The sequence below is a fragment of the Helianthus annuus genome, chromosome 2, assembly GCF_002127325.2.
Source record: "Helianthus annuus cultivar XRQ/B chromosome 2, HanXRQr2.0-SUNRISE, whole genome shotgun sequence".
Lineage (NCBI taxonomy): Eukaryota > Viridiplantae > Streptophyta > Magnoliopsida > Asterales > Asteraceae > Helianthus > Helianthus annuus.
This window is the reverse complement of record NC_035434.2, coordinates 41416782-41488870: the sequence shown is the minus strand read 5'-3', so window position 1 is coordinate 41488870 and position 72089 is coordinate 41416782. Positions and strand designations below refer to the sequence as shown.

The window sequence follows — 72089 nt, the reverse complement described above, 5'->3', positions numbered from 1 at the left end:
CCTCATTATCTGTAAGAGTATCCCAAATAAGAAACATAAAAAACACCTAAAAACATGTCTAGTCAGCGCTACATCATAAAAACATCCATTTTAAAAAACATTCAAAATTCACCCAATAAGACCGCCCGTAGTGGGGCGTTTTTTTAAAAAAAATAAAATAAAAAAAAAACGCTCGATAACGCCCAACCCACTATTACGGTAGGCGTTTTGGGGCGTTTTAATTAAAACGCTTGCACAATGCTTGACCAACCAATCATAACTCATCAACGGCTAGTTGTAACGGCTAGTTGTTTTTTATTATTTTTTTTAAACCTTTTACCTATATATATATATATATATATATATATATATATATATATATATATAGGGGAAGGATAAATCGAAAACCCACTTGAGTTGAGAAAACTCAGAAAACCTTTGTAAAAAAACCATGTAAACTCAAGATACATTTCTAAAAAATAGGAAATGTAATATACATATATTTGAACATTTTAAAAAAAGAAACACAAAAAAAACACCAAGTAGTTTTTTTTTTTAAAAAATGTTACAAAATTTCAGGTTACATAATATGTATGTCCGAAAAAAATGTAACATATAAATTTTCAACATTTTCAACCAAAACTCTCAAAAACTCTCTAAAAAACACAACCATTTTATAAAAAAACTTGATGGATTCTCCTATTTCTTCATCCATGGTAAATTTTTACTACAACGAGTATTTTGCGGATAGCGATGGTTCCACCGATGAGGAGCTTGAGCAAGAGGCGGTTACGAGTGCTTGTCAACTAGCGGTGAGATATGTCAAGCATTGTCGTCGCCCACATGGGACGACCTTCAAAAGACCTATGAGGTACATAATGCTGAGCATGGTTTGCCTGGTATGATCGGGAGCATAGATTGCATGCATTGGCGTTGGGATAACTGCCCGACTGCATGGCGAGGCCAACACACATGTGGTGACCAAAAAGGACCCACTATTATTCTTCAGGCGGTTGCTTCACAGGACCTTTGGGTTTGGTCGGCTTACTTTGGCGTTGTCGGGTCATGCAATGATATCAATGTTTTTGAACAATCTCCGTTGTTAGAGGAGTGGATTTCTGCCAAAGCTCCAAAAGCGTCGTTTTACGCAAATGGAAACTACTACCCTCATGGATATTATTTGAGCGGCGGAATTTATCCTAGATATTCGATTTTCGTGAAGACGTATAGTGATCCTATTGATGAAAAAAGAGCATACTTTAAAAAGGTTCAAGAGTCTTCACGAAAAGACATTGAGAGATGCTTTGGGGTTCTTAAACAACGCTGGCAATATTTGAGAAATCCTTGTCGTGCATGGAGCAAGCAAAAAATGAGAGATGCTATGTACGCTTGTATAATCATGCACAACATGATTTTGGAAGACGAAGGAAAGGCGATATGCCAGAATTATGTGCCAGAAGCCGTTGAAGAGGAGCATCCACAGGCGTCAATGGAAGAAAGAGTGAATAATGCGCAAGAGTTGCGTTACGAACCGTACCATTCCCAGTTAATGGTTGATTTGGTACACCACGCATGGTCGGTTCGGTATGTACCACCTGAGGGAGAGGAAGAAACGAAGGACGAGGAAGACGAAGTTGGCGAGGGTGAAGAAAGCGAAGACGAAAACTAGTGTTTTTTTTGTTTTTTTAAATTTAATCGGATATTTTTTTTATTTCTAGTATTGTATTTTTTTTAATTTAATGAAGTATTTAAAGTTAAAAAATAATAATTGTGAAATGATTGCATATGTCGAATAATGCTCCATGGTGGGGGCTTTATTTTGATTTACCACTACATATGGTCTAACAAAACCTTAAAAACACCTCAACATAATGCCACATCATTACCATTTTTAAATAATTTTTTTAATATTATACCCAAACCTCCCACCCGGACCCACCAACTGACAGCATCCCCTACCTTTTATTCATTTTTTGTAGTTTGTCTACAAAAATGAATCTAAAAAATGGAAGCTAAATACGAGCCCCCCCAATAGCTAAAAACACATTCACTGCCACATCACCCTCAAAAAATGGGAAAAATGCCCTATTGGGGATGCTCTAATACAATTATCATTATCAAGTGAGTAAAATGTCATTTTCTCTAAGGTTTGGTAACTTTTGTCATTTTAGTCCAAAACTTAAACCTTTTAAATCTGGTCCCTGTGATTTTAATTTTATTGTCATTTTAGTCCAAAAGTAAAATTAGCTCATATTTATCTAATAAAATTCTTTTTTTGTCCTTTTTCTCATGGGCAAAATGTTCATTATAATGTTTATTATAACACATTATTAATTAAAATAATAAAATTAAATAATCTCTTTGACCTTATAAAAGCAGCATAGATTATCATCTTCCTCCAAACCCTGTGTCACACCCTCAACTTTCCACATGCGGAATACTACCGCGAGGTGTGCAACTAACCAGGATTAAGCCATCAATCATATTGAACAGTCATAATAGTTAAATAGTTCTAACAAAACAAATACGATTCGTGACTAATAGAGTCTAAGTCCATAGTTTTAAATTTTAAAACAACATTTAAGATAGCAGTGGAAGCATAAGACAGACAGTTCAAAAAAGTATAAAATTCATGGTTACTATAAAAAGACCCAACTGGGTTAGCATGTTCACTACACTCCCAAGCTGCAAGCTCCTGAGTTACTGTGTACTTGCAAAGCATGCAGTAGGGTGTTAACATAAGGTTGGCGAGTTCACGAGTTGTCCAGTTTTAAATTCCATAAAACTTGTTTAGGTTGTTAACTTACTCATTTATATCATGCCATGGGAGCTACCCCATATGTAAGCTACTAAGCTGCATAATACCGAATACTTAGCGACCACATGTTTCGTTGTTTCCCCGTTTGTCAATGTCTATCATCATTGAAAGTTTGTCAGAGTCTATTAGTTCACGCCCGATCCTATCCAGACACGGTGTGAGGTTGGTGAGACCTAATAATGCTATCAACTAATAACCCGTTCGCCAGGCCAGACGACTAATCGATATAGTAAGTGGGGACTTCCGTGATAGAGTTTCATTTAGTACGCTTGTTGTATCTAATATAAATAGCAATTAACTGAGCGTCCCACACAAGGGGAAAAATGTTACCCGCATCCCACACAAGGAGATAGTAATACCCGTATCCCACACAAGGGGATAATGTAGTCTGTATCCCACACAAGGGGAAAGTGTTTTTCTTTCTGTTTCCCAACCACCGGGAACGCATGCTTTTAGAAAAGTGTGTGAACTCACCTCGGTTTGCTCGGCAGGTAATTTACTTGTTTTAACAGTCGGTCAACCACGTCCTATTATGGTTACCGATAATAGTCAGGTTTGTATGTAAGTATAACACGTACTTATACACGTAACGAGTAACACATAACTTAACAAGTAGCATTCAGAGTGTCAAATACAACACACACAAACACATCTTTACTTATATAGATTCGTAAATTAAATCCAACTTGATGAACAATAACATGCATCACAACCGTTGGCAACCCATCAAGTTTTAAGGCCCAATGAAGGTAGTGTGCGACCTGTTTACCAAGTGTGCGGCCCACTATATGACCCGGTCGTACAAGTGTGTGCGAGTGTAGGCCCTAGTTATCATATTAGCCCATTTAAACAAATGTGCGGCCCACCAGGGAACAACCCACACAGAGTGTGCGGTCCACACTCTAGTGTGCAGCTTGTTCATGGTTGCAGTCATGTAGTATCATGCTGTACAGTGTGCATCGGTCAGTTGTACAACTGAAGTGTGCGGTCAGGCCAGTGTGCGACTCCACATAAGTCGATGGTACCCTGTGCAGTGCAAGTTTGTACGACTTTGGGTGTGCGCCTTTCCGATGTGCGACCATGCAGCTCCGGTTTGCACATGATGCACTCATGGTTTTACCATATGAGTGTGCGGTCTCATCGTGTATTCCAGATTTCATGACCAAACAAAACACCAATTTATGAAATTTCCTTATGAACCCTAATACAATTATCACTTTCCTCAGTCATAGATTTTCATTAGATGATCTTTCCATTAGCACATAACACACTTTATTAATATCACAATCATAACACACGAATCCTCTAAACAGATTTAGGGTTTCATCCATCAATATCATCATGAAATCAGATTCAACTACCATTTAAATGACATCGAATCAATCTAACACTTAAACTCATTTCCCTAATCAGCCTAACATTATTCTAACATCAACCAATTCAAGTTCACCAATTATTAATCACAAGGATATGCATCATCCATGTATAACCATTAATCATGCAAATCATAAATCAAGTTAGCACCTTTATTATGCACTATCATTATTAAACAACATCCTAACATTTATCACATCAGGATACAAATAAGCCATCTCACGATCGTGTACAACATCATTTATTCATATCATGATTCAAGTGAGCACCTTATCACATATTTATCATCTAAATGTAGAGTAGAACACTAACCGTTTAAATCACGAGTGAAAGGTGCGTAGAAAGGAAAAGATGGAGCACCTAAGTGTTGAGACTAGCCACCATTCGAAGGGTGATGCTGCTGCCGTTGAATGGGGATGATTCTGCCGCCGGAATCCAAAGAGAAGAGGAGAAGCTGGTGTATTTTTAGGGTTTTTAGAGAGACAAAGAGAGAGCTAGAGAGAGAGGGGGAATGTTTTTGGGATTGATGTCCCAAATGATTGCTGCCAACAAATCTTGATTGTCGGCTGAAAAGTGTGTATTTATACATGGGGGAATGCCGCACACTTTGAGTATGCTCTCCTCACTTGTACGACATTTTAGGGTTTTCAGGTAGGCCTCTCAAGGACACTGGGCCTGGGCCAACAGTGGTGCGAGGGCCAATTAAAGAAAATGGTCGAGAGAGTGTTCGATGTCAGGTGGGGTGTGTGACCAGAAACTAGTGTGCGGCCTAGGGAGTATGTAATTAATATAATGATTGTAATGATAATGAAAATAATAATAATCCATATATATATATATATATATATCTAATTACATAACGCACATTTAATCCAACAATAGAGTTTGTTTATTAATCACACCTAATTACAACCATACTACAAGGTGTGCAAGGAAAACTTCCTTTTTTTCAACCCTTTAACGGTTTTGAAAACATTTACATATGTTTAAGAAAGACATTTATTTTCTTTTAAAATAAAAATGTCATAGCAATATTTTTGGAATCGGCACTGTACCGCATTCCACATGGAAATTATATTCCATGATTCAGTTTTAATATTAAATTTTTCGTTATGACTTCGGTTTCGTAAGTTTGCAAGACATTACGAGCTATATAAAAGGATTGTGGTTTCAATCCATACTAGACTATTAAAGAATTCAAATTCGCCGCTATTTAGATCAGAGTGACCGATCACGACGGGGTAGTCAACCCAATAGATCTATTAACGATTCCACGCAGACATTACTTAAGTGATTAAATTGGCTATGATGCATCTTGTGCCCTACGTATAACCTACTGAATAACAATTTAATATTTGGCGTTGTACAAATTCCTGACATCCCCCACGTAATGTAAGCCAATGCTGCTACTTACACCCTTGAGATTTGGCAAATTTGTCCCAACTTAGATTTAAAGAAAGGGTTTTTAAATCTTTACGATCGTTATACCCATAGCATTTTCGTTTACCCCGTTTCTCCCCGAAACTCATTTATTTCATTAAAACTTGTTTTTCTTGAAAACAGTTTAAGTCATACATCTTCGTGTTTCTCTACGAAACACATTATAACACTTTAAAAATCATATTTTCCGTGAAAATACATTTTTATGTAATTTAAAAGTATATTATATACGAAAACATATAGTTTTCTTTTATCGACATGTTTTTCTCTGAAAACATTATGTAAGATAGTAAAAATGGTGTTTAGTGAATACTCACTAAAATACATTTATTTAAAATCATGTTTTATACGAAAACATCTATTCATTCTTTTCAAAGAGGTGTTCTTCCCCGGAAAACAATATTTAAAACAGTAAAAAGAGGGGTTTCTATGACACTCACCTTTGGGTGCATTTTTAATATGACTTTCAGTTGTCTCCTGGAGCACCTGCACATTCAAACAACTCAATCATTTGAATAATGAAACCTAAGCCTGTTTTGACTCAGGTAGCTTAACATGTAATTTCTTAGACAAAATCGGAAAATTTCTTCATTTTTCTCCAAAATATTTTCCTTATTTTCTTTGTTCTCAGAAGTCGTTTGTTTCTTTACCACCCATATTTGTCCTTTTATAACATTTCTTTGATAAAATCTTGAATCATTTTGAATGTTTTGTTTTGATAACTCAACTTTTGGTTTCCAAAATTGGTTTGGCTTTGTAAATCTGTCATTGATTTCCAACTCTGTTTTGTCTCAAATCTAGGTGTCTTTGGTTTCCAAGTTTGTGATTCAGACTCAGATGTTTTTGGCTTCTTAGTTTGTTTTGATTCAAACTTGGTGGATTTCTGATTCACAACCTCAACATTCTTTCTCTTTTTCAACATCAACGAGCTTCAGATTTTGTGGGCATTTACGACTAACATGTCCCACTTGTTGACATTTAAAGCATGTTTTCTTGGAAACATCTTTAGCCTGTTGTTGTTTCTTTTGAGCATAGAACTGTTCATTAGTCTGTCGACTAAATTGGAGTTCTTTCTCTTCTTCTGAACTTGTTCCGTGAACAAAGTTCGTATGTTTCAGATAATTCGACTTTTCAGCCCTTTTCCTTTGGTTTTGTTTCTTTTTATAACCCAACCCTGCTTTCGTGTTTTTTCTTTTTGTAACCAGGTTTGTTATAAAAAGTTTTCTTGCTCTTACCAGCAAATTTTTCAATTTCAGACTTCTTGATTTCTACCAATTGGAAAATTTTGTCAATTTTATCCAGAATCACATTCTGAATCGGAACTTCAATATCTGAGAATAATTTGTCCGATCCAATCATTTAATATGCCAATCCTATTGAATCATCATTCACATTTTTCTCAGTTTTTTATTTTTATGAGAACTTTATTCATCTTCATCATGTGACTCGGACTTATCTGTCTTGGTAGAATCATCTTTCAAAACACTTTCAACGACCTTACCTACCACCTCTGAATCACCAGTATCATTAGATTTAGAATAGGTTATGTCTATATTTTCTGGCAATTGATCAACCATGTTGAAAGCTTTTTCCACCTTCTCGTCATCATAGAATGTAAACTTTTTCTCAAACGGTGGTGGAACCTGATGATATTCTGAACTAGATGATATTCTGAACCAATTCCTTTCTTGTTTTTCTCAGAATCTTTATCATCCGATTTTATGTTGAAAATACGTTCAAGAACATATGATGAAGCATGATAAATGTGGAACTTATTATCTTGTTCTAATTCAGCCAATTTACGTTTAAGCTTAGCAACTTCATCAATATACTGATTAACAACTTCTTGTTTTATTTCATATTTGTTTATAAGCATTTGTGACATTTCAGAACATTGTGAAAGTCTAGATTGAACAAGTTTCATTTGGCTTTTGACAGCTTCATATGATTCTTTTGTAACTTGATATGCAATTTTTATTGAATCTGTGACAATCCTCACATTTACAGGTATCCGTACACTTAATTAATATTTAATTTTAGCTTAATGACTGTGCTTGATTACAACTGTGATTAAACTGCTTTCTGTTTTCTGTTACATACATATACATGCATCACATTTTATACTGTCACTCTATTTATTACACACAAACATTAGTGACAAACTTGATGCACAAAGCACAGTTAGCACACTAAACGGATTACCCGGAAAACATGCTGACAATGCCAGCACCTAGATAGACAATGTTTTTGAGGCCAGTATGATCCAGAAATAGAATACTACACTAGTAGGGAGTGTAGGGAAGTGAGGACCATAAAACTACGTCACTAGGGGATAGTTATAGTGCCGGGAAGTGCCTAAAACATACTTTAAATGCAGAATTCTGCACTTAGTACCCAAAATTCAGCATTTAATAATGCTAGTAAAGTGCAAAAACTTGGCAAACTAGTCCTAGATACTTTCCAAAGTGTTGGGAATTAAATGTGTCACAAAAAGGTATATAAAAGACACATTACGGAATAATTAAGCACTTTAACGGACAACACCCAACCGAACAACCGGACTTAACCCGGAACACAAAAATATTGCCAAACACATTGTTTTTATTTTTATAAGCTAGTTTGGGCCCCCGAACACCCTAACACACTTTATAAATAACAACACACCTTAACACAATAACTTAACATTTGAATCCTAACTAAATCACTAACTAACCATTGGAAACCAACCCTCTACCCCCCCCCCCTTGGGACGGTCACAATGGGTGACCCACCCATTGATTTTCCTTGATTATTTAATTAGATCATGTTGTGGGTTAAGAAACATTATGTACAATGGTTAATGGTGAAACATGGTTTATAAAGAGGCACTTAGGATCTTAGACCATTCATTCTCTACAACTCCAAACAACAACACACTTCCTCTCCTCCTTGCTTGTTTCGGTCGAGAACACCACAACCATCATCACCATCTTCAAGCTTCTTTCATGCAATCTACACATATCAAAGGGTGCTAGAGATCGTACAAGTAAGCTTGGTGTGTTCGGAAGCTCAAGGACCGCTCTCATTTCCTTTTATCCACCACTTTTACACTCTTGAACTCCCCTAGCCTTGTTCTAGTAGTAAGTGCCTTAGATCTTCATCTTGTTCATATATTTGTTGGTTAATAGCAAAAAGAATGGTGAAAATTAAGAACTCCAAAGAACATAAACAAAGTCTTAAAACATAAACAAACAAGTAATGAAACATGGTTAAAGTGATGATGAAATCATGTTGTTCTTGTGTTGTTATGCTTGTTGAATGTTGTTGTTAGTGAAAATGTTATGGTTCATCACATAGACTTGCTAGATCATGTTTAAAGACATGAACTAGCAAGATGTGAAGGTTAAAGATGTGTAGGATGATGAAATCACCCACACATAACTATGAACTTGAATAAATGAAAGTTTTCTTGAAAAATAAAGATCAAAATGAGTTGTAATTTTGTAGATATAAAGATCTATGAGTGGTTTTTCGAAAGAACCAAGTGAAAGGTATGAGTTTTGTTAAAACTTGGATCTTATATAAACTAAACACACTTTTAGTGGATAAACAAGTGTAGGAACACTTGTGTAAAAAGAAAATTTCACAAAGAAATATTTTTAGAAATTATGATAAGAATTTGTGAAAATAGAAACTGTTTAAAAATAAAGTTTTTAAAGAACTAATCACATTTTTAAAGGTAACAAGACTTACTAAGTATGTTAGTAAGTTACTACACGTTTTTATAAATTTTTCAAGTTCATAAGTTTATGATTTATGCTTTGGTAATTAGAAATTGTATATTGTTGGTTGTTAATTGTTTGAATGATTTTACAAAAGAAAATGATATGCTAGTAAGCATGGATGCCTCCATTTACAAAGGAAACTCTGGCGAAATTTTTCTAGAATTTCAACACTTAGAAATATTTTTCTAACAAGAGTTTGCAAATATATTTTTAACTTTATTTTTCTAAATAAACTTCGCCATCATTTTTATTTCAAAACTACCAAGTACCGGAGGTGGATTTTTCGTAAATAAGAATTGATAAATATATATTTAGAAAATATATTATATACTAAAACGCTTGTGTGATTGTTTGTTATTATGTGCACTAGATATATTATTATTAGGGTAAAATAATATAACTTAACAAAATACCATGGAAATTACAACTCCAAAATAATACCAAAAATTACAAGGAATAAAATATTTAAGTTACACACGTAATATTGAGAAACCGAACAAGAAAACGTAACTTATGAAATATTCCGGGATATACCATTACACTATATTTTTGGTAAATATTATTTTGGAAATGAAAGAAGTGAAAATATGATTTCGTAAATATCACCAAGTCTATTATATTTTTGACAACGAGAAAATATATTATTTTTGGGAGTTAAAAATATATTTTCCTAGTATATTTAGAAGATATATAATTTTTGAGAAAAATATATATTCTGGGACAATACATGACTAAACCAAACAAGGTTTATTTATATTTTTAAGTGAGACTTGAAATATATGATTTTAGAAATATATATTGGGAATATATTAACATATTTTTATTTAGAACAATACACCGAAATACGACGTCATTACTTGGCGAGATATACAAATACAAATACGAAAATACATGTTTGAGATAACCCCCATCCCTTGGGAAGGAATATACGAAGTTAAAATACTTGAGAAGTATTAATACATAGATGTTGCATAAACAATTATTCCAAAACTAAATATAATTATTATAACTTGGAATAATATCAGAACGTAACTCAACAACATAAATACTAAGACAAAGCACGACCCGTTCGTCTAATAGGCGTTAGTACACTGTAGATAGTCGTGTTGGCAGAGGAGACTTGGATTACATATATTGAAGACGCAATACTGTGAGTTCATGTCCCCCTTTTCTCTTTATTGTTTTCAGTTTTATACTTCGGGGGTGAAATACATGCGACAAATATTACAAACATTTATTACATGGTATGGTTAGCGTAGGGAGGGTTTATACTACTTAGATCATGTGAGTGGGTAGGTGGAACTTAAGGCCATTAATCCTCGTTGTAGGACCGAGGGACATGAGTGATAGATCTATTTGGGTATAGCGAGCCCCACTCCTGAGTCCGCTGAGTGGACCATGAGGTGACTATGTGCCTGACGCCAAAATCTGCTAGGTTTGAGTCTTCCTGCATCACTTCACACATATCAATGGCTTTGCAAACCATTGGTGATCTGTTTTCCTTATTGCTACATACCAGGGACTTACATACATACTTACAACATTTTTCAAAGGTTTATACATACACACAAACAAACACATGAACTCGCTCAACTTTTGTTGATGTTTCTCAAACTACATGTATTTCAGGAAATTTTAATGGATCTGGCGGGCGTTGGAAGTTTTTATGCTGCGTTAAGAATAAAGATGTCATCCATGGTCTTTGAGTTTGGACGGTGTGTCTTATTCCTGGACGAGACATGTTTTCCAAACCTTGGTGTTATTCAATATCTTTTGAAGAGTCTTTAATGAACTCAAAAACAATTTGTACGATTTGTAAAACTAGAAGTTGTAGTCTATGTTTTAAAACAATGTTGTTTTATTTTAAACTTATTTAATGGATGACAAACCTATGGTTTTATCATATAGTTGATGTTATGATTGAATGCAATGATATTAAGAAAGTCACACCATAATCACGCTTCCACAAAAGTCAGGGTGTGACAGCTTGGTATCAGAGCTTCGATCGTAGCGAACTAGGATTCTTTCTCGAGTCTAGACTACGATCATTAGGGCTCTCACAAAAATGTTTTCACAACATGTTTTTCATTGCATACACAAAACATCCAGATCCAGGGAACAAACATTTTTACAAAAAGAAGGCACAAATACACATTTCAAAATTCATATTTATAATTAAGTCTTAGAGACTGAGGGAGGTTCAGTCTTAGAGACTGAGGGAGGATCAGTCTTAGAGACTGAGGGAGGTTCAGTCTTAGAGGCTGAGGGAGGATTAGCCTTAGAGGCTGGGGATAATTAGTCCTAGAGACTGGGAGGATTGGTCTTAGAGGCCAGGGAGTTGGTCTTAGAGACCAGGGAATTAGTCTTAGAGACTGGGAGGATTGGTCTTAGAGTCCAGGGAGTTGGTCTTAGAGACCAGGGAATTAGTCTTAGAGACTGGGAGGATTGGTATTAGAGGCCAGGGAGTTGGTCTTAGAGACCAGGGAATTAGTCTTAGAGACTGGGAAGGTTTGGTCTTAGAGGCCAGGGAGTTAGTCTTAGAGACTAGGGAGTTCAGTCTTAGAGACGGCGGAGGTTTAGTCTGAGAGACGGGATGTGTTAGTCTTAGAGACTGGGGAGGTTTAGTCTGAGAGACGGGATGTGTTGGTCTTAGAGACTGGGGAGGTTTAGTCTGAGAGACGGGATGTGTTAGTCTTAGAGACTGGGGAAGTTTAGTTTGAGAGATGGGATACGTTAGTCTGAGAGACTGGGTGGTTTAGTCTGAGAGACTGGGAGATTTGTCTGAGAGACTAGGAAAGATAATGCGAATACATGACTATGTGATGAATTACTCTCATTTGCATACGCTGATTTCTAATGATTATTATGGATATACGTGCTATGACTACTATGTACCGGCACACAAGTCACCTTCCTCAGGGAACGAATTGTCAGATAATGATGACCCTACGGCCACCGCCACGGAATGATGATAAGACTATACCTGCGCCGGAGATATCTACGACAGACACTGAGAGTGACCCTGACATGCTGACCAAGGATGAGGACAATTTCCAACCATCCGCGCTGCCAGACTTTGGTGATGAATTACCCGTGCTGATGATTTCTTTGACCAGAGTCTTCCTGTCATTCTTGATTCGGTCCACGACCGCCTCACCATTTGGACACTTTGGTGGAGAGCGCCTCTTGACTCCAAACCTTGACAATGCGCCTCCTGTGGACATTCCTTCCGAAGATTGGCTACTCAACGAATATTTGATGATGACATTGGCGCGTTATTGATGTTCCTCTGATAACACCTATGATGATGGAAAGTTTGGCGAGCACGTTGTTACTAAGTTCACTTTTTGAGACCCCTGTTAACAAACTATCCTCTGATTCTAGCATACATTCGATTTCGGACTCCTTTGAGTCTGTGACATCTGCAGCCTTACAGACAGCCAGATTACAGCTTTCTACTACTGACGCAGACGACGACGCCGTAATAACTGCTGCAACTATCACCTGCTCGAGGCACCACACCATTACACGACCCAAAGCCTGCTCCTGAGCTAGCTTCTGCACCTTTACTTGATCATGACCCTGTTTCTTTTGAATTACCTGATAATGCATCCCTTATACCCGACCTAGTATCTGCATCTAATGATCTTCCTATCCGTTGAGACGTTTGTACCGGCACCTTCACCCGCTGATGTCGCTGTTGTGAAGACCGACGTCCATTGCGCCAACATGCCTGTTTCCTTCGCTTGGGACTTACCCGCACTCTGGAAAGGCACTCCAGGTCGGCACCCGTGTGACGATCCCTATTACTGCTGCAACATTTTCCACGATCTCACAGGCCGCACCGTTTACTAAATCCACATCTACATCGTTGAACGAGCCATCTCGATGGTTCCTATAAGGCACTATGCTAAATCTAGACCCTTACCATCCTTCACATTATGGAGGCTACACACGGAATGGGTACTCCTGTAACATCAGCTACAGTTTGAGGATATAAGCCGTAGAGTTTTTGGAGCTTGAGCTGACAACACGTCCTCCACCTTGTCTATTGCCAGTATACTTTCATCAAGATTCCTTTTGCGTTCTCACCTGCTGCTATTACACCTTTCCCGGGCTTTGATGCTAGATTCGTTACTGCCGAGCAGCAGATCAGTTACTTACTTCGACATACATGCAAGCTCGAGGAGGAATTCATGCATGTCGACAGTTTACTTTTCTTTCCTCCTCTACCTCAGTCACCACTATAGTTGGTTTCTGGATTATGCGGATTGCATTACATTTGGATAGGACGTTAATGATAAGCCGAGATTGAGGAGACTTTTGAAGACCACATCTGACTACGTAATTTCGATACACTAATATATTTAATGGACAAGGGAAGGGTGACCCTGTGTCCCTGTTGATGCGATATATTTTGGGAGACAACACAATTGTGGCCAGGGAATAATGAGAAGCCAATCATCATTAAGCATGCGACAATACTTTGTGACCAATGACCTACGAAAGCTCAGTCGCTATGTCTTCGTTAAGCGCGTTATTGACCTATATGTGTGTGCTATAATTATAATGCTACGTGCTTACTTACTATAAATATAATTACCAAGTTGCTTGGTTATACTATGATTATACTATTGCTTGATTGGTTGGTATGATAACCTAGTATGTGTATGTGCATATGATCTCTAAGCAACTATATGCACTCCCTGTATAATAAGACCTGACCTAACCAATCTTCTTCTCAGAAGATGTCGACACAAGGGAACGTCGATACCAACAACCCTCTGCCAACGACAGTAAAGTCGGGACTGCAAGGACGCATCTCGCAAGCCATCGCACAACTTGAGGCCCTTCGCTTTGAACACGGAGGAGGTACCTCAGGAAATAACCCACCCAGCGGCTGCACTTACGAGCAGTTCTTGAACCACAAATCTCGAGAATTCTACGGCACTGGGGGTGCCTTAGCTTTTGTGCGTTGGGCGGAGAAGACGAATTCTGTCTTACGGTTGAACAAATGTGCCCCAGAACATCAGGTCACGTACGTAGCTGGACTATTTGTAGATGGGGCTCTGTCTTGGTGGAACCTTCAGGTTCAAACAATGGGCGAGACTACTGCGTATGCTTTGACGTGGGACGAACTGAAGGAACTAATGCGCAAAAGATATTGCTCTAGGACGGAAGTCCAGAAGTTGGAAATTGAATTGTGGAACCTGAAAATGGAAGGTCCAAAGATAGCTGAATATGTGCAGAGATTTGGCGAATTATCACAAGTTGCATCACGTTTGGTGGAACCAGAATCTAGGAAGATCGAACGTTTCATCGAGGGACTGGCACCTCAGATTCTAAGCCTGGTAACAACATCTAAACCTTCAACGATCACCGAGGCTATCAGCATAAGCGTGGCACTCACTGAAGAAGCAATTAGACAAGGAAAATTTTCCAGTATGGAAGAGAAAGAGGAGACTCCTGTAGAGTCATCTGGAGATAACAAGAGAAAGCTCGCAAATTTCAAAATGATTACTCGAGCGAGTAACAAGAAGAAGGCCAAAAAGGGAAAAGACTACATGGGTATCCTACCTAAGTGCGACAATTGTCTATGTTATCATGTCGGGCGATGTAAATATGGAAAATGTGATAACTGTGGTAAGAGGGGGCATCCCAAGGAGACTTGTAGGCAAGGTATTGAACCTGGAAATAAAGACCAAGATGATAGCAAGAATCACGGAGGAAACAATGATAACGACAAAGGCAGGACGAGTGACAAACAAAAACGTGCTCAAGGTTGTCTTAACTGTGGGAGCAAGAAGCATTTCAAATAATACTGTCCTAAGAAAAATCAGGCACAAGGATAAAAGCTCAGTAGCAGAGCTATGGGAGCACGCCAGGAACCCAAGCATGGATATCGGTACGTCCCATATTACTCAACGTTATGCATCCGTGCTGCTAGGTACTGTTGCAAATTTTTGCTTCGCATCTCTAGAGTTTGAGAGTATACTTGATTTAGTAACAAGTAAGTTAGATAATCCGCACATGAAAGTACTAGCTAATGGAAAAGCTAGTGGAAGCCAACGAAGTAACTGGAAACGGCATGATAGAACCCAGAGAGCGTGAGTTTACGCTTGAGCTACTGCCAGTTGAATTGAGGAGCTTTGACAAGGTAATTGGATGGATGGGTTGTCAAGTGATCAAGCGGAGATTGATATCCGCGTCCCGATGCCGAGTGAAGAGACAATCTTGACTCATGAAGCGGGATACGCCTCTGCAAATTACTAATTGCTTGAAGGCACGAAGGATGTTGCGTAAAGAATGTGTTGTTTTCTTGACTCATGTCGTGGACGAGGGAGCCGAAGAACCAAAACTTGGAAATACCCCTGTGATAAGGGAATACCCTGAAGTCTTCCCTGAAGACTTGCAAGAATCATCTCCTCAACGACAAGTCGAATTTCGCATCAATTCGATTCCAGGTGCCGCATCTGTAGTAAATGCACTTTAGAGACTTACACCTTCGGAAATGCAAGAATTGACAGTGTAGTTTCAATAGTGGATAAAGAAGGAAGATAACAGACCAAAATTTCCGTTTTGGGTAACCCCAGTTCTGCTTGTCAAGAGAAAGGACGATGACTCTCAAATGAACATCAAACTACCAGGAGCCGAAGGGAGCTAGCCAACAAGAGTCAGCGACTCTTGCTAAGGATTAGCGAACTACTTATTTGACTAACTGCAAGGATCCAACCAGTATTTTCCGACTAATCGATGATCGAGTAGCTGTAAATTCAGGAAGAAAGTATACCAGGGGAAAATTGTGGGACAATAACTTGTTCCTAAATGCACACACAAGAAAGGTGTTTCCTACACGATGCACAGAACGATTCTACACCGAATACGAAAATCTGAGAATCTAGGAAACATGTACTTAGGATCATCAGGAACCAGGTCCAATTTCACAAAGGTCGTTACTTAGAAACCACATCCGTTAAGTCAAGCAGACACCATCAACCTGACATATATGCCAGTTTCGTTGACCAAACCGAAAGTACTTAAATTTCTTTTACTTCTAACAGGTAGACACTTGCATCTCTACTCCCCTTAATGGTAGTTGCATCACGTTAATTTCCGTCGCTAAGAGCGAACACACATTTGTTTCGATACTTGGTCATTTCTTCATTTAGAAAGTACTCATTGTTTCAGTACTCAGAAACTTTCATGACATACATGCACCATTTGCTACGCGTGCAACTTCATTTCGAATAAACGCTTCATTGAAATTTAAATATTATTTTGCTAAACCTAATTACTGATTCATGTTTCGAATGACCTACATTATTGTTATTGTTGGCTCTTTTGATACCGGGTCAACACACTTTCTTGAAACTGCTTTCTTTCAAGTTACGTTCATAGTTCATCATCGTAACCATGCTGGGATTCCCTATGCATACGTTTATTATCAGATTACGCCAGAACCACGTTCAATTGCTTGAACTTATTCATTTTATTCAGTTTAAAACGGCATATGATGTATTGAGAGCATCATATTCAAATCATTGGCAAAGATTCTTTTGTTTCGAGTCGTAGTAGACTTGTTTGGTCTACGACTTCACTAAATCATTTGTTGGTTACGACACCTTGTGGGGATACTTACACAAAATTGAAGCTTGCGCTTATTTGGTTACTCACTTCATACACGGATTTAATTGATTATTTGATAATTTGCCCAAAATCTGTCTTGTTTATCACGATGAAATCGGTCTCATCACAGTTGTGTGTTGAGGCAAAGGTACATAGATTCATTTCATAGCACGGTGTACCTCCTAACAATTCTTTCGTTATAAATTGAATACCCTAGAGTACTTATTGCTTTCTCACCTTCGATCAAAAACAACGACTCTTTGATGTTCCATATTCAACTGAAAACTCCATGACATTGTGTAAATCAAATCTTCTGGCTTGTTTCGGTGCACTTTCAATTGATTTCCAAAACGGTGAACTTGTTCAGTCACCACTATACTTAAATTATGTCAGTACGGCACCTTGTGGTGTCATTGCAAACTTGTAGCTTGTGCTAATCATGGTCAACCGTTCCACACAAAACTACACATACTTTTGTTTGACTTGTCATTTAAACATTTCTGATGCAACTACGAATCACGACAATGATACACCAGATTCGCTTGTGCTTCATTCAGTGTACCTTCGAAATTTAAGAATGTCAACACACTAAACCTTACCATTCATTTATTCGGGAGTTGACAGATCATTTTACTATTACCTTCGAGTTATTGATTTTAAATTCATATAGCGGATGCTATAGGGTGTGAAAACTCGTTTGCATATTGCAATCGATCGTTTGAGAATCATAATAGCCAAAACTCCTCTTTTGTGGAACCCCCTGCTAGATGGATTACACTAGACTATACGTCAAATACGTCTTGCACCTTTGACATCAAACGCTAAAAGCACACACCTTTTTACCCATAGGATTCGGGTTGTTATATATTCTTGGCCTCACCCGATGTGAGTGAGGTTAGATTCGGTTTAGTGATTGTTTACCTCGGTATTATTCATATGTATACACGTGTGACGTAACCATAAGGAGTTAAGGTAGTACAAATTTCGAGGACGAAATTTTCTTAACAAGGGGAGAATGTGACAACCCTCACATTTACAGGTATCCGTACACTTAATTAATATTTAATTTGTGCTTAATGACTGTGCTTGATTACAACTGTGATTAAACTGCTTTCTGTTTTCTGTTACATACATACACATGCATCACATTTTATACTGTCGCTCTATTTATTACACACAAACATCAGTGACAAACTTGATGCACAAAGCACAGTTAGCACACTAAATGGATAACCCAGAAAACATGCTGACAATGCCAGCACCTAGACAAACAATGTTTTTTAGGCCAATATAAGCCAGAAATAGAATACTACACTAGTAGGGAGTGTAGGGAAGTGAGGACCATAAAACTGGGTCACTAGGGGATAGTTATAGTGCCCGGAAGTGCCTAAAACATACTTTAAATGCAGAATTCTGCACTTAGTACCCAAAATTCAGCAATTAATAATGCTAGTAAAGTGCAAAAACTTGGCAAACTATGTCACACCCCCAAAATCCACCATGCGGAGTATCACCGCTTGGAGGCGTGACATGACCAGGATCGAGCCACCAATCATATTGAACAACATAATCAAGTAAATAAAACCAAACACAATACGATTGGTGACCAATAGGAAGTAATCCGATTTTAGTATAACAGCGGAAGCGTAAAACATAAAGTTCAAAACATAAGTTCGCAGTTCATAAGTTTAAAGTCCAAAACGTAGGTTTAATAAGTTCATAAAGTTTATTTATTAAATACGGGACATATCAGTTCGCATCCCACAACGACCACCTCCATATGCAAGCACCATAGCATTTAATGACCTGCAAAGCATGTAATAACGAGTCAACAACAAAGTTGAGTGAGTTCACGGTTGGTTGTCCATTTTAGAGTTATTTCTAAAAAAAACATAGTTTAATCTCATTCGGCTATCCAGCCGTGGGGGTTACCCCATAGTTCGAAAACGTTTATTAGTTAACCATCCCATGTCCACCTTCCCTGGCTATCCAGCCCGGCTCTTAGGCCGTGAGGAGCTACCCCAGTATTTTAAACTACCAGACTCGTTTATCATATCGACTACTAACAAAAATCAATTGTGCCCTAGCGTCGGTGTTCTATCACCACCGACGTGCCATAGTCCATTAGTACACGCCCGTCCGACTGGCACAGTGTGAGGTTTGTTAAACCTAATAGCGCTATTAACTAATGACCCGCTCGCCATAGCCTCGGCGATTAAGTCGATACAAAAAGGGAGGGACTTCGCTGATAGAGTTCTAGTCCAGTAAGTCTAATACGTCCCAACAGGACGAGGAATTTACATTCCTGAACACGTCTCAAGGACGAGGAATTCACATTCCTGAACACGTCCCAAAGGACGAGGAATCCCTATTCCTGTACCCATTCCCATTCCCACCGGGAAATTACCATGCTTTGTAGAAAAGTTTGAACTCACCTCGGTTTGCTCGGTTAGATTCTCAAATATCGCTAACAGTCAAGGTCGGTCAATCACGTCCTAGTATGATTTACAGTTAGTCATTTAGTGTCTTACAAATAGAGCACAAAGTTCCTACACGTATCTATCACATAGCATGCATTACTTTAACTGTTTTTGCCCGTATATATATACTTCCCATCCATTCCCCACTCATAAGTATACATACAATAGTGCACTTAACACATATAACATGTTAGATCATTCACAGATAGCATACTCGACATTTAGACACGCAAGTCACAACTTATATCAATTCAACATTAATATTCAAAACCGGCTGTTTTCGGACATTTAAATAAAATAGTTAAATTATTCCAAAAATTCCCAAATTTTTACAGAATGTCGTAAACGTTCTAAATTTAATTGTGTAAAAATATCGGGGTCCGGTTCGCTACCATTATTTTATAAAAATTCATATTCCGGACTGAACTCAGATTTATGTATTTCTGACCACAGTCCACGGAACAATTTATTAAAAATTAATCGAGTGTCCGATTTACGAAATTCCAGTGGGGTAATTACAGATACATCAGTTGTCATCTACTGTATGAATTCCATGAGCTGATTCATCATATTTTTCCAGTTATGACCAAAAACATAACACCTATTTTCAGCAGCAAAAATGCAGCTTGAGCTGCTGTTACAAAATGACCTTTTAAAAATAGTAAACGGAGTCCAAAAATTATGATTCCGGTGCCATTAGAACCGTATTTCCTAATATCACATTTTAGAGTCAAAATATCAGTTTTTCGTAGCGTTTATGACCTGTTTACAGCCAACTGAAGTTGGCTGTAAAGTATGGACAGATTGCTGTTTTTGGTCTCTAGCTTACTAGTTTGTGTTCGGTTGATCCCGTTAATTATGTTTAGTGACCACAACAACATCACACATCAATAATAATCAGCAAAACATCAAATAATCCACCAATAATCATAATCACACAAGATCTACATGAGTTACACACCTATCTTCCCTTTATTCATCTTATTCATCTTTTATCCAAGACTAATGTAAGTTCTTTTAGAGTTTCATAAGTTTTTAACCATTAATCATCTATTAACCATCATAAATATGTAGATCAAGAGTGTTAGAGTGTCTTACTACTAGCACAAGGCTAGGGAAGAAACAAGTCGGAAATGTGGAGGATAATAGCACACAAGAGAGGTCCTTCGAGTTCCAATCACACCGGGCTTCCTACTTCACCTCCTAGCACCTTGCTATCACCTTGGATTGGATTGAAGTTGCAAGAAAGTGGGTGGTGTGTGGGTGGTGTATGGTGGCCGGTTGTGGGTGGCCGAGAGGAGGGAGAGAGAGATGTATGAGATGGTGTGATCTAGTTGAAAGATATGAGATGATGGAATGAGATACACACCATACTTAAAGATCCTCATATCTAATATCTTGCCCACTAGATCAAGCAACAATCAAATAAAATCTAAACAAAATATATGAGGAGATCTAATAGAATCATGGTGATCTTGCAAAGGTAATTATAATCTTACACCATATATTTTGTTCATATTCTTAAGCAAGACATCAAATAATATCTAATAAAATATACTAAGAGATCTAGGAAGTATGGTCATGGTGTGGATCTTGTGGGTCCTCTTGTGACCGATTCGGTTGGGGGGGGGGTTGGTTGCAAATTTTGTAACTAATTGGTAAAGGTTAGTTAGGTTGTCAAGTATATACTTACATATATTAGTATGTTGATATTTAGGGGGTGTTATGGTATACGGGGATCATGACTAGTCAAAAATAATAAATCAATGTATTTGACAAATATTTGGTGTCCCGGGTAATGTCCGGTTGTTTGGTTAGATACTGTTCCGTTAAAGTGCTTAATTAATTCGTAAGGCGTCCTATTTATATATTTTGTAACGTTTTTACTTTCTAACACTTGGGAAAATATAACGGACTATTTAGTGACCTTTCTGTACACTATTAGTATATTAACAAATGCGTGTAAGCATAACACAGATATCAAAAAGCAGTTAAGTAATTCCACACAGTCGTCAAACACTTTAATTATCAATAATAAATTGTACGGAATACATAGGATTTTGAGGGTTGTCACATTCTCCCCCTGTTAAGAGAATTTCGTCCCGAAATTTAGCGCGTAGTTACTGAGGAAGCTAGTTAAGTTGCGTTGTTCTCCTGGTTTTCCTGGGGTGTCACATCATTCCCCCGTTGATTTGGAATTTCGTCCCGAAATTCTGCAGTAGCTTCAGGCTCAGTAGTGATTGCGTTTTTCTTAAACAGTTGGGGATACTTGAGTTTCATTTGGTCCTCTCGTTCCCAGGTATACTCTGGGCCACGATGAGCATTCCAACGAACTCGAACGAGAGGTATTCTGGTGTGCTTGAGAATCTTAACGTCTTGATCCGTAATCTCTACTGGTTCCTTAACGAATCGCAACTTGTTGTCGATTGTGAGCTCTTTGAGAGGAACTATGAGGGTCTCATCTGACAAACACTTCTTCAGATTCAACACATGGAATACGTTGTGAACTCCACTGAGTTCTTCAGGTAGGTTCAGGCTGTAAGCTACTTTGCCAATTCTCTCAATGATCTCGAACGGTCCGACATAACGCAGGTTGAGCTTGCCCCGTTTGCCAAATCGGACTACACCTTTCCAAGGTGAGACCTTGAGCAGCACTCGATCCCCAACCTGGAACTCGAGTGATTTTCTTCGCTTATCGGCATAGCTTTTCTGACAGTCACGAGCTGCCGCCATTCGCTGTCGTATCTGAGCAATCTTTTCTGTTGTATCTACTACGAGTTCTGGACCAGTGATTTGACTGTCACAAATTTCTGCCCAACAAAGAGGTGATCGGCACTTCCGTCCATACAATGCCTCGAACGGAGCGGCCTGGATGCTGGTGTGGTAGCTGTTGTTATATGAAAACTCCACTAACGGGAGATGCTTTTCCCAGCCGTTACCAAAATCGATTACACATGCCCTAAGCATGTCTTCAAGAGTCTGGATGGTGCGTTCAGATTGCCCATCTGTCTGTGGATGATAAGCGGTGCTCATATCTAAACGTGAGCCAAAAGACTTATGCATAGCTTGCCACAGTTCAGAGGTAAAACGAGCGTCATGATCAGAAATGATGGAGGTCGGCACTCCGTGCCTTGATACCACTTCTTTTAAGTAGATGTCTGCTAGAGTAGAAAACTTATCCGTTTCTTTGATAGGCAGAAAATGTGCAGACTTGGTCAGTCGATCCACGATCACCCAAATGGTATCGTTTCCGCGTTGAGATCTGGGCAGACCAGTAACGAAATCCATGGAAATTTGCTCCCATTTCCATTTAGGTATCTCTGGTTGTTGGAGTGGGCCTGATGGTTTCTGGTATTCGACCTTGACTCTCGCACAAGTCAAACATTTACTGACGTAGGTTGCTATGCTGGCTTTCATACCAGGCCACCAGTATGTAGTCTTGAGATCATGGTACATCTTGTCCGAACCAGGATGTACTGAGTAACGAGACTTATGCGCTTCATCCATCACAAGCTCGCGCAAGTCTCCATACAGTGGAACCCAGATGCGTCCGTTAACATAGTAGGCGCCGTTTTCTTTTTGTTCTAGCCGTTGCCTCGATCCTCTTAGGGACTCAGCTCTGATGTTCTCTGCCTTCAATGCTTCAACCTGAGTATCGCGAATCTGAGCGGGAAGGTTAGATTGGATGGTAAGCTGTAACGCACGTACCCGCCTAGGTATAGTATCCTTTCGACTGAGGGCATCGGCCACAACATTGGCTTTGCCCGGATGATACTTGATTGCGCATTCATAATCGTTCAAGAGCTCGACCCATCGGCGTTGTCGCATATTCAATTCCTTTTGCTTGAAGATATGCTCGAGACTCCTGTGATCGGTGTAAATGGTGCACTTGGTACCGTACAGGTAATGTCTCCATATCTTAAGCGCGAAAACAACTGCTCCCAATTCCAGATCGTGGGTAGTGTAGTTCCTTTCGTGAACTTTAAGTTGACGTGATGCGTAGGCAATGACTTTGTCACGTTGCGTCAACACGCAACCAAGTCCTTGCATGGAAGCATCGCAGTAAACCACAAAATCGTCTGTGCCTTCAAGCAATGAGAGGATAGGCGCGCTACAAAGTCTATCCTTCAAGTGCTGAAATGCGGACTCCTGTGCATCACCCCAACAATAGGTGACACCCTTCTGAGTCAGTGAAGTGAGAGGTTGCGCAATCTTGGAGAAATCTTTGATAAACCTTCTGTAATATCCTGCCAAACCTAAGAATTGGTGGATCTCTGTTGGTGTGCGAGGTGCAGCCAATTCTTGATCGATTCAACCTTAGATGGATCCACATGAATTCCATCCTTGTTCACCACATGGCCTAGAAAGTGGACTTCGCGAAGCCAAAAGTCACATTTCGAAAACTTGGCATACAACTGCTCTTTTCGAAGAAGTTCCAGCATAAGTCGTAGATGCTGCTCGTGTTCCTCCTGACTCTTAGAATAGATCAGGATATCGTCGATGAACACGATAACGAACTTATCCAGGTAAGGCTTGCACACTCGGTTCATGAGATCCATGAAGACCGCTGGTGCATTCGTCAGCCCGAATGGCATAACCAGAAACTCGTAATGGCCGTAACGAGTTCTGAATGCTGTTTTGGAGACGTCCTCATCTCGGACTCTCAGCTGATGGTATCCCGATCTCAAATCAATCTTAGAGTAATAGCTCGACCCTTGCAACTGGTCGAACAAGTCGTCAATACGTGGAAGAGGATAACGATTCTTCACAGTCACCTTGTTAAGCTCGCGATAGTCAATACACATCCTGAAAGTACCATCTTTCTTCTTCACAAACAAGACTGGAGCTCCCCAGGGCGAAGAGCTAGGACATATGAAACCCTTTTCCAAGAGTTCTTGTAGTTGCGTGGACAGTTCTTCAAGTTCTGATGGAGCTAGACGATATGGTGCTCGAGCTACTGGCGCTGCTCCAGGAGCTAGCTCGATTTGAAACTCAACTTGGCGATGAGGCGGAAGACCAGGTAATTCCTCAGGAAATACCTCGGGAAAATCGCGCACAATAGGGATGTCTTCAATTCTCTTCTCTTCCGTTGATGTGTCAGTAACGAGTGCTAAAATGGCAGTGTGGCCCTTGCGCAAACACTTCTGGGCCCTAAGGAAAGAGATGATGCCTTCGACAGCACCACTCTTGTCGCCACGAATCATGAGAGGTTCTTCACCAGAACGAGGAATGCGGACGATTTTCTCCTTACAAACATTGATGATGAGATAGCCAATCCATCCCAATAACGACGTCGAAACTACCCAGTGTGATAGGAATAAGATCGATAGAGAATGTCTGACCAGCTAAGACGAGGTTACAACCTTTAAGTACGTGTGTGGTTTCAAGACTTTTACCGTTAGCTAGTTCTACCGTGTGTTTGGTGTTCAGAAGTGTTGGAGTGCGCTTAAGCATTTGGCTAACTTTTACGGACACACAACTAGTATCGGCACCCGAATCGAACAAAACAGTAACAAAGAAGTCGTTCAGAAGAAACTTACCCATCACAACGTTGGGATCGTTCCTTGCTTCTCTCTGACCAATCACGAACACACGACCTTAGGCGCCATTTCCATTATTGTTACCTTCATTGTTGCCTCCGTTGTTGTTTCCATTGTGGTTCCCATTTCTTTGGTTATTGTTCTGGTTTTGGTTCAGCTGGGGGCAGTTCCTCTTAAAGTGGCCTTCAGCACCACATTGAAAGCATCCTTTGTTGTTACCCTGTTGTTGCCGTTGCTGGCGTTGATTGGGTGGGGCTTGCTGTTGCTGCCGGTTCTGATTCGCTGGATGCTGACTTCTGCAGTCCTTTGCCATGTGCCCAGGCTTGTTGCATCGATGACAGTTGCCCTTACCACATGGCCCACTGTGGTGCAAGTTATAGCGATTACATTTAGGGTGATTTCCCTTGTATCCACCCTGACCTTGATTCCCAGAAGACTGCTGACTGGGGCTCCTGTACTCATCTGTCTTCCGCGGCTGAGATTGATCTGAAGCGGAACCCTTGCCCAGATTTCCATCCCACTTGCGCTTATTGTCGTTGGGAGCATCAGAAGTAGTGGCGCTAATACGCTTTGGCAGCCTGTTCTGCTCAACTGCCTGATCAGTGAGGTGATGCGCCAACTTGACGACTTGCCGTATAGTGCCAAGGTTAGCTGAGGTTACGTGGCTTTGAATTTCTGGCACCAAGCCCTTAAGGTACAGCTCAATGCGTTTGTAGGGAGGGTCCACCATAGTGGGGCACAGGATGGCCAGCTCGTTCGACCTCTTCCTGTATGCCTCGATCTCAGACCCTGTCATTTTCAAATTGAAAAACTCCACCTCCAGCTTGTGGATGTCGTGACGACTGCAGTACTCTTCTCTAATCAGTTCTTTGAAACCGTTCCACGGGATGGCATTAGCAACCGCCAACCCAAGCTGTTGAACCTGTGCTTTCCACCAGGTTAACGCAACACCCTCGAGTGTTCCAGTAGCATACTTCACCCTGCGATCTTCAGGGCATTCACACATCTCGAAAACAGACTCGAGCTTCTCAAACCAATGAAGAAGGCCTACAGCTCCTTCTGTGCCGCTGAAAGTGCTAGGTCGGCAATCCATGAAGGTTTTGAATGTGCACACAGGAGGCTGAGCATGTTGACCTCCTGCAGGAACAGCTGCGAGTGCCTCAGCAACTCGTTCGTTGATCAAAGCCCTCAACTGGGCTTGAGTGAGGTTGATACGTTCTCCGTGTCCGCTCATGATCTTCATAATGAAGCAACATAAGTGAAGAAGTGTCGCGAAAATGCATAAGTGTGGGACGACAGTAGAGAGTAAGCACACAAGGTTCAAATAGCAATTATCACCTTATCTAATGCACAGTGTGAACTATCTAACCGAAAGTATAACATATATCATACCACCTATGGTGTCGAGTCTTGCACGTGGAGCGATGCGTCGTTGTGGATCGTTGAGCACTATACAGGTTATAGTCTGGTTTTATCAAAAATCTTTTCCCTTTTTAAAACCAAGTTCACTATAACCAATGGCTCTGATACCAATCTTTCACACCCCTAAAAATCCACCATGCGAAGTATCACCGCTTGGAGGCGTGACATGACCAGGATCGAGCCACCAATCATATTGAACAACATAATCAAGTAAATAAAACCAAACACAATACGATTGGTGACCAATAGGAAGTAATCCGATTTTAGTATAACAGCGGAAGCGTAAAACATAAAGTTCAAAACATAAGTTCGCAGTTCATAAGTTTAAAGTCCAAAACGTAGGTTTAATAAGTTCATAAAGTTTATTTATTAAATACGGGACATATCAGTTCGCATCCCACAACGACCACCTCCATATGCAAGCTCCATAGCATTTAATGACCTGCAAAGCATGTAATAACGAGTCAACAACAAAGTTGAGTGAGTTCACGGTTGGTTGTGCATTTTAGAGTTATTTCCAAAAAAAACATAGTTTAATCTCATTCGGCTATCCAGCCGTGGGGGTTACCCCATAGTTCGAAAACGTTTATTAGTTAACCATCCCATGTCCACCTTCCCTGGCTATCCAACCCGGCTCTTTGGCCGTGAGGAGCTACCCCAGTATTTTAAACTACCAGACTCGTTTATCATATCGACTACTAACAAAAATCAATTGTGCCCTAGCGTCGGTGTTCTATCACCACCGACGTGCCATAGTCCATTAGTACATGCCCGTCCGACTGGCACGGTGTGAGGTTTGTTAAACCTAATAGCGCTATTAACTAATGACCCGCTCGCCATAGCCTCGACGATTAAGTCGATACAAAAAGGGAGGGACTTCGCTGATAGAGTTCTAGTCCAGTAAGTCTAATACGTCCCAACAGGATGAGGAATTTACATTCCTGAACACGTCTCAAGGACGAGGAATTCACATTCCTGAACGCGTCCCAAAGGACGAGGAATCCCTATTCCCGTACCCATTCCCATTCCCACCGGGAAATTACCATGCTTTGTAGAAAAGTGTGAACTCACCTCGGTTTGCTCGGTTAGATTCTCAAATATCGCTAACAGTCAAGGTCGGTCAATCACGTCTTAGTATGATTTACAGTTAGTCATTTAGTGTCTTACAAATAGAGCACAAAGTTCCTACACGTATCTATCACATAGCATGCATTACTTTAACTGTTTATGCCCGTATATATATATATATACTTCCCATCCATTCCCCACTCATAAGTATACATACGATAGTGCACTTAACACATATAACATGTTAGATCATTCACAGATAGCATACTCGACATTTAGACACGCAAGTCACAACTTATATCAATTCAGCATTAATATTCAAAACCGGCTGTTTTCGGACAATTAAATAAAATAGTTAAATTATTCTAAAAATTCCAAAATTTTTACAGAATTTCGTAAACGTTCCAAATTTAATTGTGTAAAAATATCGGGGTCCGGTTCACTACCATTATTTTATAAAAATTCATATTCCCGACTGAACTCAGATTTATGTATTTCTGACCACAGTCCACGGAACAATTTATTAAAAATTAATCGAGTGTCCGATTTACGAAATTCCAGTGGGGTAATTACAGATACATCAGTTGTCATCTACTGTATGAATTCCATGAGCTGATTCATCATAATTTTCCAGTTATGACCAAAAACATAACACCTATTTTCAGCAGCAAAAATGCAGCTTGAGCTGCTGTTACAAAATGACCTTTTAAAAATAGTAAACGGAGTCCAAAAATTATGATTCTGGTGCCATTAGAACCGTATTTCCTAATATCACATTTTAGAGTCAAAATATCAGTTTTTCGTAGCGTTTATGACCTGTTTACAGCCAACTGAAGTTGGCTGTAAAGTATGGACAGATTGCTGTTTTTGGTCTCTAGCTTACTAGTTTGTGTTCGGTTGATCCCGTTAATTATGTTTAGTGACCACAACAACATCACACATCAATAATAATCAGCAAAACATCAAATAATCCACCAATAATCATAATCACACAAGATCTACATGAGTTACACACCTATCTTCCCTTTATTCATCTTATTCATCTTTTATCCAAGACTAATGTAAGTTCTTTTAGAGTTTCATAAGTTTTTAACCATTAATCATCTATTAACCATCATAAATATGTAGATCAAGAGTGTTAGAGTGTCTTACTACTAGCACAAGGCTAGGGAAGAAACAAGTCGGAAATGTGGAGGATAATAGCACACAAGAGAGGTCCTTCGAGTTCCAAGCACACCGGGCTTCCTACTTCACCTCCTAGTACCTTGCTATCACCTTGGATTGGATTGAAGTTGCAAGAAAGTGGGTGGTGTGTGGGTGGTGTATGGTGGCCGGTTGTGGGTGGCCGAGAGGAGGGAGAGAGAGATGTATGAGATGGTGTGATCTAGTTGAAAGATATGAGATGATGGAATGAGATACACACCATACTTAAAGATCCTCATATCTAATATCTTGCCCACTAGATCAAGCAACAATCAAATAAAATATAAACAAAATATATGAGGAGATCTAATAGAATCATGGTGATCTTGCAAAGGTACTTATAATCTTACACCATATATTTTGTTCATATTCTTAAGCAAGACATCAAATAATATCTAATAAAATATACTAAGAGATCTAGGAAGTATGGTCATGGTGTGGATCTTGTGGGTCCTCTTGTGACCGATTCGGTTAGGGGGGGGGGGGTTGGTTGCAAATTTTGTAACTAATTGGTAAAGGTTAGTTAGGTTGTCAAGTATATACTTACATATATTAGTAGGTTGATATTTAGGGGGTGTTATGGTATACGGGGATCATGACTAGTCAAAAATAATAAATCAATGTATTTGACAACCCTCTACCCCCCCCCCCCCCCGGGACGGTCACAATGGGTGACCCACCCATTGATTTTCCTTGATCATTTAATTAGATCATGTTGTGGGTTAAGAAACATTATGTACAATGGTTAATGGTGAAACATGGTTTATAAAGAGGCACTTAGGATCTTAGACCATTCATTCTCTACAACTCCAAACAACAACACACTTCCTCTCCTCCTAGCTTGTTTCGGCCGAGAACACCACAACCATCATCACCATCTTCAAGCTTCTTTCATGCAATCTACACATATCCAAGGGTGCTAGAGATCGTACAAGTAAGCTTGGTGTGTTCGGAAGCTCAAGGACCGCTCTCATTTCCTTTTATCCACCACTTTTACACTCTTGAACTCCCCTAGCCTTATGCTAGTAGTAAGTGCCTTAGATCTTCATCTTGTTCATATATTTGTTGGTTAATAGCAAAAAGAATGGTGAAAAGTTAAGAACTCCAAAGAACATAAACAAAGTCATGAAACATAAACTAACAAGTAATGAAACATGGTTAAAGTGGTGATGAAATCATGTTGTTCTTGTGTTGTTATGCTTGGTGAATGTTGTTGTTAGTGAAAATCTTATGGTTCATTACATAAACTTGCTAGATCATGTTTAAAGACATGAACTAGCAAGATGTGAAGGTTAAAGATGTGTAGGATGATGAAATCACCCACACATAACTATGAACTTGAATAAATGAAAGTTTTCTTGAAAAATAAAGATCAAAATGAGTTGTAATCTTGTAGATCTAAAGATCTATGAGTGGTTTTTCAAAAGAACCAAGTGAAAGGTATGAGTTTTGTTAAAACTTGGATCTTATATAAACTAAAAACACTTTTAGTGGATAAACAAGTGTAGGAACATTTGTCTAAAAAGAAAATTTCACAAAGAAATATTTTTATAAATTGTGATAAGAAGTTGTGAAAATACAAACTCTTTAAAAATAAAGTTTATAAAGAACTAATCACATTTTTAAAGGTAACAAGACTTACTAAGTATGTTAGTAAGTTACTACACGTTTTTATATATTTTTCAAGTTCATAAGTTTATGATTTATGCTTTGGTAATTAGAAATTGTATATTGTTGGTTGTTAATTGTTAATTGTTTGAATGATTTTACAAAAGAAAATGATATGCTAGTAAGCATGAACGCCTCCATTTACAAAGGAAACTCTGGCGAAATTTTTCTAGAATTTCAACACTTAGAAATATTTTTCTAACAAGAGTTTGCAAATATATTTTTAACTTTATTTTTCTAAATAAACTTCGCCATCATTTTTATTTCAAAATTACCAAGTACCGGAGGTGGATTTTCGTAAATAAGATTTGATAAATATATATTTAGAAAGTATATTATACACTAAAACGCTTGTGTGATTGTTTTTTATTATGTGCACTAGATATATTATTATTAGGGTAAAATAATATAACTTAACAAAATACCATGGAAATTACAACTCCAAAATAATACCAAAAATTACAAGGAATAAAATACTTAAGTTACACACGTAATATTGAGAAACCGAACAAGAAAACGTAACTTATGAAATATTCCGGGATATACCATTACACTATATTTTTGGTAAATATTATTTTGGAAATGAAAGAAGTGAAAATATGATTTCGTAAATATCACCTAGTCTATTATATTTTTTACAACGAGAAAATATATTATTTTTGGGAGTTAAAAATATATTTTCCTAGTATATTTAGAAGATATATAATTTTTGAGAAAAATATATATTCTGGGACAATACATGACTAAACAAAACAAGATTTATTTATATTTTTAAGTGAGACATGAAATATATGATTTAAGAAATATATATTGGGAATATATTAACATATTTTTATTTAGAACAATACACCGAAATACAACGCCATTACTTGGCGAGATATACAAATATAAATACGAAAATACATGTATGAGATACCCCCATCCTTGGGAAGAAATATACGAAGTTAAAATACTTGAGAAGTATTAATACAGAGATGTTGCATAAACAATTATTCCAAAACTAAATATAATTATTATAACTTGGAATAATATCAGAACGTAACTCAACAACGTAAATACTAAGACAAAGCACGACCCGTTCGTCTAATAGACGTTAGTACACTATAGGTAGTCGTGTTGGCTGAGGAGACTTGGGTTACATATACTGAAGACACAATACTGTGAGTTCATGTCCCGCTTTTCTCTTTACTGTTTTCAGTTTTATACTTCGGAGGTGAAATACATGTGACAAATATTACAAACATTTATTACATGGTATGGTTAGCGTAGGGAGGGTTTATACTACTTAGATCATGTGAGTGGGTAGGTGGAACTTAAGGCTATTAATCCTCGTTGTAGGACCGAGGGACATGAGCGATAGATCTATTCGGGTGTAGCGAGCCCCATTCCTGAGTCCGCTGAGTGGACCATGAGGTGACTATGTGCCTGACGCTAAAATCTGCTAGGTTTGAGTCTTCCTGCATCACTTCACACATATCAATGGCTTTGCAAACCATTGCTGATCTCTTTTCCTTATTGCTACATACCAGGGACTTACATACATACTTACAACATTTTTCAAAGGTTTATACATACACACAAACAAACACATGAACTCGCTCAACTTTTGTTGATGTTTTTCAAACTACATGTATTTAAGGAAATTTTAATGGATTTGGCGGGCGTTGGAAGTTTTTATGCTGCGTTAAGAATAAAGATGTCATCCATGGTCTTTAAGTTTGGACGGTGTGTCTTATTCCTGGACGAGACATGTTTTCCAAACCTTGGTGTTATTCAATATCTTTTGACGAGTCTTTAATGAACTCAAAAACAATTTGTACGATTTGTAAAACTAGAATTTGTAGTCTACGTTTTGAAACAATGTTGTTTTATTTTAAACTTATTTAATGGATGACAAACCTATGGTTTTATCATATAGTTGATGTTATGATTGAATGGAATGATATTAAGAAAGTCACACCATAATCACGCTTCCACAAAAGTCAGGGTGTGACAGCTTGGTATCAGAGCTTCGATCGTAGCGAACTAGGATTCTTTCTCGAGTCTAGACTACGATCATTAGGGCTCTCACAAAAATGTTTTCACAACATGTTTTTCATTGCATACACAAAACGTCCAGATCCAGGGAACAAACATTTTTACAAACAACAGGCACAAATACACATTTCAAAATTCATATTTATAATTCAGTCTTAGAGACTGAGGGAGGTTCAGTCTTAGAGACTGAGGGAGGATCAGTCTTAGAGACCGAGGGAGGATTAGCCTTAGAGGCTGAGGGAGGATTAGCCTTAGAGGCTGGGAGGATTGGTCTTAGAGACTGGGAGGATTGGTCTTAGAGGCCAGGGAGTTGGTCTTAGAGACCAGGGAATTAGTCTTAGAGACTGGGAGGATTGGTCTTATAGGCCAGGGAGTTGGTCTTAGAGACCAGGGAATTAGTCTTAGAGACTAGGAGGATTGGTCTTAGAGGCCAGGGAGTTGGTCTTAGAGAGCAGTGAATTAGTCTTAGAGACTGGGAAGGTTTGGTCTTAGAGGCTAGGGAGTTAGTCTTAGAGACTAGGGAGTTCAGTCTTAGAGACTAGGGAGGTTTAGTCTGAGAGACGGGATGTGTTAGTCTTAGAGACTGGGGAGGTTTTGTCTGAGAGACGGGATGTGTTGGTCTTAGAGACTGGGGAGGTTTAGTCTGAGAGACGAGATGTGTTAGTCTTAGAGACTGGGGAAGTTTAGTCTGAGAGACGGGATACGTTAGTCTGAGAGACTGGGTGGTTTAGTCTGAGAGACTGGGAGATTTTTCTGAGAGACTAGGAAAGATAATGATAATACATGACTATGTGATGAATTACTCTTATTTGCATACACTGATTTCTAATGATTATTATGGATATACGTTCTATAACTACTATGTACCGGCATACACGTCACCTTCCTCAGGGAACGAATTGTTAGATAATGATGACCCTACGGCCACCGCCACGGAATGATGATGAGACTATACCTACGCCAGAGATATCTACGACAGACACTGAGAGTGACCCTGACATGCTGACCAAGGATGAGGACAATTTCCAACCATCCGCGCTGCCAGACTTTGGTGATGAATTACCCTTGCTGATGATTTCTTTGACGAGAGTCTTCCTGTCATTCTTGATTCGGTCCACGACCGCCTCACCATTTGGACACTTCGGTGGAGAGCACCTCTTGACTACAAACCTCGACAATGCGCCTCCTGTGGACATTCCTTCCGAAGATTGGCTACTCAACGAATAATTGATGATGACATTGGCACGTTATTGATGTTCCGTCTGATAACACCTATGATGATGGAAAGTTTAGCGAGCACGTTGTTACTAAGTTCACTTTTTGAGACCCCTGTTAACAAACTATCCTCTGATTCTAGCATACATTCGATTTCGGACTCCTTTGAGTCTGTGACATCTGCAGCCTAACAGACCGCCAGATTACAGCTTTCTACTACTGACGCAGACGATGACGCCGTTATAACTGCTGCAACTATCACCTGCTCGAGGCACCACACCATTACACGACCCAGAGCCTGCTCCTGAGCTAGCTTCTGCACCGTTACTTGATCATGACCCTGTTTCTTTTGAATTACCAGATAATGCATCCCTTATACCCGACCCAGTATCTGCATCTAATGATCTTCCTATCAGTTGAGACGTTTGTACTGGCACCTTCACCCGTGGTTCTCTTAACTGAGGGTGATTTTCATTTTTACGTTTCACGTTAAAATTTTTACGTTTCACGTTAAACTTTTTACGTTTCACGTTAAACTTTTTACGTTTTACGTCTTACGTTAAACTTTTTACGTTTTACGTCTTACGTTAAACTTTTTACGTTTTACGTCTTACATTAAACTTTTTACGTTTTACGTCTTACATTAAACTTTTTACGTTTCACGTTAAAATTTTTACGTTTCACGTTAAACTTTTTACGTTTCACGTTAAACTTTTTACGTTTTACGTCTTACGTGAAACTTTTTACGTTTTACGTCTTACGTTAAACTTTTTACGTTTTACGTCTTACATTAAACTTTTTACGTTTTACGTCTTACATTAAACTTTTTACGTTTCACGTTAAACTTTTTACGTTTTACGTCTTACGTTAAACTTTTTACGTTTTACGTCTTACGTTAAACTTTTTACGTTTTACGTCTTACATTAAACTTTTTACGTTTTACGTTAAACTTTTTACGTTTTATGTTAAACTATTTACGTTTTACGTTTTTACGGAAAACGAACAGAGTTTCCTCTGTTTTTGGAATAAGCCGACAACTCAAGTTGTCGTTATCTTTTCAAAACTCAACAATTTTCAACAATATAAACACAATATATAAAATTTCTATCAAAATGTCAAACGTAACAAGTCACTAAAGTATCGGTTCGAGCTCGGTGCGCGTTAACTAAATAAAATCTAAACTAACGTAATAATAACTCGCTACGTTTAAACTTTACCGGTCCTCAGTTGACCATCTTTGACTTGTTTTACTACTGCTGACCCGAACCGGGTGCGTTGACTGCTTTCGACCCAAATCAAACCCCGAAACTGACCGGAGTTGCACCGCGTCGAGCCGAAACCCGAGCCGCTACCGAACTGTGTCACCGCCCCGTTTTCTTGTCGAACCGAACTTGAACCGAGTGAACCGTAACTAAACTATGTCGAACCGAAAATGAAACCGACCCGAAAGCTAACCCGAAACAAACAAAAATCAAATCATCAAAAGATACCGTTTTGCTAGGTGTTGTTTCAAATAACTTTGTACACATCTAAAATTGTAAATGTACACACATACGCACACCCCATTCCAATCATAAGTGACCAACAACTAATTTGGGTTTTTGAAATGACTGATCTTAAATATAGCATTTATCTTTGTGATAAACAATGAAATTGCTTCTACAATGAATCAAACCATGCACAGTTCATTATGTCTTCTGTATCGGCATGTTGAAACAAACAAAAATCAAATCGTCATTATCATCGGCACAATCTAACCATCATCTTCATTAGTCTTCAGCAGAAACAGAGATTAAGGAGCACATGGACTTACCGGAGATCTTGTCGAAACAACACCACCACCACCACCACCGTCGCCTGTCTTCACTGCCGCTGCCGTGAGCGGCGCCGCCGCTCCTCCTCCGCCGTCCTTTCTCTCTCTCCTCTCGAACCGTCTCTCTATCCTCATTCCTCTCGTTCCAGTTCTCTCTCTCCTCTGATTCTTGTCAACTAACCTTCGCTCACCATCGTCATCTTCTCAGGCGGGTCGCCGGAAAACCCCCTCGATCGCCGTCGTCCACCTACCTCCGCCGTCTCTCTCTGTTCTCACTCTCTCTCTGTCTGTCCTCGTCGAGCCTCAGCCGCCACCATTGCCGGAGAAGAAGGTGGTACAAGGGGGTGAATGTATCTTGAAGATGATTATGATGATGGTAATAAAGGTTTTCAAGAGAGAGAAAGAGAGATGTGGTTTCAATTCTGAGTGAATGATAAAAGTCTAACACACATTTAAAGACAGATGACAGAGGAGAGAGAGGAGATGGATAAGACATTTTAAGTAAATTACCAAAATAACCATTAGAATTTAAAATAATAGTCTATAGGTGGCATGATCTGTTTGGTATAGAGTGGTTCTCGCAGTTCTTACAACTGGGGATGGTTTTCATTTTAGCGGCTCCCTATATATATGTATATATATATATGTATATATATATATATATATAGGGTAGGGATCCTGTACATTAATCCAGAAGTGTGAGAAGTGTATTATAACACTATATATAACACCATATAAACACCGTATACCAATATGTGACACTATATAACACCATATAACACTATGTAACACTATATGACAATATATAACAATATATAACAGTATATAACAATATATAACACTATACATCTATCATAGACATGCTATCAGACAAACTATAGTGTTATATTTGTTATATAGTGTTACATAGTGTTATATGGTGTTACATATTATTATACGGTGTTTATATGGTGTTAGATAGTGTTATAATACACTTCTGGATTAATGTACAGGATCCTCAATCTAGGGGATGGATCATGAGAAAACTAGTTTAAATGAGAAAACCAAAAACTAACTAAAAAAGCCTAAAAAACATACCAATTTTTTTTTTTTAATTTTTATAAAAAAAATCGCAGGTTTTTATGCATGGAAAAAAAATTTCAAAAAAAGAAAATAATAAAAATTATTTTTTTTGTTGTGTTGCATATGTGCACTATTACGGATATAGTGCAAATGTGTAGTACACATATAATGCACATATAATACACATGTGCAGTACAACAAGTTTTTTATATATAAAAACTAGCGATTTTTTTATAAAAAATTGTAAAAAAAATTTGTTATGTTTTTTAGCTTTTTTTAGTTAGTTTTCTCATTTATATGTAGTTTTCTCATGATCCTCTCCCCCTTAATCTATATATATATATATAGGAACAGGATCAGGAGAGAACACCTCAAAGTGTGAGAACAAAGTATGAGAACAGTGAGAATGACTCTCAGCCACAAGATCTTAGTGGTTTATGGCTGAGATTGATGCGGTGGCATTTTTGTAAATAATAGGGGCCATGGAACTATCAGGAGGGGTAAAATAGGAAGATTCAAACAAATGTGCACATGCTAATCACATGCCATTTTCCCCCATCATATTTAAACAAAAATAACTTTGTTATACGTGATTATTTTTCGAAAAAATTACACCATAAAACTCGGCGTTTTTTTATCTTTCCAACGAGTATACTATTGATATACTTTTCGAAAAAAAATTAACTGGGTTTTATGGCGTTTTTCTGAACTGGGTGTTTTATGGCATTTTAGTCTAGGTATTTTAATGGCGTTTTTCTGAACTAGGTGTTTTTATGGCGTTTTAACTATATATTTTCATGGCGTTTTTCTGAATTGTGTGTTTTATGGCGTTTTCAACTGAGTTTTTTTCCTGAACTGGGTGTTTTATGACGTTTTAACAGGGTAATTTTCATGGCGTTTTTCTGAATTGGGTGTTTTTATGGCGTTTTATTTTAACACTCAGTTCACGTGAGTGGGTTTTTTTTGACAATATTACCCCTTAGTGTAATTTAGTATCAATGCCACATGTTACCACCAAAATCGTTCTCACCGTTCTCACACTTTTTACCGTTCTCTCTAAATCCTGACCCTATATATATAGGGTAAGGTTCATGCGAGAACCAATGTGAATACAACCAAGAAAACTTAAAAAAACTTAACCCCCAAAAAATTAAACCCCCCTTCACCCCCACCCAAGCTAAAATGCTAAAAACTAACCCCAAAAAATCAAAAAAAATCTAGAAAAAAAAAAACACACACACACACACAAATTTTTTTTTTAATATTTTTTACATTAAAATCGCTACTTTTAGTAGCAAAAGAAAATATTTAAAAAAAATATTTTTGTAACGAAATCCAGCGATTTTTTTATAAAAAATATTAAAATTTATTTTTGTGTTTTTTAGGTATTTTTGGTTGTGTTCACATTGGTTCTCGCGGTTCTCTGATGTGTGCAAAATGCAACATATAAATTACATCAAATGTGGCATAAAACTAACCCTTTTTTAGTACTAATGTTGGAAAAATTATGTTTTTGCCTTCCTTTTGTATTTTCAGGATTAAATGAGCTCAAATGAACAAAAGAAGCAAAAAGGCAGCTAAATCTAACATAAATACAAGAAAAGGAATAAATGTGGCATGCCCGACCCCCGACAGCATCTTCCCAAGAAAAAACAAGGAAACAGAAGGCTGAACACGCCCCATGCTCAGTGAGCACGGGGGCGTGCCCAAGTGTCTGCAAAAAAGACAAAGTTGTAGAAGCTTCTATCACCCACCACGGGGGCGTGCTCAGCGGACACGGGGCCGTGGTCAACTCTAAGATTCGCAGAAACTGAGGAAATCTTGATAGTACAGATACGCTTCTGTACACGGGGTCATGCCAAGCGGACACAGGGGCGTGGTCAACTGATGTAGACAAACTGCAATTAATAAAGAAAGAGAAGGAGGATGGACACGGGGCCGTGCCCGAGCTACTGTTCAGGCTATAAATAGGGGTGCTTGGCTCATTTGCAAACCATCCCTTGGCACACCACCTCTCTCACACTTCACCCACACTCCACCACCACCACAACACCAACATCCATCACCATCATCCATCATCCATCATAGAGTGTGTGAGTCGTCTTGGGATCTAAGATTGATCGTAAGAGTTCTTGACAATCAAAGGCCATGTTTGCCTAAGTCTCTTACATCACTTGGTGAAGACAAGTGTCTAGTGTAATACTTTTTATTTTTAATCTTTTCGCACTTTTTATTTGGTTATGTATTAATAACTTTAATAACTAGTTTCTTATGTTAAAGGTGAATCTTCCTTATCATTTTTCCGTGGCGTCTTGGCATTATTTTACTGTCTATATAAAATAAAATATTTTCACCATTCATATCTCCACAATCTATATGGAGATATGTTGGCTACCTGGTCGGGGGTTAAGTGAATGGTTTGGTAAGAGTCTTGCCTTGTTCAGTGTATAGATCCTGCAAGGACCTGGGTCAAATTTAGTAGGACCTCCTTCAATACCCACCGGTATTGGATGACAGGGGTCCAAACTCTTTGATCCCCTCATATGTAAGCTACTATTAAAACTTTAACCCGGCTACTTAGGACTGTATCCCTGCTGACTCAGACTACTTAGCCGAGGGTAACGTCACCATAAAAAGAGGGGCCTACCACATTATGCATTAATAACTTAATTAATTATCTTTCAATAATCCAACCCTTTAGGTTTGTATCCTTGCTGACTCAAACTACTGGGTTGAGGGTAACGTCACCTTCAAATGGCGGGCCTACTACGATAACTAAGATAATCTCTTAAACAGTGCAAAAGTGCGGAAATATTCAAAGGTTACACTAAACACGAGTCGGATCCAAGTGATTCATCTTGTCTATCTGTTTTTACTTTTATTTTATTTTTCAGCATTTTAGTTAGTTATATTTTTCTAGTTTAAAAACCTTTTTTTTATAACTTTTGATTTGATTAGACGTTGAGGATAAACCGGTATTAAAAGCTCTTGTGTCCTTGGACGACCTCGGTATCTTACCAACACTATACTACGCTCACGATGGGTGCACTTGCCCATACATGTGTTTAGTGTTAGTAAATATCGTGTTTTATAAATTTAAAACTTGGCTAAAAAGTGTTAAAGGGTTTAAAATATACATTAAAAACTATATAACACTTCACACGCATCAAGTTTTTGGCGCCGTTGCCGGGGACACACGGATTTTAAGAAAGTTAGGAATCAATGGCCTAATCGTTTTTTCTAATTTTTCTGTTTTTTTTAGGATTTTCTTAGATTTTTTAGCTTCTGCAGAACTCAGCACGGGCCGTGCCCGCTGAACACGCCCCGTGCCCAATCTTTGGAACTGGCAATCCTGTTTTAAGTCAGATAGTAAGCTGAACACGGGGCCGTGCCCACTCAACACGCCCCGTGCCCAAGTTTCAGTTACTGAAAACAGAACCGTAAGATCCCGACGGTTGGTAATTTATGACACAAACATGAGTGATACTGATATTTTTTACTTTCAACACTCTTATGGTACGTGGTGTCAAATATGTGGTGGCCGTCATAAAGATTTAGAATGTTATTTTCTAAATTATAATCCCCATTATATAGATCCATTGTTTTCCTGTAGCCTTAAGAGGGGCAAAAGTAAAAATAATCCCTATCTCTCCCTCCAATGCTCTTAACTGGACCTTCTAGGAGAAATGCTTTTTGATTAACTATTTCAAATGGAAGATTTAATTCTTAATTGGTTAAAAGAGCTTGAGTTAGACTTCCTATCTCAAGACGATACCCAAGAAGAATTGTTGGGATCACATTCGAATAAAAACAAATTCGTTGTTCCCGATATTACCTCTAACTCTAGCAAAGACTTGGGCGATAGTCGTCCCTATGTCGATTGTGCCGTGAAGGACTCTCCATCGACTTCATTCGGTGCATACATAGACCTGAGCGATTCGGCATACACCTTCTTTAACGAGAGCCCAGGAAAGGGTTGGACTTGTCCACCTACATTTAGCATAGGAATCACCCTCACCGACAACCTCTTACGTTCTCTTCTTAATCTTGAGTAATTAAGGTATCTATGGCACTTTGGGGTTGTTCCATCCAGTAATGAACCGCCCAATCCGGATGAATTCCTTAAAAATAAACGAAACAACTTCTAGACACGGGGCCGTGTCCAGGTCAGCACGCCCACGTGTCCGCCAAAAGATTCCTTTCTGACTTTTGTCAGAATACGAACAAAATGTGTCAGGATTTTGTCTGCACACGGGGCCGTGTCTAGCCGACACGGGGCCATATGCAGCGTGTTGTCGTTTTCTATAAAGGCAGCAAGATTCCCGCTCATTTGGACCACTCCAAAGACAAAGATTTGCTGAGATCTTCACACATACCATCCTAGGTATATTCCTCAACAACCATCTTGTCTTTTCCATTTTTGTTCATTACCTTCTTCTTCAATTTTTCACTGAATACCTCCATTAGAGCTTTAAATCACCATGTTTCCAAGCTTTAAGGTGATGTTTGATAGATTTTTACTCAAGGAATCTTGTTAAAAATAAGTTTTGCAACATTGTTTTAAGTTATTTATGCTCAAAAAATCTTTTAAAGTTGGAAAAATAATTTAAAACTCCGAGATTCCTTGTTCCAAAAATCTGCAGACATCTGAACGCGGGACCGTGCTCAATGAGCAAGGGGCCGTGTCCGAGGTACTGTTCCATAAAGATTGAACTCTTTCGGTCTGTTTTCTCAGAATGGCGAGCAGAACTAGCGGAACGTCTTCATTGCATTCCAGGAACAAACGACAAGGGAGGAGGTCATCAACGGTTGAAGATTCTCTTGTGAACTACGTTTACGCCTTATGAGAGGCCATTAATGAAATGACGGGGGTGGAAGAAGCATTGGTCGACCGTATTAATCATTTGACGGTGGGACTAGAAGGATGTCTTCGGGAGGTCAACCTTTTGCACCAAAGGTTGAACATTCTTGTCTCTCTTCCTTTGGTACCAATTATCACCCAAAGGGCATGGAATGTGGTACCGGAAGTCATCATACCGGCCAAATGGTACGCCATACACGTGGAACCCCCTCGAGACATATTACAAGGGGTTCCGGTTGGTGTCACTCCCCCTCCACAAGATGTTGAGGAAAATGGAAGCCGCCTTCTTCCTCCCGAGAGAGATAGAAGAATGGCTTTAACAACATCTAGGGAACACCCCTCGGCTCAGAGTTCTACGAAGCTTTTAGATACCGGAGAATTATTTCCGGAATTTTTGGTTCTTAGTGTAAAAGTAGAGCTCCTTAGGATGATTTTATGTATCACTTGACCTATCTAGTTTAGGACCTTTAACTTTTATTTTTTCTGCTTTGTTTTCAACTTTCTAGGAATATTATGTAATTTTCTCTATTTAATGGAATGATGGTTTATTTAATTTTGTGTTTGGATGATGTTGTAATGTGTAAGACACACTCGGGATGGTGAAGGATACTAAGGGAAACTTGAACCAGCACCCCATGCACAAAAACAGGGCCACCTGACAAATTTTTCTTCATTACAGCAAGTTCAGCATGGGGCCGTGCTCACCAAACACGGCCCGTGCCGAACCATCTGCAGAAAATCCCCAGTTCAGGTAACTGGACATGGGGCGTGCTCACTAACACGCCCCCGTGCCCAGGCTTCTGTTTCTTTTTACTAATTTCTGTTACTAGCGATCTGAACACGGGGCCGTGCCCGGACACCACGGGGCCGTGCCCGGACACCACGGGGCCGTGTCCAGACGCCCAGTAACATAAATATTTGCTTTTTCACACCTTTTTACACATCCAGTCAACCTAAAAACTTATTTTCAGGGACACATTGAGGACAATGTGTAATTTAAGTGTGGGGAGGGGGGGGGATGCTAAAACCTTGAATCTTACAAGTCCTAATTACAAGCCTTACACAAAACTCTATTGGAACCATTAATCACCCCAAATTTTTTTCAAAAAAAAAATTTCATTTTTTTACTTGTCTAGGTTTAATTTGGGAATTTCAAGTTCTAAAAAGGTTATATTTTTACAAATTTACAACCGATAGTGTCGTGATAAAAAGAGCCAACATAAGAAAATTATGAAACGGCATGACAAGTTTAGTTAAAATTTGATTATATATACTTGATCACATAAAAACCCATTCCTACAAAAAGTGAGTTTTGAGCCTTTATTGAGCATACAAATACATATCTTTAAACTAAATGCTCATTTTTCGTTTCTTGTGTGAATAGCTGCTTGGTTCTATCGACTCTAGAACTTGCCACGACGATACATTCCCGGTCCTTATCAACTTAAACCCAAGTAAGTAAATGATGGAGGCATTAGGACTAACCCTTTTTATTTCTACACCATTATTTTTCTTTTTTTTACCACCTACCCAAAAATCCCCCAAGTTAACCCCTTTGAGCCTAAACCTTTTCATTTCTTAACACATAACAAACACCCTTTTACCCACCAAAACCCTTTTTTTTTGTTTTTAACCCTTTATTTTAGTAACAAAGCTCGGTTTTTCTTATGACTTCCTTATCAAAAAAAAAAAAATGATGATGATGAAGCCAAAAGAAATAAACAAACAAATTTATCAAAAAGAACTTTGTTTGAAAAAGCGCTTCATCAAAATAAAAAGTTACAAAAATAAAAAGTCTTACGAAAACTGACGCTTTTTACGCCTTTCGCCCTTTTACTAACCACTAACCCAACCACCTACCTTTAACCCAAGCCTAACTCTTCACCCAAAAGTCCTCTTGATATTTACAAAGGTGTATAGTTAAAAAGGAGGAGGATTGATTGCTTGGCAAGCTTATGGTAAGAGTAAGTTCCATGCCACTCTCGAGTGATTCACTAAAATACATCTTCGGCCGAGTGTTGAGTGATCCCCCGTGAGGTATGTGAACTTGTATATAAATGGAATTTTAAAAAGGCATGCTATGCCCTAATAAGTAATTTATCTTATGTAATGTTTTAAATAAATCATGACGAATAGGATTGTAAATAAATAAAAATAAAACTTAATAAAGAATCTTGGAAATCCCGACACTCTATGACAAGCCCAAAAACCTTCTCTTCTACCCATTCCATTTGGGAGTGTAAAGCCACATTATAAAGAGTTTTGCTTGAGGACAAGCAAAGATTCAAGTGTGGGGGTATTTGATGTGTGCAAAATGCAACATATAAATTACATCAAATGTGGCATAAAACTAACCCTTTTTTAGTACTAATGTTGGAAAAAAGTATGTTTTTGTCTTCCTTTTGTATTTTTAGGATTAAATGAGCTCAAATGAACAAAAGAAGCAAAAATTCAGCTAAATCTAACATAAATACAAGAAAAGGAATAAACGTGGCATGCCCGACCCCCCCGACAGCATCTTCCAAAGCAAAAACAAGGAAACAGAAGGCTGAACACGCCCCGTGCTCAGTGAGCACGGGGGCGTGCCCAAGTGTCTGCAGAAAAGACAGTTGTAGAAGCTTCTATCACCCACCACGGGGGCATGCCCAGCGGACACGGGGCCGTGGTCAACTCTAAGATTCGCAGAATCTAAGGAAATCTTGATAGTACAGATACGTTTCTACACACGGGGTCGTGCCTAGCGGACACGGGGGCGTGGTCAACTAATGCAGACAAACTGCAATTAATGAAGAAAGAGAAGGAGGATGGACACGGGGCCGTGCCCGAGCTACTGTTCAGGCTATAAATAGGGGTGCTTGGCTCATTTGCAAACCATCTCTTGGCACACCACCTCTCTCACACTTCACCCACACTCCACCACCACCACAACACCATCATCCACCACCATCATCCATCATCCATCATAGAGTGTGTGAGTCGTCTCGGGATCCAAGATTGATCGTAAGAGTTCTTGACAATCAAAGGCCATGTTTGCCTAAGTCTCTTACATCACTTGGTGAAGACAAGTGTCTAGTGTAATACTTTTTATTTTTAATATTTTCGCACTTTTTATTTGGTTATGTATTAATGACTTTAATAACTAGTTTCTTATGTTGAAGGTGAATCTTCCTTATCATTTGTCCGTGGTGTCTTGGCATTATTTTACTGTTTATATAAAATAAAAGATTTTCACCATTCATATATCCACGGTCTATATGGAGATATGTTGGCTACCTGGTCGGGGGATAAGGGAATGGTTTGGTAAGATCTTGCCTTGTTCAGTGTATAGATCCTGCGAGGACCTGGGCCAAATTTAGTAGGACCTCCTTCAATACCCACCGGTATTGGATGGCGGGGGTCCAAACTCTTTGATCGCCTCATATGTAAGCTACTATTAAAACATTAACCCGACCACTTAGGACTGTATCCCTGCTGACTCAGACTACTTAGCCGAGGGTAACGTCACCTTCAAAAGAGGGGCCTACCACATTATGCATTAATAACTTAATTAATTATCTTTCAATAATCTAACCCTTTAGGATTGTATCCTTGCTGACTCAAACTACTGGGTTGAGGGTAATGTAACCTTCAAAAGAGGGGCCTACTACAATAACTAAGATAATCTCTTAAACAGTGCAAAAGTGCGGAAATAATCAAAGGTTACACTAAACACGAGTCGGATCCAAGTGATTCATCTTGTCTATCTGTTTTTACTTTTATTTTATTTTTCAGCATTTTAGTTAGTTTTATTTTTCTAGTTTAAAAACCTTTTTTTCTAACTTTTGATTTGATTAGATGTTGAGGATAAACCAGTATTAAAAGCTCTTGTGTCCTTGGACGACCTCGGTATCTTTCCAACACTATACTAAGCTCACGATGGGTGCACTTGCCCATATGTGTGTTTAGTGTTAGTAAATATCGTGTTTTATAAATTTAAAACTTCGCTAACAAGTGTTAAAGGGCTTAAAATATACATTAAAAACTATATAACACTTCACACGCATCATTCTCGCATTAAAGGGTGGTTCCTAACGGATCCTTCTCCTATATATATATATATATAGGGTAAGGTTCATGCGAGAAACACCCTTATTGCGAGAACCGCGAGAACCAATGTGAACACAAAATAAAATCTAAAAAATATCAAAAAAGCACTCAATTTTTTTTTTTTTAATATTTCTTAAAAAAAATCGCTATATTTCGTTACCAAAAAAAAAAAAACTTTTTTTTTCGAGTAACAGTTATCCATGCACATGTGCATATGTATCATTACTTCGAGAAATTCGGTAATACGTTATCAGGAATAGACAATTGCACTTTAATTTACAATACCATCTGTAATACACTACTTTTTACATTACCAATATTCAAAATGCACATGTGCATCATTATGTATAACCATGATATAACGTGTTTTGGTACAAAAAGTTTGTGATTTTGAATGGAGAAGTAGGCCCATATACATGTTTTTTGGTTAGTTATATCTAGTGGTTGATGGTTTGGTTATAGTTGTCAATTTATGATGTAATATGTTGATTGGATGGTATAAATGGTGTTTACATACATGTAATAAAGTGAAAATATTGGTAATGGTATTGTATTATGGATGGTATGAGGTAATGGTATTGTATTATGAATGGTAGGAGGTAGTGGTAGTGTATTATGGATGCTATGATAGATGAAAAGGAAATGTATTCAAAATAGTGTACCAAAACACCTTATTTCATGTTGATACATATAGATGCACATGCGCATTTCTAATATTGGTAATGTAAAAAGTATTGTATTACACATGGTAGTGTAAATGAAAGTGCAATTGTCTAATATTTGTATTGAATTACGGAATTTGTAAAAGAAATGACAAAAATGCACATGTGCATGTTTATGTATTATGGATGGAATGATAGATGAAAGAGAAAGTAGTGTACCAATACACCTTATTTTACGTTGATACATATAGATGCACATGTGCATTTCTTATTTTGTTAACGTAAAAAGTAGTGTATTACATGTGGTAGTGTAAATGAAAGTGCAATTGTCTAATATTTGTAATGAATTGCGGAATTTGTCAAAGAAATGATACAAATGCACATGTGCATGGATAACTGTGACTCGAAATTTTTTTTTGAATTTTTTTTACTATAAACGAAATATAGCGATTTTTCCAAAAAAAATAGTAAAAAAAAAGTTTTGGGTGTTTTTTAGATTTTTTTAGGTATTACTGTTTGTGTTCACACTGGTTCTCGCGGTTCTCGCAATAAAGGGTGGTTCCTAACGGATCCTTCTCCTATATATATATATATATATATATATATATATATATATATATATATATATATATATATATATATATATATATATATATATAGGTGGGGTTCTAGAGTGAACACAAGTGTATTTGCTAACCGAGTGAACAAATCCTGGCCATTGATTTACACACGTGTACGGCTAGGACTAGTTCGCTTAGTTCGCAAATACATTTGTGTTCACTCTTGAACCGAATCCTATATCTATATATATTATTTTTTCCTGGGGGTGCGAAATTGTTTTAAAGATTTTAAGCCCCTTGCTATATAAAAAATTGGTTCATAGTGGATCGAGTCGGGTCAATTAAACATAAACAAAAACATTTTGAGAGCGGGTCAGATCATATCAAGTGGGGTTGGGTCAATTTCAGTTTTCAAAGAATCAAATCCTATTTCCTAACTTACTATCACATTAACAAATAGTAAACAACATAAAAACTCATCATAAGTAAAGCAACAACAAAAAACCATCAAAGTCCAACCTCTCCCTACTTTTATTTCTCCTAATCATTAAATAAAACAACAATAAAATAACTTATCTCAAACATAGCTTGGTCTTTAATTAGAAGAATCCGATGAAAAAAAGTGGTTCAACCCTTTTTCTCTTGAGAAATCGCGTTATAACCTCCCTACTGATGGTTCTTATCACATATAAATCGCTCCATAAGTTAATAATTAACAACACTAAATACTTAAACAAAATAAACAATCATGTTCAACCAATACCATAGTCCACAATTTTCAAACATTTAAGCCCTAATTTTAAATGCTAGTTAGTAATTATTTAAACAAACAAAGCTTAAAATAAACAACAAAATCATTAAATAAAAGTCTAGAACAACTAAAAAAACATCAAAAATATAAAAAGATCAATCCATTATACATTTATATTTACTCCTAATCACCACATAAAACAACAAAAACAATCAATAAAGAAAGGATACCCGTTCTAAGTCGGAATTCCAGCGTAATAATGTTCGGAACGACCTGAATTTTGAATTTCCCGGCCAAAAAACTCGTCCAGTCATGATTCGTTGTAGACTGTAGTCGTTGGGCGTCTTTTTTGGAGTGAGATTTGGAATTCGAATGGGTCATGGGTGGGTTATTTTATTTAGTTCAAAATCTTTAAGCTTGGGCAATTGGGTTATTAAAATTAGAGTGTAGATTGGGTTAAGTAAAGTAAATAAGTGGTTAAACAATAATTATATAAATTGTGTTATATACGTATATATTTATAATAATTAGTGTTTATTTTTTATTTTTTTTATAAATTCATAATATTTTTTCTGTGGGGGGCGGTTAAAAATTTTCAAGTGGTGCGGTTGAAAAAACTCAAGGGGTGCAGTTGGAATTTTCGACGAAAATTAACACTAAAAAGTTTTTTTTTCAAGGGATGTGGCCGCCCACCCACATTGTGTGTAGGTCCGCCCTATATATGGTTGGATGTATATGCATGTATGTTTGTGTTCCCTCTCATGTCGTTGGTGCTCAGATTAATAAGCCTCCGAGGGTCCACGATTCCACATACATAAACACAAGAGTCTGAGAAGCGACTGACAAGGTGTAAGCAAAGGTTCTTCATATTTAGGTTTTCTGTATTAAAATATATATTCCTCGTGATTCTTTTATTGAAGTTTTCCATTTTCATTTCTTTATTATGTCCATCACTTGTCTAGCTATTCAATTTAGACCATCACTCGTATATTTGGAATAATATTTCACATGGCCCCTTGTGTTTTTTATTTGTGCGCTACTCTTTCTCACATTTAAGATTTAAATATGTTAATATAGGACATGTTTTTTTAATGGCTAATGCTAGTTTTTTATATTAATAATGCTATTTTTTATACTAATAATCTTAAATTATTATTTTTTGTTTTTTTAAACAACCAAAACTCTATATATGTATATATATAGAAAACCAGCAAGGAGCTGGGATAAATACAACTGGAAAAAAGCACAACAAACAACTAAGGCAAGAAACAAAGCTACAGAAGGTCCAATACATCGAAATAAATCCATTTCTCCCAAGCTAGGGGAGGGAGTTTTGTCCGATTCTTCAACCAAACGAAGGCATCCTCTTTGATAAACTCGACTGTTCTCAAGACCGGAACAAACACCCATTCAAAAGTCTTGTTGTTTCTCGCTTGCCACATCCTCCAAACCGTTGCCGCAGCCACCATATAGATCAATTTCATCCATGTCTTATTTCCCGGGCTCTCCAAAATGTCTTTCAACAAATCCCGCAACGTAGCAACATTCCGAGGGAAAGGAACCTTGCTCCAAACGAAGACGTTCCACCAAATGCTTTGAGCGAAGAGGCTCTCGACAAAGACGTGGTCCGAAGTTTCTACCTTTAAACCGCAACGATCGGACATAATACTTTGCAGGGGGATCCCTCTTTGGTTAAGGGCATATTTTGACGCCACTTTACCGGAGATAGCACGCCAAAGGAGGTAGTTACTTTTTGGAGTCGCCCAAGAGTTCCACTTGAAGCAAGCCTCGATCGCTTGATCAGAGCCCCATGAATCAATTTCCTGCCTGATACATTTGATAGAAAAGGCCTCCCCTGAGCTAGTGTCCCACACCCAAGAATCTTTTTTATTTATGAGGGAAACGTTGTTTAGCAGGCCCATTAGCAACCCGATTTGGCCCCATTCGGACCCGGACGAGGGTTCCCTAAGCCACCCCCAGCCCCACCTTCTACTGTTGCCGTCTACGGCTGAGTGAGCTTGAACTGTACCGTCCTTATCAGCTGCAAGACGAAAAACGTCAGGGAACATGTCGCACAGCGGCTCTAGAGAGATCCAAGAATCTTTCCAGAATTTGGTTAAAGCCCTATCGCCAACCGAGACCCTCAGCTTATCCTTTAATACAATACCGTATTTAGCCAAACCGCCTTCTAGGAAGCTGATATCTTTCCAGACTCCAGGGAGGGATTTTTTTTGCCGGAATAAGCAGCTTGTTCCCTCTGGTCATATGGATCGCTGCGACAGTTTTTGCCCACAGCTGGTTGGGGTTGTCATGAAACCGCCACCACTACTTTGAAATCATGGCGATATTAAAGCTATTTATACCACCCAATCCGAAGCCGCCTTTCGCACTTGGTTTAAGGATGTTCGACCAACAGACCCATCGAATTTTATGCCTCAACGATGTCCGTCCCCAAACAAAATCTCTCCTCAGCCCTTCAAGTTTCTTAATAACGCTTTTAGGCGCCAAAAACAAAGAGAGATAATAAGAAAGGATGCTTCTAGAACCGCTTTAGCCAAAGTCACTGTTTGACCCAGTATGGCCTAAACAACTTCTTTTCAGGTAATATGGCAAGTGATTTCAGTAGATGTGAAAAAGATGTGCGGAAATGGAAATCAGACTTTCAGAAACAAGACCTACAGAATTATCAAGTTTATATCACTTTGAAACAAAATAGTTTACAAGGTGATTGTAAGATTATTATCTAATACAAATGAATCTTGAATTCTGTGGGTGAGAAGGGCAATGGAGTTTGTGTGTTGTATATGAATGCTAAGCTTCAAACTCAATTGTCTTCTGCTGGTTGAGCCTTCTATTTATAGAAGGCTGGGTACATGAATAAACAATAGTTTATTCATGCAATAAGTCCTGCAAAAAGTAACAATTTGACATATTCATTTAATCCAACGTTCAAGTTGCCTTTGTAATCATGATATCCAATAATGTCAAGTTGCTTCGGTCATGGTGGCAGGATAGAGCTTGGTTTTAGACAAGTGGGGTATTCATTAGAATTTCTGATAAACCACTTCATCAGAAATTCTGGTGAACAAATCATCAGAAAATCTGATGATCAGAATCGTCAGAAACTGACGATATTTCATCAGAAATATCATCAGATCCATCAGAAATGACCTTCTATGATAATCCAAATCAGCTCTTGATCAACTTGTGATTCTTTGAAGTAGATGTTGTGCATTTTAGTTGTCCTATCTGATCATCTTCTTCTTGTTTTGATCTTCAGGATTGTTATCACTTCATAGATCCAGTTGATTGTGATTTTCTTCAATACTTACAAATAAAGTTTCCTAACATTTTCCCCCTAAGTATTGTAAGAAAATGAACTATCTATATCAACATAAACAACTTTTAACTAATCCTTGAAAAGAAAAATCAAACAACTAAATTCAGAAACATAAAACATAATCCAACCAACCATTGTTCAAAAACAGACAAAGATAAAATATTGTTCAAAAACATAAATTTAATCTCATCAATTCATTAATTGATCTTTACTCCACTTCTGTATTTGTCTCCTGGTTTCAACCTTTTCTTGTGATCAATTGCCTTTTGAGTTTCTTTGTACATTTCCTTGTACCATACTCTAGATTCCATCCAGTTTTGAATGCACTATTCAATTGTTTTTCTCAGCTGTTCATTGTGCTTTCCCTTCTTTTTGAGCTGCTCTTGTTTCTCATTCATGCAGTTCCTTATATATTTAAGAGTTTGATTGGAATACCTGCATATTTCACTGATTCTGAATAGAGCTTTCTCATCATTAGCATCTTTGAAGACTACACACATTTCTGGTCTGTCAAAGATTGCTCCAGTTCTCACCAGTTTAGAAGGAATTTCAGCTGGAATTGAGGTGTTGGGAGGAGGTATTAGCACCTTGTTGCTATACTCAAAATTGATACATAGATCAAAGTCTGCCAGTGCAGCCCTTTTGTATAACTTTGCTCCTGCACTTTTGAGACTGTCAAGGGCTTTTCTGATCACAACTGAATTACTTTTCTCTTCATCAATGATATTCTTCATTTTGACTATTCCCATTGGGTGAATATCATCAGCCAGATTTGCATCAGTAACCTTTTGTTCACTATTATCTTTTCTGATAAGGGTATACTTGTTTTGTCCTTCATAACCTAAGATACCTCCTCCAGTGGTCAAAGTATCAATTCTTTCAATAGATACTATTGGATTGGTCATGTGTTTGTGCAGAATTTCCCATCCTCCATTGTTTCTGATTTCAACAATACCTTTACTTAATGGAGATAGTGGCCTTTTTGGGTTGTCTTCTGGACCTTTCCAGTAGTAGTGCTTTAGATGTTCTTAAGGATACATAATTGTGTGTAAATCACCTTTCAGCACCATTGATTCTTTGATGTTTCCTTCTGAATATTCTCTCATTATTTTTCTTGGCCTTTTTGAGGAGGTCACTTCATGTTCCATTCTTCTCTTCTCTTTTGTATCCATTTTTATGCTTAACTCTGTTTCTCCTGTGATGGCTGTAGAAGATGACTGAACCGGAACATGTTCTTTCTGTTGGACCCTTGAAGTGTCTGGCTTTGGGACGTTTGGTGGAGGACCCATGAGTAACTTTTGTTTATCTGGAGGTGGACCTATGGGCTGCTTCTGTTTTTGAGCTGTTGGTGTTTCTGTTTGTTTGGTTTGATCTTGCTGAATGTTTTCTGGTTGTTGTTGAGGAGTTTCGGATCCTCTTGCTTGTCTTTCTTGTGGAATTGGAGCTTTCAGTTCATGAAGATCAACTTTTGCTAGTCTAGAAACATTATACTGCAATCTCTTTACTAACAGATGGACATTAGTAAGAGCTTGAGTATTTGTTTCTTCTTGTTTCTTCATTTTTTGAAACTCTTGGTTTTCTTGATTTCTTTGTGCAGTCAATTCCACCAAAAGTTTCTCAAAAGCCTCAGCCATTGAAGGCGTATGGTCCCAGATCTCGCGTCAGCACGACCGCGAGTGACCATTACCCTTATCAAAACCCCCACTAGCTAACAACCTACCTGTGTCCGTGCGGGAATGCGCAGACACAGTGGTTGAATCCAATCTGTCCAATGATGGAGGACTTACCTGGAATATGAGAATGGTATAATGATGCGGCACGGCACCGCATCTGGCGTATGAAAACGGAAGTATTCACAGCGATGCGGCCTAGCACCGCATCCAGTGAACACTTCTATCAATACAAGGGAGCTGGATAAACAGCAACAGTCACCACCACGACGATGCGGCTCGGCACCGCATCTCGCGTATTTCTTGATGAAAGAGTGAGACGCGGGAACATCTACAGTTACCGCATACAGCGATGCGGCCCGCACCGCATCCTGTGCACTCAGCAAGTGGGACTGACACCACAAAGCAAGTAGCACCAATGGCAGCGGCCTGTCAGGTCTACGTAAGCGACAGACTGACGTGGCGTCACCTCCACAGCCGACATGCCTGACACACCTGCAAAGGTGCAGCATGCCGTCAGTCTATCCATCCACCTCCTCCTTCACTCCTCGGCTATGAATACCAACCCCAAACTAGGTTTAAGGTATCTCTTCACAACTCTCTCACTGCTACTACTATCATACTTTGCTTCCCAAGCAGACTACTGATTCTCACGCTGGAGAGTGGTAACAAGGAGCTCCCCCCACCCCATCCTCCTTGTTACGAGTCACGGTTTTTTTCCTTGTGCAGGAGATCAACCGGCAGGCGATCCAGCCAGCGATCCTCGAGAGGAAGGGATTAACCCTTCTTAATGAGACCAATGTGTTAACCCAGCCCGGTTAACCATTGTTTCATCATTGGCGCCCACCGCTACTCTTAAGCACTTTTGTACCATCTCTCTCCCTCTCAAAAGATCATGTCTGATCGTCCGAATAACACTACCGGGGATAACCTAAACCCCACCAACTCAGGGACTGGGATGATCACTCCTCCAATCCCAAATCCTGGCCACATTTGCACATCAATCCAAAGGGGTCCATCCCTAACGTTCGGACACGACCTGTCACAGTACGCATCTGTGATCCCTCTGGACATGGACCCTCACACCTGGTATGACCAGCAGGCAGCCCTGCTAGCCGCAACATACAACCGAGCTTGCGCTGAAGCGCAAGTACAAGCCGGGCCTACCCCGACACCACATACACCTACGGTTCGTATTTTACAATATGACGGCAGGGCACCCTCACGTCCAGCCTCCAGAAGCAGGCGTGAAGACCGCGTATCCTCTTACTGTGAGGTCCGTACAATTAACGAGGACGATTCCTCATATGGGTCTCGTACCAGAGGCCCAATACAAAGCCGCCTGTGCCCCCAAGGCGATAACAGGCGGAAATCCACAGTCCACCGTGGTTCCGGCATCCAAAGCCGGCTGGGACCGCAGCCTCAACACGAAGGATATGGTCGTACTGACCCGGACGACCATACATATTGCAGGGATTCTCATGCCACTAGCAGCAGACTGGAGGATGCAACTATTCTCCTCCCACTCACCCCCGAAACACATACCTCCGCGCCGAAAAGCGCCCCGAGAACCAACCCTACAGGCCAAGAGCCGCGGCCGAAAACTCTAAATTCGCCCCAAGAATCGCACACGCCCATGTCACCACCACAATATTCCCATTCAACATTGGGAAATACAACGGTTCGTCCGACCCGGATGATCACATGAACATTTTCATGGGCGCAGGGTGCAACGGCAGGTGGGACGAGCCCACCTGGTGTCATTTTTTCCCCCAGACCTTGACGGGTCTGGCCAGGGCTTGGTTCGATTCTTTGCCAGTAGCATCACTGGCCTCATTTGAGGAATTACATGCAAAGTTCCTCGCACATTTCAGCCAGCAGCGACGTCATGAACGTTATTCGATGGACGTCATGAGTATCTGGCGCAGGGACGACGAATCTCTCAAAGCATTCGTCGTCCGATACAATAAAGAATGCCTGGAGATAGGCGACGTGGCTGACCAAATGGCACGTAACCACTTCATCAAAGCCGTGAGAGATGAACAGATGGTTATGACTATCTCCGGCAAAGACGGCTTGCCGAAGAAATGGGAAGATGTCATGACTGCGGTCAAGACATACGCCCAGACTCAGCGGTCCCTTAAACCGCACCTCGCAAAGGCACAGCCCCAAGCGGAAGGCCAAACCTCCCGCTACGAGCCCAAGCGCAACAATAAGCGCAACCGGGACAAAGGGAATCGCGACAGCGATTCCAAACCTTATTTCCCGTGTACCAACCAATTTGACGCAAGGGCAACAATTAACGCCCAACGGGATAACCGGGCGTCAAAGAAAGAATCTCGGGACCGCAACTGGACCGAGATCACTAGGTCGCTAAGCGAAGTCCTTCTTACAGACGCGCAGTACCTGCGACCGGCCTAACCAATGAAGTCCAAGAAAAATCAAGATCTCACTCTCTATTGTGAGTATCACAAGGACTCGGGCCACACAATAAACAACTGCATCAGTCTCCGACTGGAGATTGAGCGAGCCCTAAAGGAGGGGAAACTGCAGCACTTGTTGCCCGGTGGGCAAAAAGCCACCAAACGCATCACCCCCCATGGCGAGGGCACCTCCTCAGGGAAGATGACCATGTATGTGGCCTCAACCCATATGATCAACGGAGGCAAAGGAAGGCCGCGCAAGGCGGCGAGAAGATCGGACAATGACTGGAAAGACGAGCAAGTCGTTTTCCCAAAAGTCCGAGGCGGTCCGCGCGACAGGCGCGCCATCGTTATTACAGGCCAACTAGCTCATTACTGCATGGAGCGATTATTCATCGACCCGGGCATTACTTCTGATATCATATACGAGTAGTGCTTCAACCAGTTCGATCAGGAAGACAAAGATCGGTTGCAAGCAGTGGATTACCCGTTGGCCGGGTTTGCAGGGGAAACTGTCTTTCCCCTTGGCCAAATTACGTTTCTTGTGCGCCTCACCAGCGGAAGGCACACACGAACAGAAGAGGTAAACTTCATGGTTTTACCTCATACTTCCAAATATGACGTGCTCCTTGGGAGAGAATCCCAAAGTGATTTCAACATGATTACGTCCGTACCCCATTCTGCAATCGGTTTCCCAACCGAAACAGAGGTCGCGATAATCTATGCACGCCGAGAAGTTATGACGTCGGACGAACTGCGTCCGACCAAGATAGCAAGGCGGACCCCCAACAACCAACCAGAAAAATGGGTTCTCAACGCAAGATACCCAAAACAAAAGGTCACGTTGGGCCACGCCTTGTCCCCCAACACCAGAGCGCACCTGAAGCAGCTTCTCTTCAGGAACCAAGATATTTTTGCGTGGGCACCCGCAGACATGACCGGGGTCCCACGCGAAATTACGCAACATTTCTTGAATACCTTGCCAGGTATCAAGCCGGTGATCCAAGGCTAACGCCACCTTGGATCCGCAAAAAACCAGGCGATGCATGAGCAGGTCGAAGAACTGCTCTCCGCAGGCATGCTGCGGGAAGTCAAGTACCAGACTTGGTTGTCCAACCTGGTCATGGTAGAAAAACCATTCGGGGGCTGGCGCATGTGTGTCGATTACAAAGACCTCAACAAAGCCTGTCCCAAGGATTGTTTCGCACTTCCGGAAATCGACGAAAAGGTCGATAACCTCGCACCATTTCGATGGAAGTGCTTCCTCGATTGTTACAAAGGCTACCACCAGGTACAGATGGCAATCGAGGATGAAGACAAAACGGCATTCCGCACCCCTACCGGAAATTACTGCTATACAAAAATGCCATTTGGGTTGCGCAACGCGGGCGCAACCTATTAAAAACTGATGAACGATACTTTCCGCGGGCAAATCAGTAAAAGTGTCGAAATCTACATGGACGACCTAGTCATCATGAGCATGGAAGAAGATACCATGCTCACTGATATCGAAAGAACATTCCAAACTTTGCGAAGCGTTAATATGAAGCTCAATCCAGGGAAATGTTCGTTTGGAATGGAAGAAGGCAAATTCCTTGGATTCATCGTAACCAAAGATGGATTCAAGGTAAACCTGGAAAAAGTTCAGGCGATCGAACGCATGCCATCGCCTTCAACAATGAAAGAGATACAACGACTAGCCGGCAGGCAAGCCGCACTAAACAGATTCTTAGCTAACCATGCAGCTAAGTCTTATCCTTTCATCAAAACCCTGCGGCACTGTCTAAAGAAAGAACAATTCCAATGGACCGCAGAGGCTGAAAATGCTTTCCGGGAAATGAAGGAGTGTTTGATACAACTCCCAACTCTAACCGCACCACGCAAAGGTGAACCACTTATATTATACCTATTCGCCGCAGACAATGCGGTGGGTGCGGTACTAATAGTGGAGTGGGAGGGAGTTCAAACACCCATCTACTACATCAACAAGATGCTCAACGACCCAGAAACAAGATATTCAATAATGGAAAAGTTGGTACTAGGACTAGTACACGCATCAAGACGGTTGCGACGCTACTTCGCAAATCACGTCATCACGGTGTTGACCAACTACAGGATCGACCTAATCCTATCCAAACCTGACATCTCTGGGAGGTTAGCAAAATGGGCAATCGAGCTGGGCGCACTCACGCTAAACTACAAGCCGCGCCCCGCAATCAAAGGCCAGGTCCTGGCAGATTTCGTCGCCGAGGTTCCGGCAAATCGCATCCAAGAATGCGAGGAAGAACAAAACCCTGCACCACCACCACCTCCTTCAGAAATATGGGCACTTTTTACCGATGGTGCGTCCAACGAAGAAGGTGCGGGCGCAGGTCTGCGACTCATATTTTATTCATTTTGATATTGATAGGGATCCCAGCCCCGATGGCCAAGAGCTTACCTATGCAATCCGCCTTGATTTCAAAAGCACAAATAACGAGGCAGAGTATGAGGCTCTATTGGCAGGGCTACGTCTAGCAGTCAAGCTCGGCGTACAACATCTGGAAGCACACGTCGACTCCTTGTTAGTTGCAGGGCAGGTGCGCGGTGACTATACCGCAAAAGGGGATATCATGATCCTCTACCTCGAGCAAGCCTTGCAACTAAAATCAAAATTCACTTCCTTCAATATCCGTCATATCAACAGAAGTGAAAACAAATCCCCGGATGCACTGTCAAAACTCGTGTCCACCAGCTTCCAACACTTGGCAAAGGAGACACGCATTGAAATTCTGCAGAATCCCTCAGTACCCCTGCGCCAAGTCAACGTCATCCAATACGGTACAGCATACTGGATGACACCAATCATTGCATACTTCCAATCAGGTGTGACTCCTGAAAGCAAGTCAGAGGCACGCAAGTTGCAATACAAGGCGTGCCATTATCAAATGGGAGACAGTATCCTATACCGTAAATCATTCCTGGGCCCACTCCTACGCTGCGTCGACCCCCAAGATGCCACATACCTCATCAGAGAAATACACGAGGGAGTGTGCGGCATACATGCAGGGCCACGCATGGTAGTGGCTAAAATCATGAATGCTGGGTATTACTGGCCCGGCATGCACCTGGATGCCGTCAAAGAACTGCGCAAGTGTATTAATTGTCAGTGGCATGCCCCCAAGACCTTGCGCCCCAAGAACAACTTGATCCCGGTCACCACAGCATGGCCCTCTTAAAAGTGGGCAATTGACGTACCATTCCCAGACGCACCAGGTGCGGTCAAATTTATCATAGTAGCTGTCGATTATTTCACAAAATGGGTAGAGGCAAAACCACTTGCCTCAACCACTGCTATGATAACAAGGAAATTCATTTGGGAACACATCATCTGCCGTTTCGGTCTACCAATGTGCATCGTTACCGATAACGGCACCAACTTTGCTGCTGACGAATTTCAAAAATGGCTAGAAGAACTACATATTGAACACATATTTTCCTCCGTGGCACACCCGCAAGGGAATGGCCAAGTTGAGAGTATCAATAAAAGTTTAGTCGAAGGCATCAAAGCAAGGTTGGGAACAGCCAGGCGTGGCTGGGTCGATGAACTCCCAAGCATCTTATGGGCTCACTGAACAGGCCCAAAAACAAGCAACGGGGAGACACCCTTCAGCCTGGTCTATGGCTCAGAAGCGGTAATCCCCGCGGAAGTAGGTCTTCCTTCACCTCGAATGTTGGTTATCAACAAAATAGCCAACAATGAAGCACGCAGACTTGACTTGGACCTCCTAGAAGAAAGGCGCGAAAACGCTGCTATCAACGAGGCCAAGTACAAAACCAAGCTTGAAAAATACTACAATTCACGCGTGCGGGTTTGTACATTTAACCCGGGAGACTATGTCCTTCGCGATAACGGAGCATCTAATGCTGAGCACCCGGGAAAACTTGCTCCCAAGTGGGAAGGACCCTACCTCAACAAAGAGGTCTTGGGCAAAGGCGCGTATAAACTACAAACGTTAGAAGGCGAAGCTATCGCACGAACATGGAATGCACAACAGCTTAGACACTGCTACATGTAAGCCATGTTCTTTACATTTCCATGTAACCTATCGGGCCGCAGGCCACTTGCAAATAAATAAACGAGCGATTCATTGCAATATTGTTTGTTACTGCTATTACAAATGCGTGTTCCACTTTGCGGTATCTGCAAAAACAGATTGGCAAAATCTTCATTTGCGATACCCACAAAAAGTGCTAACCACACACAAATATTGTAATAGGCCAGCAAAGGCAAAACATTAAGTGTCTATCCGGCCGGATACACACACGGGTTTTTACAAAACTTACACAATTCCTAAACCCTAACAGGGCAAACGATGGAATTGACTAACACTCATACGACAAAGGTATAGAGTATACTCAACCCCGTTCACAACGGGTAGAGTTCCGCGTACACACGTTCAAACATGCAAGAAGTAAAAACATTTGTACAAATTGAGCAACAGTTAAACTTTATATTCAAAAAATTCATGCACCCACGTGGTGCACAACGGATTTACATGAAGTTTCTAACATATACAAAGAGGAAAACAAAAAGGGGCACGCAGGCCAACCTAGTCCTATTTTGTACCACTGGTACCCGCGCCATCTTGGCCGTCACCAGCAGTATTTTCGTCTTCCGCATCGGCATATAGCATCCGCAACCGGTCTACATAGTCCGCTGCCTCTAAGCATTCATCAAGCTTCTCAACAGAAGAGAGCAACATGTCATAAAATGATGCGACGGCCGCCTCAAGAAGCGCTTCGGTGTCCACATCACGAAACCCGGACCGTTCATTAATGTAGCCGCCTTTAGACAAGATGTTTATATGGCCGATGCAGTGGTTATAACCAGCTTTAAAACCAGCATCACGGGCACGCTGCTTAATCAAGTCTATACCAGTTACGGTCTCAGGCGCGTCCATGATAGCTTTAACAATCTGCACCAAAGGGCAATTACATTATCACGTGCTAATTCAAGTAAATGTAAAGGCACCAGATACTTACATGTGCAATACCGTGACACCGCATCCACTCACGGTCAGTCTCAAGCTGGTTAAACGAAGAGGTAAGCCCATCTCTAGCCTCGACAGCCTCGTTAGCCCGCTTTTCAGCTACAGTCACGCGGGCAGTAATCTCCGCAAGCTGGGCCTCGCGAGTCAGCACCTCAGCCTTTCGAAAGCAAGAAACAAAGTTTGTACAAAATTATTAAACATACTCGAAAGACAGAAGGAAAGTTCAAACAGAAAAGGCAACTCATACCTGAAGGCTGCCAACAACCTGATTCAAACGGGTACGCTCAGCATTCGCTTCTTCAAGAGCCTTAGAAGCACGGCTCTCCCTCTCCTTGGCCTCTTCAAGAGCCTTTGCAGCACGGACCCCTGCCTCTTTGGCCCCTTCAAGCGCCTTTGCCAACCGGGCCTCTGCCTCCACGGCCTTAACAGCAATCGCTTCGGCCGCGGCCTTCTCCTTGCCCAAAGCAGCATTCGCTGCCTTGGCATTCGTCAACTCCTGACGAACGCGAAACAATGTTTCATTCTGTTTGGCCCAAGATACTTTCCAACTCTTGCGTTCATCAGAAAGTAACTTAGCAAGAGTACGAACCTGTTTAAGCTCAGCAGTCGCAGCCCACTCCTCGGTCTGTTTCTGCTTTTCAAAAGCAGCCCTATCCTTTTCAAGCTGCTCTGCACCCGCACGAGCAACCTTCACCAACTCCTCCGCTTCGGCCCGCAAGCGTGTAGCTTCCTCCTCCCTGCGGCCCAACACCTTGTAATCTTCCAAAATGGCATTCGCCACTATGGAACTTCCCACAAGAATGGTGGAAAGTTGGTTGATGCGCAGTTCACGGGGTGCAGAACGGGCACGATCAGTTTCAAATGGGGTACCCAGGCTACCCAGAATCTCCTTGCAAGCAGAAGGATCATTCGAAATATCATCACCCTGCATAACAGTCCAGGGGGGTCGGTGATAGCTCGTACTCCGATCCTGTGTATAGGTGCGGTGATAATACTCCAGTTCAGACTCCCCAGGCTGAATGGGAGGCCCATCATAACCCGCACCACCAGAAGCAGAACCAGAAACCTTCTCAGTAGCAGGAGACTTCTGCGGCTCAGCACCAGATTTTTGTTTCCTAGCATCAGAAAACCTCAAATCCAAATCATCAGCTCATTTGGAGAGATCAGGTTGTTAGAAGAATCAACGGTATCAAAAATCTGGGCCGCAACCTTCTCCACAGTCTTCTCCGCCTGCACGGTCGGATCAGGCACCACCTTGACAAAAGGTGCCGCAGATTCCTTCGGTACCCCCGCATCCACAGCCGTGGTATGCGGGGGAGACGAAGGAGCGTCAAAGATAGAAAAATCTTTACCTTGAGGTTCTGCAAAACAAAGAAAGCAATAACTATCAGAAAACAAGTTGTGCATACAAAACACTTGAAAAAAGTTATAGATCACTTACCAGCAGTAATAGCAGGCTTCTTTTGCGTCGGCCCAGTGGACCTTTTGGCCTGCAACCTCTGACGTTTCACCTCACCAGCACCAGCAACTTTCTGCTCGGGTTTCCTCTTCTCACCAACAAGTGTGGAACCCGCAGCAGCCCCACCTGCAGCCGCGCCACCACCTGGAACACCCAAACCCTCAAGGGTGTCAGATACTACCAGGTAATCGGTATATCTGCGGTTACAAGAACGATAGATACCTGCGGCACCAAAGGAGGGGCGACAGAACCCTCAGTTTTCTCCTTACCGCGACCCCGCGCGGGTTTCTTCACCTGTTTCTTCTCTACATGTTTCTTAGGGACAGTTTTTTCAAACTTCCCCAGGTCCCCAAGGTTACCTGCATTTAAACAATCAAGCAAGCAGATTACAAGGGTGAACTTTAAACAACAAGGGAATCTTAGAAGATACCTTTACCTTCCGGCATGGGTGCATTCAACGTATCACGTGTGGGAACGCGGAAATTGCCAACAATCTCCAAATTAAAACCTTCACATTCCGCACACGGAATCAACTCAACTCTGCCCCTGAAATCTGGCTCAAACATCCTCCACAGGCCGATCGCATCCTCTGATAAAACAAACGCAAATTAATAGGAGTATAAAGAAGCAAGGAAAACACACAAGAGTAACAGGCTTACCACCACTCTTTTCCCGCAGAACGGGCCTTGCCTTCCTATCCGGCCTAGTAAGCATCATCCGCAACACCCACAACTCATTGTTGTCCAGTTTCTTAAGTTCAATAGGCCGCAGCCTAGAGAACCAATCTACAGTCTTTGCGGTAGCAACATGAATATCTTCCGGAGTAACACCCACACTCACGTTCCGAAAGGTCATGTTGGCATGCACCGCACAAGCTTTCACGTAGAAAAATCTCCTTTTCCACTTGGTAAGACCCTTCGGAGGGGTCATCAGCTTGAGACTCCCATACCTTTGGTTGAAAGAGAAAAAACAAGTGTTCACCGTTAACTGGTAGAATCGCCAGAAATTCTCAACGGTAACATCTAAGCCAAGGGCACGAAAAGTGTACTCAAAGTTCCTGATTCGGAACATCCCAAATGGACTCAGTTGGGAAATATGAAGGTGATAGTGTTCTAATACCCCGGCAACAAACACTGTCACCGGCATCGGAGGTTGCCATCATTAAAAAACTCAGCCCATAGGGTGATATATCCCGCCGGGGCGTCGACACCGGTGTCACCCTCTTGTGGGTAGATGGCACCCACTCCTCCGCTATTTGTATGCTGGTCATCAGGATCTTAAATTGACCCTTTGACCACTTCAGTACCGGTAGACCACCACCGGGAGCACCGCCATCATCGTCTTCATCGTCATCAGCCGCTGCCAGTGGCTGTTCAGGGTTTTCACCCTCCACATTGTGTGGATTTGATGGTTCAGCCATAGAAATGTAGAAGAAAAGAAAATGAGTACTAAAAACTCAAACAACCTCACCGTTATTTCAGAAAACCTTATCGGAGAAGACAGGGGAATCTTTTTTCTCTCACTGGAAATTTTGAAATTTTGAACAAAGTGAGGGGAAACCACGAACGGTTTCCCCTTATATACTGATCGCAATTAATGCAACATGGAAACCGAATCATCACATCCAAAAAGAGCGAATTATGCGGCACCACGTGTCAAGCGACGTTTCCGCTGACGGTTACCACGCGCGCGTGGCCGCACACGCGCCTGACATAGGAGACGTTTACACTCCTGCTACAGTGCATTTATGACCTCGGGCAGTGCAAATGTCCTTTCATTTCAGCACATGCCAGGGACTCTCACCAACTTCCACCAACTCACACGTGCGCTCAGCCACGTATACAACAAAAAGCGACAACATTATCCAAACACAAGCGGCATGCGGTTTCTCTGGTATACCGCACCATAACCCATACCGCATGTTGTTTTTTTTACATACCCCTCAAAATAGCCAAAAATTATATCTTTTCATGGTTAAGGGGGTATAAACATGTCCGCACATACCCACGAGCACACGTGGAATATGCGGAGATGACACACACGAGCCCGTACAGGTGTGTCAGATACTCAGAACCAGCGTTGTTCTTTGGATTGAACCGCATCTCAGGAACAGGTAAACCGCATTGCCTTCATTCTCTTCAAGCTTCAAATCCCTCCTGTCCGGTTCACAACCACAGAGGGTACGTAAATAGCTTCTTCAACAAAAAGAAGGAGGGGAATGTACGTGAATGCACATCAGCAACCCTGACTCCTGATCCTTCAAGAGCCACATCCGAGCAACACACTCGTTTAAAACGAGTATGGGGTTACAAAAACGCAGAGACTCATGAGTCACTGCGGACACACCCATAGCTCCGCAAATGGTTGCTGCGGAAGAGCCACGGCTCAGTCATCACACAGATGAACGAAGCTACTTCAAGGAAAGCTCCTCGGCATTGGAGCGTGAAGGTAAGTGGCTAAAGAACAGATGCAAATGAGATTCCCACTCACCTAAAGAGGTCTCGTCGAACAACAAGCGGCCGAACAGTGGTAACAAGTCTGCTTATGACTTTGCTGACCTACTTATAAGACTGATAGAATAAAAAATGGTGGACATGACCATGCCTATGACCATGTTTATTTGACCATTATCCAGATTCAAATTGTTCGACCAAACATGGCCAACAATGACGCAAGTATCCAACATTATTCAGCCAACCGTGGCTAACAATGCCAAGCAACGAGGTAACCGCAAAGGACGTACAGTTACTTGAGAGCTAATTGGAAAAACATGAACACCCCACAAAAGGGATCATGATCACATGTCCAATTACTACTGAAGACTACTCTCTTCTTCATTCACCACCTCAAAGGTTGGTTCGAAGTTTGTGCACATCTTCAACCACCATCTCAGAGGTTGGTTCGAAGTTTGTGGACACCTCCAGCAAGATCTCAGAAGGATGGTTCGACACACCAACAGGTGGCACCCAACCCTGACTAGATCAGACGCACGTAGACGTGCTACCATATCAAAACCTAAGGCTGAGAATTTCGCATCAGACGAAACATTCTCACCGGTAGGGAAGAGGCGTCACATGACCCTTCCGGATCTCCAGCTTGATTTACGAAGAGCAAAGACCATCTACATGGCCTAGAATCTTCTCCAGACTCCAAACTACCTTCTAGACACCATAGTCCAGTACTCCTCCCACATGCAACTTGCATATGGCAGCAACACTAGACTGGGGGGACTTGAAGGGGTATGGTCCCAGATCTCGTGTCAGCACGACCGCGAGTGACCATTACCCTTATCAAAACCCCCACTAGCTAACAACCTACCTGTGTCCGTGCGGGAACGCGCAGACACAGTGGTTGAATCCAATCTACCCAATGATGGAGGACTTACCTGGAATATGAGAACGGTATAATGATGCGGCACGGCACCGCATCTGGCGTATGAAAATGGAAGTATTCACAGCGATGCGGCCTAACACCGCATCCAGTGAACAATTCTATCAATACAAGGGAGCTGGATAAACAGCAACAGTCACCACCACAATGATGCGGCTCGGCACCGCATCTCGCGTATTTCTTGATCAAAGAGTGAGACGTGGGAACATCTACAGTTACCGCAAACAGCGATGCGGCCCGCACCGCATCCTGTGCACTCAGCAAGTGGGACTGACACCACAGAGCAAGTAGCAGCAATGGCAGCCGCCTGTCAGGTCTACGTAAGCGACAGACTGACGTGGCGTCACCTCCACAGCCGACATGCCTGACACACCTTCAAAGGTGCAGCATGCCGTCAGTCTATCCATCCACCTCCTCATTCACTCCTCGGCTATAAATACCAACCCCAAACCAGGTTTGAGGTATCTCTTCACAATCTCTCACTACTACTACTATCATACTTTGCTTCCCAAGCAGACTACTGATTCTCACGCCGGAGAGTGGTAACAAGTAGCTCCCCCCACCCCATCCTCCTTGTTACAAGTCACGGTTTGTTTCCTTGTGCAGGAGATCAACCGGTAGGCGATCCAGCCAGCGATCCTCGAGAGGAAGGGATTAACCCTTCTTGACGAGACCAGTGTGTTAACCCAGCCCGGTTAACCATTGTTTCATCAGCCATACTGCTGTTGTTAGCTCCGAGGAACTGTATTTCTTCAAGAATTCTTCCTGAACTTGAGCTTTCTCATGCAGTTGCAACTCCAGCCATCTGTTTCTTGATATCTTGTAGTTCATTGAGAGCTTTCTTGAATTCTGATGAGCTCTCTCTGTTTTCTGATGACTCTTGTAGTTTGTTAAGAGCTGCAGTGTTATCTTCTGTCTGCTTCTGCACAGCTTTGACAGTTTCTGATAAAGCATTGATCTCTGATTTTTTATTTCTGATTTCTTCCAGTATCAGATCAAGTTTTCTTTCTGTAGCTGTTTTAGTGGTAGTTGTATCTTCAAGTTCCTTGTGAAGTTGTTCAGTGGACATAGATTGATGTCCTTGGTAAGTAGGAGAAACAACAGATGTTCCACCTCTAACAACAGCAGAAAACACATTCTCTGCTGTTCTGAGGTTAAGAGGATGGAAATATTCCATATTCTCTGTTCCCTCACCAGAAAACTGAAGCATATTCAAGTCCTGGTTTTCCTCATATCCTTGAACCTTTTCAGGTTCTCCATGAGTTGTTGAGAAACTCTTAGTTTTCTCATCCAGGTTTCCTTGATCAGTAGACTGATCTCCACCTGTTGCCACCACATTTTCCTCCTCAGAATCTGATTCAGAAAATGGGTCTTTGGTTTCACTCACATTTTGTTTTGTAGAAACAGTGCCTCTATGTAAAATTTCATACTTTCCTTGAATTGACTCATCAGAATCACTCTCAGAATTATGGAATATATTGAATTTAGAGTGTTGTGCACCTGTCGTTCCCATATTTGAGATTTCAGCATGATGTTCTTCTGCCACAGGACTCATATTCACATCTTCATCAGCTGGATAAGGATCAGATTCACCCTGCTGCTCCATTCTTGGTGTGCTTGACTCTTGTGCATCATGCTCCATGGGGGACACATTTTCAAAACCTTCTTTGTTTTCTGGCTTTTCGCTTAACATCTTTAGGTATTCTTTTCTGTATGGTGAATCTTCTGGTATCAGATACATCATTCTTTCTGACAGAACAGGTACATCATAATCTGACTTCCAAGACCCTACAACAGTCCAAGGTCTCATGATTTCTGTTTTCCACATATTTTCTGATGTTGGAATTTCTAGGTTCCTTTCAGAAAATGCATCAGAAATTATGATTGATAGAAATCTGGGAAAGGGTAGATGTGAATCTATCCTTCCAGTTTTAGTCAGAACTGATCTTCTGATCAGATTAAATATTTTTGTTCCAAAATCAATATTCAACCCACTAATGAGAGTGAACATGATTGTCGGAACATTCATATTTATCTGATCTGTACCTCCAATTTTTTATGACAAACACTTGTTCAGAATCTCCATTAACACTTGCCAGAAGGCAGGTAGCTTGTTTCTCTTGAATTCATTGATTTTTGAAACCTTTGTCTTGTAACCCATTACAGCATCAAGTTGTGAGAACATATCTTCTTTTTCTGGTGCATCTTCATAGCTTTGGCTTAAGGGTAGTTCCAAACATTCCCTTATTTTCTCCGGTGAGATTGTAATGAAGATATCTCCCCAGACATGAGCTGTTAGCTCTGTTTGATTTGAGACTTTGAGAGTTTTTACAACTTGTTGTATGAGTTTTTTTGGTACCTCTCTGGCCTTTGTAAGAGCTTGAGCTATCGGGCTTCTGATCAGAAATTCAATGAGAATTTGACACTTTATATCATATTCTTCAATGTTATCATTCATTGCTTCATTGTTGCTCTTTAATGGAAGAAATTCAGCTTCAGTGATGATCGGAACAGAGTGTTCGATTGGTGGTATGTTGATGTTGGTAGCTGTCATTTGAGAACTTGGGTTTTTGTTTCGGAAAAGGGTTTTAGGGTTTTGAGTTTTGAAGGTTGAAGATGGAAGTCTCTGTTTCGAATGATGTATTTATAGTGAGTAGAGACAGAGATTTCGTGGGTTGTTTTTATTCAAGGTGGTTAATGACACCTTAATGATGTTTTAATCCATTTAGGAAACAACCGTTTTTGATAAACCTTTGGTTTATCTCTAATTTAATGTACATCTTTTAATGAAAATTAGAGATACTAAGAATTTAGCAGATAAACACTAATGTCCAACTTGCACCTTTTCTCCATGTGGACCCCTTTTGTTTCAAAAAGGTTCAATAAAACCCTTTTCTGAGATTATGTATCTTCCCAAGTTTTCCTCTTGATGATATATATCAGAAAATCTTTGAGTAATGCTTTTGAGAGTTGAATATCCTTTATATATCATCGGAATGCATTTGATTCATTTACAGAAATTGAATCAGTAATTTTTCTTTTAATTTTTATTTTTTTTAAGATGATAGGGAATAAGTAGAGTTCGAAGATTTTTACTTACATTGCAGTTTTGAACTCCACACCTTTGTTCTGATTTACAGGAAGTATTTGTCATATAGCTTGTTCCAGTCCTCAGAAAAAAATATTTTGAAAGAAACTTATTTAAAAAATTTAGATGGTCATAAGTTTCTTTGAATCTGGTTAAAGACAGTATTTCTGATGCTCCTTTCTATTGACATGTCAAACTTCTCAGTTGTCAAGATATTTTTCTGATAAAAATTTGGTTATCTGATATATTATCAGATTTTCAGTTTATCTTGAGAATTTTCTGGTGTATGAACAGATTCTGATGGCTTAATGGGTTTTCTGAAAAATTACCAGATTTTCTGATTGATCATCAGATTTTCTGAGTTTCACTAAATCCTATCAGATTTCATTTGATTTTCACAAGATTTTCCTTGTTTTTATCAGACATATTGTCTAAGTTCCCCCTAGATCAATTGACAAGTTTTTGTTTTTTTTTAAATAGAGAGAAAAAAAAGGCAAACTTAATATATAACAAAAAAATAAAACACACAAAAACAAACAAAACAAGCAAACACCAACCACTCCTCCTCCTCATCCGGCACGTTGTAAATGCACTTCACATATAACCAGAGACCGGTTATTCGTCCATTGTGATTCGTTGATAGAACCAGGGTGGGATCTCTTATGTTTTCTTGAAGTGCCAGCTCTTCCCTTGGATACCAGCTTCTCACTCCTCCAAAGTCTAGACGACTGGTGATCACCTTGGTTACGAATCGAGGGTAGATCAAAAAAGGTTGACGATCATGCATATTTGCTTCTAAGTCTCTTAGGAGAAACTTAGTGTAGTTGTAAAGTTTTTCCTGTACAACAGCATGAATCACTTCCATCATCCTATGGGACAACTCGTTGAAGTGCCCCATATTTTTAGAAAAGCAGACACTTAGCTGTGTCACCAGATACTAGATACTGGAAAGGTGGTATAAAACCAGATTTGCTAACCTGCCTTGACACATTGTTTGAATGATAGCCGATTTCTGTCAAAGTTTTTAGCACATCTGCCTTATCCAGGAAGGTGTTTTCTTGATCAACACCCAACCGGAGGACATCTCTGAGTGTCTCCTCCTTTAGAGTGATTTTTACCCCCATAACCTTGCTATCAATCCACATGGAAGTGCCACTTAAAACGATTTGAGCATTCCACCAGAATTTTTGAAGAAGTTCTGGATATATGGTGACATGTGTTGAAACAGCAAAGTCCAAGGGACTTCGCATGATCATATTATACACATACCTGCAGTCCTCCCATGCAGGTCCTTCCAAGTTAGATCTTAGCCTAAGATTATGATGTTTATGAAGAGGGAGAGCGAATTGTGTAACTTTCATTGATTTTGGGCGACCCATTTTGAAATAAGAAGTTTCTGATGAATGGCTTTTGAAGAGATGATTTTGGTGTGAAGAAAATCCTTTTCAGGTTGTTAATATTTATAGATTGAAAGTGATAGTTCCTCATAAATGATATTAACAACAAAAGGTTTTTATTTTCATCTCTTCAAATATAAGACGATATCTGTTGCAGTGAATATGACAGTCTACTAAGCCCCATGTGTGAGTAAGCATTAAATGGATAGGCGGCTACTTTCATAGCTCCTAATCATTTTAGTTCCTACGTGTATCTTAAACTTCTTATGAAAAAATGACGTTGTATGCATTGGTATCGTAAGAATAATTCAATTCTCTTCAAAAATTTTCTTGTGACGGTTGATTTTTCTCTGCTGTATTGAATTTTATCTTAATGCATGTTACTTTTCCCCCTTTGTTTTTTTTTAATAAAATACACAAAACAAAAACTACAAAAAATACACAAAATAGACTATGCACATCTATGAATTTATACATATGGGATATGCATGAAGATAGGAATTCTTGATGATTAATGATCATCCTGATGTTTAAACAAAGTTTCTGATGATTTCATCAGATTTTCTGATACCTCATCAGATTTTCTGATACCTCATCAGATTTTCTGAGTGATGATTTATCAGACCTTCTAATGTTCCATCAGATTGATGGATTTCTTTATCAGAACTCTGTTTTAATTAATCTTTTATTATCAGGATTTTGATGATCATCAATTTGGTTTTCGATTTGTGTCTTTTTGTTTTCTGAAATATTTTCATCTTTTATATTTACCATGCCAAGTTTGCTGATCAAAAAATTGTGTCTCTTTTCATCAAGAGGCTTTGTAAAGATATCAGCAATTTGGTTTTCAGTTGGAATAAAATACATTTTTATGTTACCTTTCTCCACATGATCTTTTATGATTTGATATCTGACATCTATGTGTTTGGTTCTTGAGTGATGAACTGGATTTTCTGTTATTGCAATTGCACTCTTTGAATCACATAGGATTGGTATTTTTGTCAGCTTTACTCCATAGTCCTTCAGTTGAGTTTGCATCCACAGCACTTGTGAACAACAACTTGCTACTGCTACATATTCTGATTCTGCTGTTGATGTGGCAACACGGTTTTGCTTCTTGCTTGCCCAACATACCAATTTTTCTCCCAAGATCTGACAAGCACCAAATGTGCTTTTTCTGTCAATCTTGCACCCTGCATAATCCGCATCTATGTATGCAATTAATTCAGGGTTTGTATCCTTTGGATACCAGAGACCAAGTTCTGATGTGCCTTTTAGATATTTGAAAACCCTTTTTACAGCTTTTAAGTGGGATTCTTTAGGATCACATTGATATCTGGCCAGAAAGCATGTTGCAAACATGATATTTGGTCTGCTTGCAGTCAAATATAGCAATGATCCTATCATCCCCCTATAGGTTTTAATATCTACACTAATTCCATCTTTATCAGAATCTAATTTGTTCCCTATTGCCATGGGAGTTTTTGAAACAGAGCAGCTTTCAAGTGAGTATTTTTGTAGAATTGTTTTCACATATTTTGATTGACTCAAAAGTATTCCATCAATTCTTTGTTTAACTTGTAACCCTAAGAAAAAGGTTAACTCACTCATCATACTCATTTCAAAGTGGCTGGTCATCAACTTTTGAAACTTTTTACAAAATTTTTCATTTGTTTATCCAAATATAATGTCATCAACATATATCTGGACCAACAAAGTGTGACCTTTGTGTGATTTGAGAAAAAAAGTGGTGTCAATAGTACCTTTAGTAAACCCAGAATTGAGTAAGAAGTTTGACAAGGTTTCATACCAGGCTCTAGGGCTTGTTTCAACCCATACAAGGCTTTGTTTAATCTATAAACATGATTTTGAAATTTTGGATCAACAAAGCCTTCTGGTTCCTGCACATAAACTTCTTCCTCAATTTTACCATTCAGGAAAGCTGATTTTACATCCATTTGATAAACTTTGAAATCCTTGGATGCAGCATAAGCAAGAAAAATTCTTACAGCTTCTAATCTAGCTACTGGTGCAAAAGTTTCATCATAATCAATACCTTCTTATTGACAGTAACCTTTGACCACTAACCTTGCTTTGTTCCTGGTGATTATGCCATTCTCATCAGATTTATTCCCGAATACCCATTTTGAGGCTATGACAGATTTGTCCTTAGGCTTGGGTACCAGATCCCATACCTTGCTCTTTTCAAATTGATCAAGCTCTTCTTGCATAGCTTGAATCTAGTCTGAGTCACTCAGAGCTTCTTTGACAGACTTGGGTTCTATCTTGCTTAAGAACCCAGCATATGCACACTCATGTGCAGTTGCAGATCTTGTTCTCACACCATCAGCTGGATTGCTAATGATATCAGAATGAACATGTCCTTTGATCCATCTTAACTTGTTGTGAAAAGTTGTTGGTTCTGATGGATTTGAAGTTTCTCCTTGAACATTTGACTCAGTTGTGGGTAGTGTACCAGAATTTTGATTTTCTGATGCACTACTCACTTGTTCTGCAGGGTTAGTACATGAAATATCTGTTGATTTGTATATGAGAGATTTATCATGTTCTAGGAAATCTTCAGATATCATTTCAAAGAGATGCTCATAATTTTCTTATTTGTCAGAAAATTTTATTTCTTTCATGTATTCATTAGAAACCTCTGTTTCTGATGAGCCATCAAATGAAACATACAAACTTTCTCTGATTGTCCTTGTGTTAAGAATAAAAATTCTATAAGATTTTGAGGACAAAGAATATCCAAGAAAAATACCTTTTTCTGCCAAAATTTTCAAGGCTTTCAAAATCATTGAAAACAAAACATCTACAACCAAATGTGTGTAAAAAGTTTACACTTGGA

General features: G+C 40.0%; 1 protein-coding gene across 1 annotated transcript; it reads right to left on the bottom strand.

The window, feature by feature from the left end:
- Positions 1 to 48703: 48703 nt before the first annotated feature.
- Positions 48704 to 49498, bottom strand: LOC110889070. The gene has a single exon (XM_022136571.1). It carries the CDS (start codon positions 49496 to 49498, stop codon positions 48704 to 48706), a length of 795 nt encoding a protein of 264 aa, XP_021992263.1.
- Positions 49499 to 72089: the final 22591 nt, after the last annotated feature.

Excerpts from the sequence above, each read along its gene's own strand:
- LOC110889070 (XM_022136571.1), bottom strand. The coding sequence starts at position 49,498 with ATGTTCCCTGACGTTTTTCGTCTTGCAGCTGATAAGGACGGTACAGTT.